The following is a 72089-nucleotide window of genomic DNA, read 5'->3' on the forward strand; positions in this document are numbered from 1 at the left end:
TATACTGAGCTTTAGGCATGTGCTTTTTATTCTTTTCCTTTTTTTTTTTAAAGAGTGAGTACAACTTCCCTCTTCATATTGACTTCTTCAAAAACTTGTCAAAGAAAACTTGAATTTTCTTGCCTATTCCCTACCCCAGGGCATTTTTTGAGGGCAGGTGTCATTTACAGCCCTGCAGTCCTTGTGACTCTTAAGCAACCATTAGCACTGGGTTTAAAGCTGCTGTTGTGGGAAACAGCCACAAGGCGGCAGCATTATTACGTTCTCACCTCTTGTTACTAGGGCAACAGAGTCTTCCTGGAGGTAGTGTTCCGAGGTTGTAAATTAGAGAGGAGTGTGCTGGGATAAGCCCCCAGAAGTTTATGTCTCCTTACTTATGTTTGTTTTTTAAATTTAATTTCTCTTTCTTATCGGAGTAAATTCGATTAGAGTGTTGTGATTGTCTGGCTGTACAGAATGTGCTCAATGATTCATACATATGTCTGTTCATCTTCGGATCCTGTTACCATGTAATTTTTTACAGAATGTTGAGTAGACCTCCCTTGGTATTTGGCAGGTGTTTCGTGATTATATATTTTATATGTATTGGTGATTATATAATTCATAGAGTTTATATGTTATATGTTTCTATACATTTAACATACATTAGTATATGTATGTTATCCCCATAGTCCTAATTTATCCATCCTCCCACCTTTCATTTTGGCGAACCATTCGTTCGTTTTATAAGTCTGTGAGTGTCTTTTTCTGTGGAAATATGTTCATTGGTAGAAATCTTAGGATAACATGTATAAATGATATCATAGGATATTTGTTATTCCCTTTTGAATAACTTAACCTAATATGATTATTTCTAGGCTCATCTGTAGTCCTGAAAACGGCACTGTTCATTTTTTTCTGAGGCTACTATTCCATTCGGTACGTATACCACTTCTTCTTTGTCCATTTATCTGATGATGGACATTTTGTTTGTATCCATGTCTTAGCTATTGTAAATACTGCTGCAATACACGATTTTCCATCCCGTGTCTTTTTGATTCTGGCTTTCACAAGTGACAGGCCCAATAGTGGGCCTTCCGGATCATATGGTGACTCAATTTTTACCTTTAAACGCACTGCCATTCTGTTCCTATTATTGGCTGTTACCAGTTTACATCCCACTTAGACCGAGAGGTTACACTATTCTCCACAACTTCTTCAACATCTATTGTTTGTTGACTTTTTGCTGATGGTCATTGTGACTGGTGTTAGGTGATACCTTTGTGTAGATTGGATTTGCATGCGTCTAATAATTCCTGATGTTTTGCATTTCTCAGTGTCCTTTTCATTTTTTTTAAGATTGAGCTAAACTTACAACTTCAAATTGCCTTCTTGAAAAATTTACCGCGTTTGGATTTTTATGGCCATTCCCTACCCCAGGACATTTTTTGAGGGCATGAGTCATTTACAGCCCTGCCGTCCTTGTGAATATTAGTGACCATGAGCAGTAGATTTAAAGCTGCTCTTTGAGGAAACGGCCTTAGGGTGGCAGCATTTCTAAGTTGCCAACTCTGCTTGCTAGGGAAACAGAACCTTGCTGCAAGTTGTGCTTTGAGGTTGCAGATTAGAGTGGAATGTGCCAGGACAAACCCCGATAAGTTTTAGCCTCCTTAATTCTTGTTTGTGTCTTTAAGTTGTAGTTTTTATCAGAGCAAATTTGATTGAAAAATGTCTTTTGTTCTAGGTGTACAGAATCTTGTTCATTTACACATATACATATATCTATGGATCTTTGGGTCCTTTTCCATGTCGGTTATTACAGAGTGTTGAGTAGACCACTCTTGGTATTCCATAGGTCTTTGGGGATTATATTTTTTATATGTATTAGTATATGTGTGTTAACCCCAATATCCTAATTTATCCATTCCTCACACCATTTCTTTGGCTTAACCATAAGTTGTCTTCTCATTCTGAGATTGTCTTTCTCTATGGAAATATGTTCATTTTTATGAATTTTCAGATAACATAAGGGATATCATAGGACATTTGTCTTTCGCATTCTGACTTACTTCACGTTGTGTGATTATCTCTAGGCTCATCTGTGGTGCTGCATATGCCATTCTTTTATTTTTTTCGTGACTGATATTCCATTCTGTCCATATACCACTTCTTCTCTGTCCATTCACCTGTTTATGGACCTTCTTTTGGCTTCCATGTCGTGGCTATTTCAACATTGCTGCAGTGCACATTTGCCTGCCTCTGTCTTTCCGATTCTGGTGGTCTTAGGTTATAGGCCCAAAAGGTGCCCTGCCGCATCATATGGTAGCTCAATTTTTACCTCTTAAAGCAGCTGCATTCAGTTTTCGTTAGTGCTGTTACCAATTACATCCCACCAGCAGCTAGAAGGTACACAGTTCTCTAAAACCCCTTCAGCATTTCTAGTTTGTAGACTGTTTGCTGATGGTCATTTGACTGGTGTGAGCTGAAACCTTTTTGGAGGTTGGATTTGTATGTGGCTAATAATTCCTTGTACTGAGCTTTAGGCATGTCCATGTTGTTCTTTTCCTTTTTTTTTAAAGTGTGAGTACAACTTCCCTCTTCATGTTGACTTCTTGAAAGATTTGTCATGTGTTGAATTTTCTTGCCTATTCCCTACCCCAGGGCATTTTTTGAGGGCAGATGCCATTTACAGCCCTGAGTCCTTGTGACTATTAAGCAACCATTAGCACTGGGTTTAAAGCTGCTGTTGTGGGAAACACCCACTAGGCGGCAGCATCATTACGTTCTCAACTCTTGTTATTAGGGCACCAGAGTCTTCCTGGACGTAGTGTTCCGAGGTTGTAAATTAGAGGGGAATGTGCTGGGACAAGCCCCCAGAAGTTTATGTCTCCTTACTTCTGTTTGTTTTTTAATTTAATTTCTATTTCTTATCGGAGAATATTGGATTAGAGTGTTGTGATTGTCTGGCTGTACAGAATCTGCTCAATGATTCATACATATGTCTGTTCATGTTCGGATTCTGTTACCATGTGTCTTATTACAGAATGTTGAGTAGACCTCGCATGGTATTTGGTAGGTGTTTTGTCATTCTATATTTTATATGTATTGGTGATTATATAATTCATAGAGTTTATATGTTATATGTTTCTATACATTTAACATACATTAGTATATGTATGTTAGCCCCATAATCCTAATTTATCCATCCTCCCACCTTTCATTTTGGTTAACCATTAGTTTCTTTTATAAGTCTGTGAGTGTCTTTTTCTGTGGAAATATGTCCATTTGTAGCAATCTTAGGATAACAGGTATAAATGATATCATAGGATATTTGTCATTCCCTTTTGACTTACTTAACCTGATATGATTATTTCTAGGCTCATCTGTAGTCCTGAAAACGGCATTTTTCATTTTTTTTCCCGAGGCTACTATTCCATTTAGTCCGTATACCACTTCTTCTTTGTCCATTCATCTGTTTATGGACCTTTTTTTGGCTTCCACGTCTTGGCTATTTCAGTAATGCTGCAGTGCACATTTGCCTGCCTCTGTCTTTCCGATTCTGGTGGTCTTAGGTTACAGGCCCAAAAGGTGCCCTGCCGCGTCATATGGTAGCTCAATTTTTACCTTTTAAAGCAGCTCCATTCAGTTTTCGTTAGTGCTCTTACCACTTTACATCCCACCAGCAGCTACAAGGTACACAGTTCTCTAAAATCCCTTCAGCATTTACAGTTTGTAGACTGTTTGCTGATGGTCATTTGACTGGTGTGAGCTGAAACCTTTTTGGAGGTTGGATTTGCATGTGACTAATAATTCCTTATACTGAGCTTTAGGCATGTGCTTTTTATTCTTTTCCTTTTTTTTTTAAAGAGTGAGTACAACTTCCCTCTTCATATTGACTTCTTCAAAAACTTGTCAAAGAAAACTTGAATTTTCTTGCCTATTCCCTACCCCAGGGCATTTTTTGAGGGCAGGTGTCATTTACAGCCCTGCAGTCCTTGTGACTCTTAAGCAACCATTAGCACTGGGTTTAAAGCTGCTGTTGTGGGAAACAGCCACAAGGCGGCAGCATTATTACGTTCTCACCTCTTGTTACTAGGGCAACAGAGTCTTCCTGGAGGTAGTGTTCCGAGGTTGTAAATTAGAGAGGAGTGTGCTGGGATAAGCCCCCAGAAGTTTATGTCTCCTTACTTATGTTTGTTTTTTAAATTTAATTTCTCTTTCTTATCGGAGTAAATTCGATTAGAGTGTTGTGATTGTCTGGCTGTACAGAATGTGCTCAATGATTCATACATATGTCTGTTCATCTTCGGATCCTGTTACCATGTAATTTTTTACAGAATGTTGAGTAGACCTCCCTTGGTATTTGGCAGGTGTTTCGTGATTATATATTTTATATGTATTGGTGATTATATAATTCATAGAGTTTATATGTTATATGTTTCTATACATTTAACATACATTAGTATATGTATGTTATCCCCATAGTCCTAATTTATCCATCCTCCCACCTTTCATTTTGGCGAACCATTCGTTCGTTTTATAAGTCTGTGAGTGTCTTTTTCTGTGGAAATATGTTCATTGGTAGAAATCTTAGGATAACATGTATAAATGATATCATAGGATATTTGTTATTCCCTTTTGAATAACTTAACCTAATATGATTATTTCTAGGCTCATCTGTAGTCCTGAAAACGGCACTGTTCATTTTTTTCTGAGGCTACTATTCCATTCGGTACGTATACCACTTCTTCTTTGTCCATTTATCTGATGATGGACATTTTGTTTGTATCCATGTCTTAGCTATTGTAAATACTGCTGCAATACACGATTTTCCATCCCGTGTCTTTTTGATTCGGGCTTTCACAAGTGACAGGCCCAATAGTGGGCCTTCCGGATCATATGGTGACTCAATTTTTACCTTTAAACGCACTGCCATTCTGTTCCTATTATTGGCTGTTACCAGTTTACATCCCACTTAGACCGAGAGGTTACACTATTCTCCACAACTTCTTCAACATCTATTGTTTGTTGACTTTTTGCTGATGGTCATTGTGACTGGTGTTAGGTGATACCTTTGTGTAGATTGGATTTGCATGCGTCTAATAATTCCTGATGTTTTGCATTTCTCAGTGTCCTTTTCATTTTTTTTAAGATTGAGCTAAACTTACAACTTCAAATTGCCTTCTTGAAAAATTTACCGCGTTTGGATTTTTATGGCCATTCCCTACCCCAGGACATTTTTTGAGGGCATGAGTCATTTACAGCCCTGCCGTCCTTGTGAATATTAGTGACCATGAGCAGTAGATTTAAAGCTGCTCTTTGAGGAAACGGACTTAGGGTGGCAGCATTTCTAAGTTGCCAACTCTGCTTGCTAGGGAAACAGAACCTTGCTGCAAGTTGTGCTTTGAGGTTGCAGATTAGAGTGGAATGTGCCAGGACAAACCCCGATAAGTTTTAGCCTCCTTAATTCTTGTTTGTGTCTTTAAGTTGTAGTTTTTATCAGAGCAAATTTGATTGAAAAATGTCTTTTGTTCTAGGTGTACAGAATCTTGTTCATTTACACATATACATATATCTATGGATCTTTGGGTCCTTTTCCATGTCGGTTATTACAGAGTGTTGAGTAGACCACTCTTGGTATTCCATAGGTCTTTGGGGATTATATTTTTTATATGTATTAGTATATGTGTGTTAACCCCAATATCCTAATTTATCCATTCCTCACACCATTTCTTTGGCTTAACCATAAGTTTGTCTTCTCATTCTGAGATTGTCTTTCTCTATGGAAATATGTTCATTTTTATGAATTTTCAGATAACATAAGGGATATCATAGGACATTTGTCTTTCGCATTCTGACTTACTTCACGTTGTGTGATTATCTCTAGGCTCATCTGTGGTGCTGCATATGCCATTCTTTTATTTTTTTCGTGACTGATATTCCATTCTGTCCATATACCACTTCTTCTCTGTCCATTCACCTGTTTATGGACCTTCTTTTGGCTTCCATGTCGTGGCTATTTCAATATTGCTGCAGTGCACATTTGCCTGCCTCTGTCTTTCCGATTCTGGTGGTCTTAGGTTATAGGCCCAAAAGGTGCCCTGCCGCATCATATGGTAGCTCAATTTTTACCTTTTAAAGCAGCTGCATTCAGTTTTCGTTAGTGCTGTTACCAATTACATCCCACCAGCAGCTAGAAGGTACACAGTTCTCTAAAACCCCTTCAGCATTTCTAGTTTGTAGACTGTTTGCTGATGGTCATTTGACTGGTGTGAGCTGAAACCTTTTTGGAGGTTGGATTTGTATGTGGCTAATAATTCCTTGTACTGAGCTTTAGGCATGTCCATGTTGTTCTTTTCCTTTTTTTTTTAAAGTGTGAGTACAACTTCCCTCTTCATGTTGACTTCTTGAAAGATTTGTCATGTGTTGAATTTTCTTGCCTATTCCCTACCCCAGGGCATTTTTTGAGGGCAGATGCCATTTACAGCCCTGAGTCCTTGTGACTATTAAGCAACCATTAGCACTGGGTTTAAAGCTGCTGTTGTGGGAAACACCCACTAGGCGGCAGCATCATTACGTTCTCAACTCTTGTTATTAGGGCACCAGAGTCTTCCTGGACGTAGTGTTCCGAGGTTGTAAATTAGAGGGGAATGTGCTGGGACAAGCCCCCAGAAGTTTATGTCTCCTTACTTCTGTTTGTTTTTTAATTTAATTTCTATTTCTTATCGGAGAATATTGGATTAGAGTGTTGTGATTGTCTGGCTGTACAGAATCTGCTCAATGATTCATACATATGTCTGTTCATGTTCGGATTCTGTTACCATGTGTCTTATTACAGAATGTTGAGTAGACCTCGCATGGTATTTGGTAGGTGTTTTGTCATTCTATATTTTATATGTATTGGTGATTATATAATTCATAGAGTTTATATGTTATATGTTTCTATACATTTAACATTCATTAGTATATGTATGTTAGCCCCATAATCCTAATTTATCCATCCTCCCACCTTTCATTTTGGTTAACCATTAGTTTCTTTTATAAGTCTGTGAGTGTCTTTTTCTGTGGAAATATGTCCATTTGTAGCAATCTTAGGATAACAGGTATAAATGATATCATAGGATATTTGTCATTCCCTTTTGACTTACTTAACCTGATATGATTATTTCTAGGCTCATCTGTAGTCCTGAAAACGGCATTTTTCATTTTTTTTCCCGAGGCTACTATTCCATTTAGTCCGTATACCACTTCTTCTCTGTCCATTCATCTGTTTATGGACCTTTTTTTGGCTTCCACGTCTTGGCTATTTCAGTAATGCTGCAGTGCACATTTGCCTGCCTCTGTCTTTCCGATTCTGGTGGTCTTAGGTTACAGGCCCAAAAGGTGCCCTGCCGCGTCATATGGTAGCTCAATTTTTACCTTTTAAAGCAGCTCCATTCAGTTTTCGTTAGTGCTCTTACCACTTTACATCCCACCAGCAGCTACAAGGTACACAGTTCTCTAAAATCCCTTCAGCATTTACAGTTTGTAGACTGTTTGCTGATGGTCATTTGACTGGTGTGAGCTGAAACCTTTTTGGAGGTTGGATTTGCATGTGACTAATAATTCCTTATACTGAGCTTTAGGCATGTGCTTTTTATTCTTTTCCTTTTTTTTTAAAGACTGAGTACAACTTCCCTCTTCATATTGACTTCTTCAAAAACTTGTCAAAGAAAACTTGAATTTTCTTGCCTATTCCCTACCCCAGGGCATTTTTTGAGGGCAGGTGTCATTTACAGCCCTGCAGTCCTTGTGACTCTTAAGCAACCATTAGCACTGGGTTTAAAGCTGCTGTTGTGGGAAACAGCCACAAGGCGGCAGCATTATTACGTTCTCACCTCTTGTTACTAGGGCAACAGAGTCTTCCTGGAGGTAGTGTTCCGAGGTTGTAAATTAGAGAGGAGTGTGCTGGGATAAGCCCCCAGAAGTTTATGTCTCCTTACTTATGTTTGTTTTTTAAATTTAATTTCTCTTTCTTATCGGAGTAAATTCGATTAGAGTGTTGTGATTGTCTGGCTGTACAGAATGTGCTCAATGATTCATACATATGTCTGTTCATCTTCGGATCCTGTTACCATGTAATTTTTTACAGAATGTTGAGTAGACCTCCCTTGGTATTTGGCAGGTGTTTCGTGATTATATATTTTATATGTATTGGTGATTATATAATTCATAGAGTTTATATGTTATATGTTTCTATACATTTAACATACATTAGTATATGTATGTTATCCCCATAGTCCTAATTTATCCATCCTCCCACCTTTCATTTTGGCGAACCATTCGTTCGTTTTATAAGTCTGTGAGTGTCTTTTTCTGTGGAAATATGTTCATTGGTAGAAATCTTAGGATAACATGTATAAATGATATCATAGGATATTTGTTATTCCCTTTTGAATAACTTAACCTAATATGATTATTTCTAGGCTCATCTGTAGTCCTGAAAACGGCACTGTTCATTTTTTTCTGAGGCTACTATTCCATTCGGTACGTATACCACTTCTTCTTTGTCCATTTATCTGATGATGGACATTTTGTTTGTATCCATGTCTTAGCTATTGTAAATACTGCTGCAATACACGATTTTCCATCCCGTGTCTTTTTGATTCTGGCTTTCACAAGTGACAGGCCCAATAGTGGGCCTTCCGGATCATATGGTGACTCAATTTTTACCTTTAAACGCACTGCCATTCTGTTCCTATTATTGGCTGTTACCAGTTTACATCCCACTTAGACCGAGAGGTTACACTATTCTCCACAACTTCTTCAACATCTATTGTTTGTTGACTTTTTGCTGATGGTCATTGTGACTGGTGTTAGGTGATACCTTTGTGTAGATTGGATTTGCATGCGTCTAATAATTCCTGATGTTTTGCATTTCTCAGTGTCCTTTTCATTTTTTTTTAAGATTGAGCTAAACTTACAACTTCAAATTGCCTTCTTGAAAAATTTACCGCGTTTGGATTTTTATGGCCATTCCCTACCCCAGGACATTTTTTGAGGGCATGAGTCATTTACAGCCCTGCCGTCCTTGTGAATATTAGTGACCATGAGCAGTAGATTTAAAGCTGCTCTTTGAGGAAACGGCCTTAGGGTGGCAGCATTTCTAAGTTGCCAACTCTGCTTGCTAGGGAAACAGAACCTTGCTGCAAGTTGTGCTTTGAGGTTGCAGATTAGAGTGGAATGTGCCAGGACAAACCCCGATAAGTTTTAGCCTCCTTAATTCTTGTTTGTGTCTTTAAGTTGTAGTTTTTATCAGAGCAAATTTGATTGAAAAATGTCTTTTGTTCTAGGTGTACAGAATCTTGTTCATTTACACATATACATATATCTATGGATCTTTGGGTCCTTTTCCATGTCGGTTATTACAGAGTGTTGAGTAGACCACTCTTGGTATTCCATAGGTCTTTGGGGATTATATTTTTTATATGTATTAGTATATGTGTGTTAACCCCAATATCCTAATTTATCCATTCCTCACACCATTTCTTTGGCTTAACCATAAGTTGTCTTCTCATTCTGAGATTGTCTTTCTCTATGGAAATATGTTCATTTTTATGAATTTTCAGATAACATAAGGGATATCATAGGACATTTGTCTTTCGCATTCTGACTTACTTCACGTTGTGTGATTATCTCTAGGCTCATCTGTGGTGCTGCATATGCCATTCTTTTATTTTTTTCGTGACTGATATTCCATTCTGTCCATATACCACTTCTTCTCTGTCCATTCATCTGTTTATGGACCTTCTTTTGGCTTCCATGTCGTGGCTATTTCAATATTGCTGCAGTGCACATTTGCCTGCCTCTGTCTTTCCGATTCTGGTGGTCTTAGGTTATAGGCCCAAAAGGTGCCCTGCCGCATCATATGGTAGCTCAATTTTTACCTTTTAAAGCAGCTGCATTCAGTTTTCGTTAGTGCTGTTACCAATTACATCCCACCAGCAGCTAGAAGGTACACAGTTCTCTAAAACCCCTTCAGCATTTCTAGTTTGTAGACTGTTTGCTGATGGTCATTTGACTGGTGTGAGCTGAAACCTTTTTGGAGGTTGGATTTGTATGTGGCTAATAATTCCTTGTACTGAGCTTTAGGCATGTCCATGTTGTTCTTTTCCTTTTTTTTTTAAAGTGTGAGTACAACTTCCCTCTTCATGTTGACTTCTTGAAAGATTTGTCATGTGTTGAATTTTCTTGCCTATTCCCTACCCCAGGGCATTTTTTGAGGGCAGATGCCATTTACAGCCCTGAGTCCTTGTGACTATTAAGCAACCATTAGCACTGGGTTTAAAGCTGCTGTTGTGGGAAACACCCACTAGGCGGCAGCATCATTACGTTCTCAACTCTTGTTATTAGGGCACCAGAGTCTTCCTGGACGTAGTGTTCCGAGGTTGTAAATTAGAGGGGAATGTGCTGGGACAAGCCCCCAGAAGTTTATGTCTCCTTACTTCTGTTTGTTTTTTAATTTAATTTCTATTTCTTATCGGAGAATATTGGATTAGAGTGTTGTGATTGTCTGGCTGTACAGAATCTGCTCAATGATTCATACATATGTCTGTTCATGTTCGGATTCTGTTACCATGTGTCTTATTACAGAATGTTGAGTAGACCTCGCATGGTATTTGGTAGGTGTTTTGTCATTCTATATTTTATATGTATTGGTGATTATATAATTCATAGAGTTTATATGTTATATGTTTCTATACATTTAACATTCATTAGTATATGTATGTTAGCCCCATAATCCTAATTTATCCATCCTCCCACCTTTCATTTTGGTTAACCATTAGTTTCTTTTATAAGTCTGTGAGTGTCTTTTTCTGTGGAAATATGTCCATTTGTAGCAATCTTAGGATAACAGGTATAAATGATATCATAGGATATTTGTCATTCCCTTTTGACTTACTTAACCTGATATGATTATTTCTAGGCTCATCTGTAGTCCTGAAAACGGCATTTTTCATTTTTTTTCCCGAGGCTACTATTCCATTTAGTCCGTATACCACTTCTTCTTTGTCCATTCATCTGTTTATGGACCTTTTTTTGGCTTCCACGTCTTGGCTATTTCAGTAATGCTGCAGTGCACATTTGCCTGCCTCTGTCTTTCCGATTCTGGTGGTCTTAGGTTACAGGCCCAAAAGGTGCCCTGCCGCGTCATATGGTAGCTCAATTTTTACCTTTTAAAGCAGCTCCATTCAGTTTTCGTTAGTGCTCTTACCACTTTACATCCCACCAGCAGCTACAAGGTACACAGTTCTCTAAAATCCCTTCAGCATTTACAGTTTGTAGACTGTTTGATGATGGTCATTTGACTGGTGTGAGCTGAAACCTTTTTGGAGGTTGGATTTGCATGTGACTAATAATTCCTTATACTGAGCTTTAGGCATGTGCTTTTTATTCTTTTCCTTTTTTTTTTTAAAGAGTGAGTACAACTTCCCTCTTCATATTGACTTCTTCAAAAACTTGTCAAAGAAAACTTGAATTTTCTTGCCTATTCCCTACCCCAGGGCATTTTTTGAGGGCAGGTGTCATTTACAGCCCTGCAGTCCTTGTGACTCTTAAGCAACCATTAGCACTGGGTTTAAAGCTGCTGTTGTGGGAAACAGCCACAAGGCGGCAGCATTATTACGTTCTCACCTCTTGTTACTAGGGCAACAGAGTCTTCCTGGAGGTAGTGTTCCGAGGTTGTAAATTAGAGAGGAGTGTGCTGGGATAAGCCCCCAGAAGTTTATGTCTCCTTACTTATGTTTGTTTTTTAAATGTAATTTCTCTTTCTTATCGGAGTAAATTCGATTAGAGTGTTGTGATTGTCTGGCTGTACAGAATGTGCTCAATGATTCATACATATGTCTGTTCATCTTCGGATCCTGTTACCATGTAATTTTTTACAGAATGTTGAGTAGACCTCCCTTGGTATTTGGCAGGTGTTTCGTGATTATATATTTTATATGTATTGGTGATTATATAATTCATAGAGTTTATATGTTATATGTTTATATACATTTAACATACATTAGTATATGTATGTTATCCCCATAGTCCTAATTTATCCATCCTCCCACCTTTCATTTTGGCGAACCATTCGTTCGTTTTATAAGTCTGTGAGTGTCTTTTTCTATGGAAATATGTTCATTGGTAGAAATCTTAGGATAACATGTATAAATGATATCATAGGATATTTGTTATTCCCTTTTGAATAACTTAACCTAATATGATTATTTCTAGGCTCATCTGTAGTCCTGAAAACGGCACTGTTCATTTTTTTCTGAGGCTACTATTCCATTCGGTACGTATACCACTTCTTCTTTGTCCATTTATCTGATGATGGACATTTTGTTTGTATCCATGTCTTAGCTATTGTAAATACTGCTGCAATACACGATTTTCCATCCCGTGTCTTTTTGATTCTGGCTTTCACAAGTGACAGGCCCAATAGTGGGCCTTCCGGATCATATGGTGACTCAATTTTTACCTTTAAACGCACTGCCATTCTGTTCCTATTATTGGCTGTTACCAGTTTACATCCCACTTAGACCGAGAGGTTACACTATTCTCCACAACTTCTTCAACATCTATTGTTTGTTGACTTTTTGCTGATGGTCATTGTGACTGGTGTTAGGTGATACCTTTGTGTAGATTGGATTTGCATGCGTCTAATAATTCCTGATGTTTTGCATTTCTCAGTGTCCTTTTCATTTTTTTTAAGATTGAGCTAAACTTACAACTTCAAATTGCCTTCTTGAAAAATTTACCGCGTTTGGATTTTTATGGCCATTCCCTACCCCAGGACATTTTTTGAGGGCATGAGTCATTTACAGCCCTGCCGTCCTTGTGAATATTAGTGACCATGAGCAGTAGATTTAAAGCTGCTCTTTGAGGAAACGGCCTTAGGGTGGCAGCATTTCTAAGTTGCCAACTCTGCTTGCTAGGGAAACAGAACCTTGCTGCAAGTTGTGCTTTGAGGTTGCAGATTAGAGTGGAATGTGCCAGGACAAACCCCGATAAGTTTTAGCCTCCTTAATTCTTGTTTGTGTCTTTAAGTTGTAGTTTTTATCAGAGCAAATTTGATTGAAAAATGTCTTTTGTTCTAGGTGTACAGAATCTTGTTCATTTACACATATACATATATCTATGGATCTTTGGGTCCTTTTCCATGTCGGTTATTACAGAGTGTTGAGTAGACCACTCTTGGTATTCCATAGGTCTTTGGGGATTATATTTTTTATATGTATTAGTATATGTGTGTTAACCCCAATATCCTAATTTATCCATTCCTCACACCATTTCTTTGGCTTAACCATAAGTTGTCTTCTCATTCTGAGATTGTCTTTCTCTATGGAAATATGTTCATTTTTATGAATTTTCAGATAACATAAGGGATATCATAGGACATTTGTCTTTCGCATTCTGACTTACTTCACGTTGTGTGATTATCTCTAGGCTCATCTGTGGTGCTGCATATGCCATTCTTTTATTTTTTTCGTGACTGATATTCCATTCTGTCCATATACCACTTCTTCTCTGTCCATTCACCTGTTTATGGACCTTCTTTTGGCTTCCATGTCGTGGCTATTTCAACATTGCTGCAGTGCACATTTGCCTGCCTCTGTCTTTCCGATTCTGGTGGTCTTAGGTTATAGGCCCAAAAGGTGCCCTGCCGCATCATATGGTAGCTCAATTTTTACCTCTTAAAGCAGCTGCATTCAGTTTTCGTTAGTGCTGTTACCAATTACATCCCACCAGCAGCTAGAAGGTACACAGTTCTCTAAAACCCCTTCAGCATTTCTAGTTTGTAGACTGTTTGCTGATGGTCATTTGACTGGTGTGAGCTGAAACCTTTTTGGAGGTTGGATTTGTATGTGGCTAATAATTCCTTGTACTGAGCTTTAGGCATGTCCATGTTGTTCTTTTCCTTTTTTTTTAAAGTGTGAGTACAACTTCCCTCTTCATGTTGACTTCTTGAAAGATTTGTCATGTGTTGAATTTTCTTGCCTATTCCCTACCCCAGGGCATTTTTTGAGGGCAGATGCCATTTACAGCCCTGAGTCCTTGTGACTATTAAGCAACCATTAGCACTGGGTTTAAAGCTGCTGTTGTGGGAAACACCCACTAGGCGGCAGCATCATTACGTTCTCAACTCTTGTTATTAGGGCACCAGAGTCTTCCTGGACGTAGTGTTCCGAGGTTGTAAATTAGAGGGGAATGTGCTGGGACAAGCCCCCAGAAGTTTATGTCTCCTTACTTCTGTTTGTTTTTTAATTTAATTTCTATTTCTTATCGGAGAATATTGGATTAGAGTGTTGTGATTGTCTGGCTGTACAGAATCTGCTCAATGATTCATACATATGTCTGTTCATGTTCGGATTCTGTTACCATGTGTCTTATTACAGAATGTTGAGTAGACCTCGCATGGTATTTGGTAGGTGTTTTGTCATTCTATATTTTATATGTATTGGTGATTATATAATTCATAGAGTTTATATGTTATATGTTTCTATACATTTAACATACATTAGTATATGTATGTTAGCCCCATAATCCTAATTTATCCATCCTCCCACCTTTCATTTTGGTTAACCATTAGTTTCTTTTATAAGTCTGTGAGTGTCTTTTTCTGTGGAAATATGTCCATTTGTAGCAATCTTAGGATAACAGGTATAAATGATATCATAGGATATTTGTCATTCCCTTTTGACTTACTTAACCTGATATGATTATTTCTAGGCTCATCTGTAGTCCTGAAAACGGCATTTTTCATTTTTTTTCCCGAGGCTACTATTCCATTTAGTCCGTATACCACTTCTTCTTTGTCCATTCATCTGTTTATGGACCTTTTTTTGGCTTCCACGTCTTGGCTATTTCAGTAATGCTGCAGTGCACATTTGCCTGCCTCTGTCTTTCCGATTCTGGTGGTCTTAGGTTACAGGCCCAAAAGGTGCCCTGCCGCGTCATATGGTAGCTCAATTTTTACCTTTTAAAGCAGCTCCATTCAGTTTTCGTTAGTGCTCTTACCACTTTACATCCCACCAGCAGCTACAAGGTACACAGTTCTCTAAAATCCCTTCAGCATTTACAGTTTGTAGACTGTTTGCTGATGGTCATTTGACTGGTGTGAGCTGAAACCTTTTTGGAGGTTGGATTTGCATGTGACTAATAATTCCTTATACTGAGCTTTAGGCATGTGCTTTTTATTCTTTTCCTTTTTTTTTTTAAAGAGTGAGTACAACTTCCCTCTTCATATTGACTTCTTCAAAAACTTGTCAAAGAAAACTTGAATTTTCTTGCCTATTCCCTACCCCAGGGCATTTTTTGAGGGCAGGTGTCATTTACAGCCCTGCAGTCCTTGTGACTCTTAAGCAACCATTAGCACTGGATTTAAAGCTGCTCTTGTGGGAAACAGCCACAAGGCGGCAGCATTATTACGTTCTCACCTCTTGTTACTAGGGCAACAGAGTCTTCCTGGAGGTAGTGTTCCGAGGTTGTAAATTAGAGAGGAGTGTGCTGGGATAAGCCCCCAGAAGTTTATGTCTCCTTACTTATGTTTGTTTTTTAAATTTAATTTCTCTTTCTTATCGGAGTAAATTCGATTAGAGTGTTGTGATTGTCTGGCTGTACAGAATGTGCTCAATGATTCATACATATGTCTGTTCATCTTCGGATCCTGTTACCATGTAATTTTTTACAGAATGTTGAGTAGACCTCCCTTGGTATTTGGCAGGTGTTTCGTGATTATATATTTTATATGTATTGGTGATTATATAATTCATAGAGTTTATATGTTATATGTTTCTATACATTTAACATACATTAGTATATGTATGTTATCCCCATAGTCCTAATTTATCCATCCTCCCACCTTTCATTTTGGCGAACCATTCGTTCGTTTTATAAGTCTGTGAGTGTCTTTTTCTGTGGAAATATGTTCATTGGTAGAAATCTTAGGATAACATGTATAAATGATATCATAGGATATTTGTTATTCCCTTTTGAATAACTTAACCTAATATGATTATTTCTAGGCTCATCTGTAGTCCTGAAAACGGCACTGTTCATTTTTTTCTGAGGCTACTATTCCATTCGGTACGTATACCACTTCTTCTTTGTCCATTTATCTGATGATGGACATTTTGTTTGTATCCATGTCTTAGCTATTGTAAATACTGCTGCAATACACGATTTTCCATCCCGTGTCTTTATGATTCTGGCTTTCACAAGTGACAGGCCCAATAGTGGGCCTTCCGGATCATATGGTGACTCAATTTTTACCTTTAAACGCACTGCCATTCTGTTCCTATTATTGGCTGTTACCAGTTTACATCCCACTTAGACCGAGAGGTTACACTATTCTCCACAACTTCTTCAACATCTATTGTTTGTTGACTTTTTGCTGATGGTCATTGTGACTGGTGTTAGGTGATACCTTTGTGTAGATTGGATTTGCATGCGTCTAATAATTCCTGATGTTTTGCATTTCTCAGTGTCCTTTTCATTTTTTTTAAGATTGAGCTAAACTTACAACTTCAAATTGCCTTCTTGAAAAATTTACCGCGTTTGGATTTTTATGGCCATTCCCTACCCCAGGACATTTTTTGAGGGCATGAGTCATTTACAGCCCTGCCGTCCTTGTGAATATTAGTGACCATGAGCAGTAGATTTAAAGCTGCTCTTTGAGGAAACGGCCTTAGGGTGGCAGCATTTCTAAGTTGCCAACTCTGCTTGCTAGGGAAACAGAACCTTGCTGCAAGTTGTGCTTTGAGGTTGCAGATTAGAGTGGAATGTGCCAGGACAAACCCCGATAAGTTTTAGCCTCCTTAATTCTTGTTTGTGTCTTTAAGTTGTAGTTTTTATCAGAGCAAATTTGATTGAAAAATGTCTTTTGTTCTAGGTGTACAGAATCTTGTTCATTTACACATATACATATATCTATGGATCTTTGGGTCCTTTTCCATGTCGGTTATTACAGAGTGTTGAGTAGACCACTCTTGGTATTCCATAGGTCTTTGGGGATTATATTTTTTATATGTATTAGTATATGTGTGTTAACCCCAATATCCTAATTTATCCATTCCTCACACCATTTCTTTGGCTTAACCATAAGTTGTCTTCTCATTCTGAGATTGTCTTTCTCTATGGAAATATGTTCATTTTTATGAATTTTCAGATAACATAAGGGATATCATAGGACATTTGTCTTTCGCATTCTGACTTACTTCACGTTGTGTGATTATCTCTAGGCTCATCTGTGGTGCTGCATATGCCATTCTTTTATTTTTTTCGTGACTGATATTCCATTCTGTCCATATACCACTTCTTCTCTGTCCATTCACCTGTTTATGGACCTTCTTTTGGCTTCCATGTCGTGGCTATTTCAATATTGCTGCAGTGCACATTTGCCTGCCTCTGTCTTTCCGATTCTGGTGGTCTTAGGTTATAGGCCCAAAAGGTGCCCTGCCGCATCATATGGTAGCTCAATTTTTACCTTTTAAAGCAGCTGCATTCAGTTTTCGTTAGTGCTGTTACCAATTACATCCCACCAGCAGCTAGAAGGTACACAGTTCTCTAAAACCCCTTCAGCATTTCTAGTTTGTAGACTGTTTGCTGATGGTCATTTGACTGGTGTGAGCTGAAACCTTTTTGGAGGTTGGATTTGTATGTGGCTAATAATTCCTTGTACTGAGCTTTAGGCATGTCCATGTTGTTCTTTTCCTTTTTTTTTAAAGTGTGAGTACAACTTCCCTCTTCATGTTGACTTCTTGAAAGATTTGTCATGTGTTGAATTTTCTTGCCTATTCCCTACCCCAGGGCATTTTTTGAGGGCAGATGCCATTTACAGCCCTGAGTCCTTGTGACTATTAAGCAACCATTAGCACTGGGTTTAAAGCTGCTGTTGTGGGAAACACCCACTAGGCGGCAGCATCATTACGTTCTCAACTCTTGTTATTAGGGCACCAGAGTCTTCCTGGACGTAGTGTTCCGAGGTTGTAAATTAGAGGGGAATGTGCTGGGACAAGCCCCCAGAAGTTTATGTCTCCTTACTTCTGTTTGTTTTTTAATTTAATTTCTATTTCTTATCGGAGAATATTGGATTAGAGTGTTGTGATTGTCTGGCTGTACAGAATCTGCTCAATGATTCATACATATGTCTGTTCATGTTCGGATTCTGTTACCATGTGTCTTATTACAGAATGTTGAGTAGACCTCGCATGGTATTTGGTAGGTGTTTTGTCATTCTATATTTTATATGTATTGGTGATTATATAATTCATAGAGTTTATATGTTATATGTTTCTATACATTTAACATACATTAGTATATGTATGTTAGCCCCATAATCCTAATTTATCCATCCTCCCACCTTTCATTTTGGTTAACCATTAGTTTCTTTTATAAGTCTGTGAGTGTCTTTTTCTGTGGAAATATGTCCATTTGTAGCAATCTTAGGATAACAGGTATAAATGATATCATAGGATATTTGTCATTCCCTTTTGACTTACTTAACCTGATATGATTATTTCTAGGCTCATCTGTAGTCCTGAAAACGGCATTTTTCATTTTTTTTCCCGAGGCTACTATTCCATTTAGTCCGTATACCACTTCTTCTTTGTCCATTCATCTGTTTATGGACCTTTTTTTGGCTTCCACGTCTTGGCTATTTCAGTAATGCTGCAGTGCACATTTGCCTGCCTCTGTCTTTCCGATTCTGGTGGTCTTAGGTTACAGGCCCAAAAGGTGCCCTGCCGCGTCATATGGTAGCTCAATTTTTACCTTTTAAAGCAGCTCCATTCAGTTTTCGTTAGTGCTCTTACCACTTTACATCCCACCAGCAGCTACAAGGTACACAGTTCTCTAAAATTCCTTCAGCATTTACACTTTGTAGACTGTTTGCTGATGGTCATTTGACTGGTGTGAGCTGAAACCTTTTTGGAGGTTGGATTTGCATGTGACTAATAATTCCTTATACTGAGCTTTAGGCATGTGCTTTTTATTCTTTTCTTTTTTTTTTTTAAAGACTGAGTACAACTTCCCTCTTCATATTGACTTCTTCAAAAACTTGTCAAAGAAAACTTGAATTTTCTTGCCTATTCCCTACCCCAGGGCATTTTTTGAGGGCAGGTGTCATTTACAGCCCTGCAGTCCTTGTGACTCTTAAGCAACCATTAGCACTGGGTTTAAAGCTGCTGTTGTGGGAAACAGCCACAAGGCGGCAGCATTATTACGTTCTCACCTCTTGTTACTAGGGCAACAGAGTCTTCCTGGAGGTAGTGTTCCGAGGTTGTAAATTAGAGAGGAGTGTGCTGGGATAAGCCCCCAGAAGTTTATGTCTCCTTACTTATGTTTGTTTTTTAAATGTAATTTCTCTTTCTTATCGGAGTAAATTCGATTAGAGTGTTGTGATTGTCTGGCTGTACAGAATGTGCTCAATGATTCATACATATGTCTGTTCATCTTCGGATCCTGTTACCATGTAATTTTTTACAGAATGTTGAGTAGACCTCCCTTGGTATTTGGCAGGTGTTTCGTGATTATATATTTTATATGTATTGGTGATTATATAATTCATAGAGTTTATATGTTATATGTTTCTATACATTTAACATACATTAGTATATGTATGTTATCCCCATAGTCCTAATTTATCCATCCTCCCACCTTTCATTTTGGCGAACCATTCGTTCGTTTTATAAGTCTGTGAGTGTCTTTTTCTGTGGAAATATGTTCATTGGTAGAAATCTTAGGATAACATGTATAAATGATATCATAGGATATTTGTTATTCCCTTTTGAATAACTTAACCTAATATGATTATTTCTAGGCTCATCTGTAGTCCTGAAAACGGCACTGTTCATTTTTTTCTGAGGCTACTATTCCATTCGGTACGTATACCACTTCTTCTTTGTCCATTTATCTGATGATGGACATTTTGTTTGTATCCATGTCTTAGCTATTGTAAATACTGCTGCAATACACGATTTTCCATCCCGTGTCTTTTTGATTCTGGCTTTCACAAGTGACAGGCCCAATAGTGGGCCTTCCGGATCATATGGTGACTCAATTTTTACCTTTAAACGCACTGCCATTCTGTTCCTATTATTGGCTGTTACCAGTTTACATCCCACTTAGACCGAGAGGTTACACTATTCTCCACAACTTCTTCAACATCTATTGTTTGTTGACTTTTTGCTGATGGTCATTGTGACTGGTGTTAGGTGATACCTTTGTGTAGATTGGATTTGCATGCGTCTAATAATTCCTGATGTTTTGCATTTCTCAGTGTCCTTTTCATTTTTTTTAAGATTGAGCTAAACTTACAACTTCAAATTGCCTTCTTGAAAAATTTACCGCGTTTGGATTTTTATGGCCATTCCCTACCCCAGGACATTTTTTGAGGGCATGAGTCATTTACAGCCCTGCCGTCCTTGTGAATATTAGTGACCATGAGCAGTAGATTTAAAGCTGCTCTTTGAGGAAACGGCCTTAGGGTGGCAGCATTTCTAAGTTGCCAACTCTGCTTGCTAGGGAAACAGAACCTTGCTGCAAGTTGTGCTTTGAGGTTGCAGATTAGAGTGGAATGTGCCAGGACAAACCCCGATAAGTTTTAGCCTCCTTAATTCTTGTTTGTGTCTTTAAGTTGTAGTTTTTATCAGAGCAAATTTGATTGAAAAATGTCTTTTGTTCTAGGTGTACAGAATCTTGTTCATTTACACATATACATATATCTATGGATCTTTGGGTCCTTTTCCATGTCGGTTATTACAGAGTGTTGAGTAGACCACTCTTGGTATTCCATAGGTCTTTGGGGATTATATTTTTTATATGTATTAGTATATGTGTGTTAACCCCAATATCCTAATTTATCCATTCCTCACACCATTTCTTTGGCTTAACCATAAGTTGTCTTCTCATTCTGAGATTGTCTTTCTCTATGGAAATATGTTCATTTTTATGAATTTTCAGATAACATAAGGGATATCATAGGACATTTGTCTTTCGCATTCTGACTTACTTCACGTTGTGTGATTATCTCTAGGCTCATCTGTGGTGCTGCATATGCCATTCTTTTATTTTTTTCGTGACTGATATTCCATTCTGTCCATATACCACTTCTTCTCTGTCCATTCACCTGTTTATGGACCTTCTTTTGGCTTCCATGTCGTGGCTATTTCAATATTGCTGCAGTGCACATTTGCCTGCCTCTGTCTTTCCGATTCTGGTGGTCTTAGGTTATAGGCCCAAAAGGTGCCCTGCCGCATCATATGGTAGCTCAATTTTTACCTTTTAAAGCAGCTGCATTCAGTTTTCGTTAGTGCTGTTACCAATTACATCCCACCAGCAGCTAGAAGGTACACAGTTCTCTAAAACCCCTTCAACATTTCTAGTTTGTAGACTGTTTGCTGATGGTCATTTGACTGGTGTGAGCTGAAACCTTTTTGGAGGTTGGATTTGTATGTGGCTAATAATTCCTTGTACTGAGCTTTAGGCATGTCCATGTTGTTCTTTTCCTTTTTTTTTTAAAGTGTGAGTACAACTTCCCTCTTCATGTTGACTTCTTGAAAGATTTGTCATGTGTTGAATTTTCTTGCCTATTCCCTACCCCAGGGCATTTTTTGAGGGCAGATGCCATTTACAGCCCTGAGTCCTTGTGACTATTAAGCAACCATTAGCACTGGGTTTAAAGCTGCTGTTGTGGGAAACACCCACTAGGCGGCAGCATCATTACGTTCTCAACTCTTGTTATTAGGGCACCAGAGTCTTCCTGGACGTAGTGTTCCGAGGTTGTAAATTAGAGGGGAATGTGCTGGGACAAGCCCCCAGAAGTTTATGTCTCCTTACTTCTGTTTGTTTTTTAATTTAATTTCTATTTCTTATCGGAGAATATTGGATTAGAGTGTTGTGATTGTCTGGCTGTACAGAATCTGCTCAATGATTCATACATATGTCTGTTCATGTTCGGATTCTGTTACCATGTGTCTTATTACAGAATGTTGAGTAGACCTCGCATGGTATTTGGTAGGTGTTTTGTCATTCTATATTTTATATGTATTGGTGATTATATAATTCATAGAGTTTATATGTTATATGTTTCTATACATTTAACATTCATTAGTATATGTATGTTAGCCCCATAATCCTAATTTATCCATCCTCCCACCTTTCATTTTGGTTAACCATTAGTTTCTTTTATAAGTCTGTGAGTGTCTTTTTCTGTGGAAATATGTCCATTTGTAGCAATCTTAGGATAACAGGTATAAATGATATCATAGGATATTTGTCATTCCCTTTTGACTTACTTAACCTGATATGATTATTTCTAGGCTCATCTGTAGTCCTGAAAACGGCATTTTTCATTTTTTTTCCCGAGGCTACTATTCCATTTAGTCCGTATACCACTTCTTCTCTGTCCATTCATCTGTTTATGGACCTTTTTTTGGCTTCCACGTCTTGGCTATTTCAGTAATGCTGCAGTGCACATTTGCCTGCCTCTGTCTTTCCGATTCTGGTGGTCTTAGGTTACAGGCCCAAAAGGTGCCCTGCCGCGTCATATGGTAGCTCAATTTGTACCTTTTAAAGCAGCTCCATTCAGTTTTCGTTAGTGCTCTTACCACTTTACATACCACCAGCAGCTACAAGGTACACAGTTCTCTAAAATCCCTTCAGCATTTACAGTTTGTAGACTGTTTGCTGATGGTCATTTGACTGGTGTGAGCTGAAACCTTTTTGGAGGTTGGATTTGCATGTGACTAATAATTCCTTATACTGAGCTTTAGGCATGTGCTTTTTATTCTTTTCCTTTTTTTTTTTAAAGAGTGAGTACAACTTCCCTCTTCATATTGACTTCTTCAAAAACTTGTCAAAGAAAACTTGAATTTTCTTGCCTATTCCCTACCCCAGGGCATTTTTTGAGGGCAGGTGTCATTTACAGCCCTGCAGTCCTTGTGACTCTTAAGCAACCATTAGCACTGGGTTTAAAGCTGCTGTTGTGGGAAACAGCCACAAGGCGGCAGCATTATTACGTTCTCACCTCTTGTTACTAGGGCAACAGAGTCTTCCTGGAGGTAGTGTTCCGAGGTTGTAAATTAGAGAGGAGTGTGCTGGGATAAGCCCCCAGAAGTTTATGTCTCCTTACTTATGTTTGTTTTTTAAATGTAATTTCTCTTTCTTATCGGAGTAAATTCGATTAGAGTGTTGTGATTGTCTGGCTGTACAGAATGTGCTCAATGATTCATACATATGTCTGTTCATCTTCGGATCCTGTTACCATGTAATTTTTTACAGAATGTTGAGTAGACCTCCCTTGGTATTTGGCAGGTGTTTCGTGATTATATATTTTATATGTATTGGTGATTATATAATTCATAGAGTTTATATGTTATATGTTTATATACATTTAACATACATTAGTATATGTATGTTATCCCCATAGTCCTAATTTATCCATCCTCCCACCTTTCATTTTGGCGAACCATTCGTTCGTTTTATAAGTCTGTGAGTGTCTTTTTCTGTGGAAATATGTTCATTGGTAGAAATCTTAGGATAACATGTATAAATGATATCATAGGATATTTGTTATTCCCTTTTGAATAACTTAACCTAATATGATTATTTCTAGGCTCATCTGTAGTCCTGAAAACGGCACTGTTCATTTTTTTCTGAGGCTACTATTCCATTCGGTACGTATACCACTTCTTCTTTGTCCATTTATCTGATGATGGACATTTTGTTTGTATCCATGTCTTAGCTATTGTAAATACTGCTGCAATACACGATTTTCCATCCCGTGTCTTTTTGATTCTGGCTTTCACAAGTGACAGGCCCAATAGTGGGCCTTGCGGATCATATGGTGACTCAATTTTTACCTTTAAACGCACTGCCATTCTGTTCCTATTATTGGCTGTTACCAGTTTACATCCCACTTAGACCGAGAGGTTACACTATTCTCCACAACTTCTTCAACATCTATTGTTTGTTGACTTTTTGCTGATGGTCATTGTGACTGGTGTTAGGTGATACCTTTGTGTAGATTGGATTTGCATGCGTCTAATAATTCCTGATGTTTTGCATTTCTCAGTGTCCTTTTCATTTTTTTTAAGATTGAGCTAAACTTACAACTTCAAATTGCCTTCTTGAAAAATTTACCGCGTTTGGATTTTTATGGCCATTCCCTACCCCAGGACATTTTTTGAGGGCATGAGTCATTTACAGCCCTGCCGTCCTTGTGAATATTAGTGACCATGAGCAGTAGATTTAAAGCTGCTCTTTGAGGAAACGGCCTTAGGGTGGCAGCATTTCTAAGTTGCCAACTCTGCTTGCTAGGGAAACAGAACCTTGCTGCAAGTTGTGCTTTGAGGTTGCAGATTAGAGTGGAATGTGCCAGGACAAACCCCGATAAGTTTTAGCCTCCTTAATTCTTGTTTGTGTCTTTAAGTTGTAGTTTTTATCAGAGCAAATTTGATTGAAAAATGTCTTTTGTTCTAGGTGTACAGAATCTTGTTCATTTACACATATACATATATCTATGGATCTTTGGGTCCTTTTCCATGTCGGTTATTACAGAGTGTTGAGTAGACCACTCTTGGTATTCCATAGGTCTTTGGGGATTATATTTTTTATATGTATTAGTATATGTGTGTTAACCCCAATATCCTAATTTATCCATTCCTCACACCATTTCTTTGGCTTAACCATAAGTTGTCTTCTCATTCTGAGATTGTCTTTCTCTATGGAAATATGTTCATTTTTATGAATTTTCAGATAACATAAGGGATATCATAGGACATTTGTCTTTCGCATTCTGACTTACTTCACGTTGTGTGATTATCTCTAGGCTCATCTGTGGTGCTGCATATGCCATTCTTTTATTTTTTTCGTGACTGATATTCCATTCTGTCCATATACCACTTCTTCTCTGTCCATTCACCTGTTTATGGACCTTCTTTTGGCTTCCATGTCGTGGCTATTTCAACATTGCTGCAGTGCACATTTGCCTGCCTCTGTCTTTCCGATTCTGGTGGTCTTAGGTTATAGGCCCAAAAGGTGCCCTGCCGCATCATATGGTAGCTCAATTTTTACCTCTTAAAGCAGCTGCATTCAGTTTTCGTTAGTGCTGTTACCAATTACATCCCACCAGCAGCTAGAAGGTACACAGTTCTCTAAAACCCCTTCAGCATTTCTAGTTTGTAGACTGTTTGCTGATGGTCATTTGACTGGTGTGAGCTGAAACCTTTTTGGAGGTTGGATTTGTATGTGGCTAATAATTCCTTGTACTGAGCTTTAGGCATGTCCATGTTGTTCTTTTCCTTTTTTTTTAAAGTGTGAGTACAACTTCCCTCTTCATGTTGACTTCTTGAAAGATTTGTCATGTGTTGAATTTTCTTGCCTATTCCCTACCCCAGGGCATTTTTTGAGGGCAGATGCCATTTACAGCCCTGAGTCCTTGTGACTATTAAGCAACCATTAGCACTGGGTTTAAAGCTGCTGTTGTGGGAAACACCCACTAGGCGGCAGCATCATTACGTTCTCAACTCTTGTTATTAGGGCACCAGAGTCTTCCTGGACGTAGTGTTCCGAGGTTGTAAATTAGAGGGGAATGTGCTGGGACAAGCCCCCAGAAGTTTATGTCTCCTTACTTCTGTTTGTTTTTTAATTTAATTTCTATTTCTTATCGGAGAATATTGGATTAGAGTGTTGTGATTGTCTGGCTGTACAGAATCTGCTCAATGATTCATACATATGTCTGTTCATGTTCGGATTCTGTTACCATGTGTCTTATTACAGAATGTTGAGTAGACCTCGCATGGTATTTGGTAGGTGTTTTGTCATTCTATATTTTATATGTATTGGTGATTATATAATTCATAGAGTTTATATGTTATATGTTTCTATACATTTAACATACATTAGTATATGTATGTTAGCCCCATAATCCTAATTTATCCATCCTCCCACCTTTCATTTTGGTTAACCATTAGTTTCTTTTATAAGTCTGTGAGTGTCTTTTTCTGTGGAAATATGTCCATTTGTAGCAATCTTAGGATAACAGGTATAAATGATATCATAGGATATTTGTCATTCCCTTTTGACTTACTTAACCTGATATGATTATTTCTAGGCTCATCTGTAGTCCTGAAAACGGCATTTTTCATTTTTTTTCCCGAGGCTACTATTCCATTTAGTCCGTATACCACTTCTTCTTTGTCCATTCATCTGTTTATGGACCTTTTTTTGGCTTCCACGTCTTGGCTATTTCAGTAATGCTGCAGTGCACATTTGCCTGCCTCTGTCTTTCCGATTCTGGTGGTCTTAGGTTACAGGCCCAAAAGGTGCCCTGCCGCGTCATATGGTAGCTCAATTTTTACCTTTTAAAGCAGCTCCATTCAGTTTTCGTTAGTGCTCTTACCACTTTACATCCCACCAGCAGCTACAAGGTACACAGTTCTCTAAAATCCCTTCAGCATTTACAGTTTGTAGACTGTTTGCTGATGGTCATTTGACTGGTGTGAGCTGAAACCTTTTTGGAGGTTGGATTTGCATGTGACTAATAATTCCTTATACTGAGCTTTAGGCATGTGCTTTTTATTCTTTTCCTTTTTTTTTTTAAAGAGTGAGTACAACTTCCCTCTTCATATTGACTTCTTCAAAAACTTGTCAAAGAAAACTTGAATTTTCTTGCCTATTCCCTACCCCAGGGCATTTTTTGAGGGCAGGTGTCATTTACAGCCCTGCAGTCCTTGTGACTCTTAAGCAACCATTAGCACTGGATTTAAAGCTGCTCTTGTGGGAAACAGCCACAAGGCGGCAGCATTATTACGTTCTCACCTCTTGTTACTAGGGCAACAGAGTCTTCCTGGAGGTAGTGTTCCGAGGTTGTAAATTAGAGAGGAGTGTGCTGGGATAAGCCCCCAGAAGTTTATGTCTCCTTACTTATGTTTGTTTTTTAAATTTAATTTCTCTTTCTTATCGGAGTAAATTCGATTAGAGTGTTGTGATTGTCTGGCTGTACAGAATGTGCTCAATGATTCATACATATGTCTGTTCATCTTCGGATCCTGTTACCATGTAATTTTTTACAGAATGTTGAGTAGACCTCCCTTGGTATTTGGCAGGTGTTTCGTGATTATATATTTTATATGTATTGGTGATTATATAATTCATAGAGTTTATATGTTATATGTTTCTATACATTTAACATACATTAGTATATGTATGTTATCCCCATAGTCCTAATTTATCCATCCTCCCACCTTTCATTTTGGCGAACCATTCGTTCGTTTTATAAGTCTGTGAGTGTCTTTTTCTGTGGAAATATGTTCATTGGTAGAAATCTTAGGATAACATGTATAAATGATATCATAGGATATTTGTTATTCCCTTTTGAATAACTTAACCTAATATGATTATTTCTAGGCTCATCTGTAGTCCTGAAAACGGCACTGTTCATTTTTTTCTGAGGCTACTATTCCATTCGGTACGTATACCACTTCTTCTTTGTCCATTTATCTGATGATGGACATTTTGTTTGTATCCATGTCTTAGCTATTGTAAATACTGCTGCAATACACGATTTTCCATCCCGTGTCTTTATGATTCTGGCTTTCACAAGTGACAGGCCCAATAGTGGGCCTTCCGGATCATATGGTGACTCAATTTTTACCTTTAAACGCACTGCCATTCTGTTCCTATTATTGGCTGTTACCAGTTTACATCCCACTTAGACCGAGAGGTTACACTATTCTCCACAACTTCTTCAACATCTATTGTTTGTTGACTTTTTGCTGATGGTCATTGTGACTGGTGTTAGGTGATACCTTTGTGTAGATTGGATTTGCATGCGTCTAATAATTCCTGATGTTTTGCATTTCTCAGTGTCCTTTTCATTTTTTTTAAGATTGAGCTAAACTTACAACTTCAAATTGCCTTCTTGAAAAATTTACCGCGTTTGGATTTTTATGGCCATTCCCTACCCCAGGACATTTTTTGAGGGCATGAGTCATTTACAGCCCTGCCGTCCTTGTGAATATTAGTGACCATGAGCAGTAGATTTAAAGCTGCTCTTTGAGGAAACGGCCTTAGGGTGGCAGCATTTCTAAGTTGCCAACTCTGCTTGCTAGGGAAACAGAACCTTGCTGCAAGTTGTGCTTTGAGGTTGCAGATTAGAGTGGAATGTGCCAGGACAAACCCCGATAAGTTTTAGCCTCCTTAATTCTTGTTTGTGTCTTTAAGTTGTAGTTTTTATCAGAGCAAATTTGATTGAAAAATGTCTTTTGTTCTAGGTGTACAGAATCTTGTTCATTTACACATATACATATATCTATGGATCTTTGGGTCCTTTTCCATGTCGGTTATTACAGAGTGTTGAGTAGACCACTCTTGGTATTCCATAGGTCTTTGGGGATTATATTTTTTATATGTATTAGTATATGTGTGTTAACCCCAATATCCTAATTTATCCATTCCTCACACCATTTCTTTGGCTTAACCATAAGTTGTCTTCTCATTCTGAGATTGTCTTTCTCTATGGAAATATGTTCATTTTTATGAATTTTCAGATAACATAAGGGATATCATAGGACATTTGTCTTTCGCATTCTGACTTACTTCACGTTGTGTGATTATCTCTAGGCTCATCTGTGGTGCTGCATATGCCATTCTTTTATTTTTTTCGTGACTGATATTCCATTCTGTCCATATACCACTTCTTCTCTGTCCATTCACCTGTTTATGGACCTTCTTTTGGCTTCCATGTCGTGGCTATTTCAATATTGCTGCAGTGCACATTTGCCTGCCTCTGTCTTTCCGATTCTGGTGGTCTTAGGTTATAGGCCCAAAAGGTGCCCTGCCGCATCATATGGTAGCTCAATTTTTACCTTTTAAAGCAGCTGCATTCAGTTTTCGTTAGTGCTGTTACCAATTACATCCCACCAGCAGCTAGAAGGTACACAGTTCTCTAAAACCCCTTCAGCATTTCTAGTTTGTAGACTGTTTGCTGATGGTCATTTGACTGGTGTGAGCTGAAACCTTTTTGGAGGTTGGATTTGTATGTGGCTAATAATTCCTTGTACTGAGCTTTAGGCATGTCCATGTTGTTCTTTTCCTTTTTTTTTAAAGTGTGAGTACAACTTCCCTCTTCATGTTGACTTCTTGAAAGATTTGTCATGTGTTGAATTTTCTTGCCTATTCCCTACCCCAGGGCATTTTTTGAGGGCAGATGCCATTTACAGCCCTGAGTCCTTGTGACTATTAAGCAACCATTAGCACTGGGTTTAAAGCTGCTGTTGTGGGAAACACCCACTAGGCGGCAGCATCATTACGTTCTCAACTCTTGTTATTAGGGCACCAGAGTCTTCCTGGACGTAGTGTTCCGAGGTTGTAAATTAGAGGGGAATGTGCTGGGACAAGCCCCCAGAAGTTTATGTCTCCTTACTTCTGTTTGTTTTTTAATTTAATTTCTATTTCTTATCGGAGAATATTGGATTAGAGTGTTGTGATTGTCTGGCTGTACAGAATCTGCTCAATGATTCATACATATGTCTGTTCATGTTCGGATTCTGTTACCATGTGTCTTATTACAGAATGTTGAGTAGACCTCGCATGGTATTTGGTAGGTGTTTTGTCATTCTATATTTTATATGTATTGGTGATTATATAATTCATAGAGTTTATATGTTATATGTTTCTATACATTTAACATACATTAGTATATGTATGTTAGCCCCATAATCCTAATTTATCCATCCTCCCACCTTTCATTTTGGTTAACCATTAGTTTCTTTTATAAGTCTGTGAGTGTCTTTTTCTGTGGAAATATGTCCATTTGTAGCAATCTTAGGATAACAGGTATAAATGATATCATAGGATATTTGTCATTCCCTTTTGACTTACTTAACCTGATATGATTATTTCTAGGCTCATCTGTAGTCCTGAAAACGGCATTTTTCATTTTTTTTCCCGAGGCTACTATTCCATTTAGTCCGTATACCACTTCTTCTTTGTCCATTCATCTGTTTATGGACCTTTTTTTGGCTTCCACGTCTTGGCTATTTCAGTAATGCTGCAGTGCACATTTGCCTGCCTCTGTCTTTCCGATTCTGGTGGTCTTAGGTTACAGGCCCAAAAGGTGCCCTGCCGCGTCATATGGTAGCTCAATTTTTACCTTTTAAAGCAGCTCCATTCAGTTTTCGTTAGTGCTCTTACCACTTTACATCCCACCAGCAGCTACAAGGTACACAGTTCTCTAAAATCCCTTCAGCATTTACACTTTGTAGACTGTTTGCTGATGGTCATTTGACTGGTGTGAGCTGAAACCTTTTTGGAGGTTGGATTTGCATGTGACTAATAATTCCTTATACTGAGCTTTAGGCATGTGCTTTTTATTCTTTTCTTTTTTTTTTTTAAAGACTGAGTACAACTTCCCTCTTCATATTGACTTCTTCAAAAACTTGTCAAAGAAAACTTGAATTTTCTTGCCTATTCCCTACCCCAGGGCATTTTTTGAGGGCAGGTGTCATTTACAGCCCTGCAGTCCTTGTGACTCTTAAGCAACCATTAGCACTGGGTTTAAAGCTGCTGTTGTGGGAAACAGCCACAAGGCGGCAGCATTATTACGTTCTCACCTCTTGTTACTAGGGCAACAGAGTCTTCCTGGAGGTAGTGTTCCGAGGTTGTAAATTAGAGAGGAGTGTGCTGGGATAAGCCCCCAGAAGTTTATGTCTCCTTACTTATGTTTGTTTTTTAAATGTAATTTCTCTTTCTTATCGGAGTAAATTCGATTAGAGTGTTGTGATTGTCTGGCTGTACAGAATGTGCTCAATGATTCATACATATGTCTGTTCATCTTCGGATCCTGTTACCATGTAATTTTTTACAGAATGTTGAGTAGACCTCCCTTGGTATTTGGCAGGTGTTTCGTGATTATATATTTTATATGTATTGGTGATTATATAATTCATAGAGTTTATATGTTATATGTTTCTATACATTTAACATACATTAGTATATGTATGTTATCCCCATAGTCCTAATTTATCCATCCTCCCACCTTTCATTTTGGCGAACCATTCGTTCGTTTTATAAGTCTGTGAGTGTCTTTTTCTGTGGAAATATGTTCATTGGTAGAAATCTTAGGATAACATGTATAAATGATATCATAGGATATTTGTTATTCCCTTTTGAATAACTTAACCTAATATGATTATTTCTAGGCTCATCTGTAGTCCTGAAAACGGCACTGTTCATTTTTTTCTGAGGCTACTATTCCATTCGGTACGTATACCACTTCTTCTTTGTCCATTTATCTGATGATGGACATTTTGTTTGTATCCATGTCTTAGCTATTGTAAATACTGCTGCAATACACGATTTTCCATCCCGTGTCTTTTTGATTCTGGCTTTCACAAGTGACAGGCCCAATAGTGGGCCTTCCGGATCATATGGTGACTCAATTTTTACCTTTAAACGCACTGCCATTCTGTTCCTATTATTGGCTGTTACCAGTTTACATCCCACTTAGACCGAGAGGTTACACTATTCTCCACAACTTCTTCAACATCTATTGTTTGTTGACTTTTTGCTGATGGTCATTGTGACTGGTGTTAGGTGATACCTTTGTGTAGATTGGATTTGCATGCGTCTAATAATTCCTGATGTTTTGCATTTCTCAGTGTCCTTTTCATTTTTTTTAAGATTGAGCTAAACTTACAACTTCAAATTGCCTTCTTGAAAAATTTACCGCGTTTGGATTTTTATGGCCATTCCCTACCCCAGGACATTTTTTGAGGGCATGAGTCATTTACAGCCCTGCCGTCCTTGTGAATATTAGTGACCATGAGCAGTAGATTTAAAGCTGCTCTTTGAGGAAACGGCCTTAGGGTGGCAGCATTTCTAAGTTGCCAACTCTGCTTGCTAGGGAAACAGAACCTTGCTGCAAGTTGTGCTTTGAGGTTGCAGATTAGAGTGGAATGTGCCAGGACAAACCCCGATAAGTTTTAGCCTCCTTAATTCTTGTTTGTGTCTTTAAGTTGTAGTTTTTATCAGAGCAAATTTGATTGAAAAATGTCTTTTGTTCTAGGTGTACAGAATCTTGTTCATTTACACATATACATATATCTATGGATCTTTGGGTCCTTTTCCATGTCGGTTATTACAGAGTGTTGAGTAGACCACTCTTGGTATTCCATAGGTCTTTGGGGATTATATTTTTTATATGTATTAGTATATGTGTGTTAACCCCAATATCCTAATTTATCCATTCCTCACACCATTTCTTTGGCTTAACCATAAGTTGTCTTCTCATTCTGAGATTGTCTTTCTCTATGGAAATATGTTCATTTTTATGAATTTTCAGATAACATAAGGGATATCATAGGACATTTGTCTTTCGCATTCTGACTTACTTCACGTTGTGTGATTATCTCTAGGCTCATCTGTGGTGCTGCATATGCCATTCTTTTATTTTTTTCGTGACTGATATTCCATTCTGTCCATATACCACTTCTTCTCTGTCCATTCACCTGTTTATGGACCTTCTTTTGGCTTCCATGTCGTGGCTATTTCAATATTGCTGCAGTGCACATTTGCCTGCCTCTGTCTTTCCGATTCTGGTGGTCTTAGGTTATAGGCCCAAAAGGTGCCCTGCCGCATCATATGGTAGCTCAATTTTTACCTTTTAAAGCAGCTGCATTCAGTTTTCGTTAGTGCTGTTACCAATTACATCCCACCAGCAGCTAGAAGGTACACAGTTCTCTAAAACCCCTTCAACATTTCTAGTTTGTAGACTGTTTGCTGATGGTCATTTGACTGGTGTGAGCTGAAACCTTTTTGGAGGTTGGATTTGTATGTGGCTAATAATTCCTTGTACTGAGCTTTAGGCATGTCCATGTTGTTCTTTTCCTTTTTTTTTTAAAGTGTGAGTACAACTTCCCTCTTCATGTTGACTTCTTGAAAGATTTGTCATGTGTTGAATTTTCTTGCCTATTCCCTACCCCAGGGCATTTTTTGAGGGCAGATGCCATTTACAGCCCTGAGTCCTTGTGACTATTAAGCAACCATTAGCACTGGGTTTAAAGCTGCTGTTGTGGGAAACACCCACTAGGCGGCAGCATCATTACGTTCTCAACTCTTGTTATTAGGGCACCAGAGTCTTCCTGGACGTAGTGTTCCGAGGTTGTAAATTAGAGGGGAATGTGCTGGGACAAGCCCCCAGAAGTTTATGTCTCCTTACTTCTGTTTGTTTTTTAATTTAATTTCTATTTCTTATCGGAGAATATTGGATTAGAGTGTTGTGATTGTCTGGCTGTACAGAATCTGCTCAATGATTCATACATATGTCTGTTCATGTTCGGATTCTGTTACCATGTGTCTTATTACAGAATGTTGAGTAGACCTCGCATGGTATTTGGTAGGTGTTTTGTCATTCTATATTTTATATGTATTGGTGATTATATAATTCATAGAGTTTATATGTTATATGTTTCTATACATTTAACATTCATTAGTATATGTATGTTAGCCCCATAATCCTAATTTATCCATCCTCCCACCTTTCATTTTGGTTAACCATTAGTTTCTTTTATAAGTCTGTGAGTGTCTTTTTCTGTGGAAATATGTCCATTTGTAGCAATCTTAGGATAACAGGTATAAATGATATCATAGGATATTTGTCATTCCCTTTTGACTTACTTAACCTGATATGATTATTTCTAGGCTCATCTGTAGTCCTGAAAACGGCATTTTTCATTTTTTTTCCCGAGGCTACTATTCCATTTAGTCCGTATACCACTTCTTCTCTGTCCATTCATCTGTTTATGGACCTTTTTTTGGCTTCCACGTCTTGGCTATTTCAGTAATGCTGCAGTGCACATTTGCCTGCCTCTGTCTTTCCGATTCTGGTGGTCTTAGGTTACAGGCCCAAAAGGTGCCCTGCCGCGTCATATGGTAGCTCAATTTGTACCTTTTAAAGCAGCTCCATTCAGTTTTCGTTAGTGCTCTTACCACTTTACATACCACCAGCAGCTACAAGGTACACAGTTCTCTAAAATCCCTTCAGCATTTACAGTTTGTAGACTGTTTGCTGATGGTCATTTGACTGGTGTGAGCTGAAACCTTTTTGGAGGTTGGATTTGCATGTGACTAATAATTCCTTATACTGAGCTTTAGGCATGTGCTTTTTATTCTTTTCCTTTTTTTTTTTAAAGAGTGAGTACAACTTCCCTCTTCATATTGACTTCTTCAAAAACTTGTCAAAGAAAACTTGAATTTTCTTGCCTATTCCCTACCCCAGGGCATTTTTTGAGGGCAGGTGTCATTTACAGCCCTGCAGTCCTTGTGACTCTTAAGCAACCATTAGCACTGGGTTTAAAGCTGCTGTTGTGGGAAACAGCCACAAGGCGGCAGCATTATTACGTTCTCACCTCTTGTTACTAGGGCAACAGAGTCTTCCTGGAGGTAGTGTTCCGAGGTTGTAAATTAGAGAGGAGTGTGCTGGGATAAGCCCCCAGAAGTTTATGTCTCCTTACTTATGTTTGTTTTTTAAATTTAATTTCTCTTTCTTATCGGAGTAAATTCGATTAGAGTGTTGTGATTGTCTGGCTGTACAGAATGTGCTCAATGATTCATACATATGTCTGTTCATCTTCGGATCCTGTTACCATGTAATTTTTTACAGAATGTTGAGTAGACCTCCCTTGGTATTTGGCAGGTGTTTCGTGATTATATATTTTATATGTATTGGTGATTATATAATTCATAGAGTTTATATGTTATATGTTTCTATACATTTAACATACATTAGTATATGTATGTTATCCCCATAGTCCTAATTTATCCATCCTCCCACCTTTCATTTTGGCGAACCATTCGTTCGTTTTATAAGTCTGTGAGTGTCTTTTTCTGTGGAAATATGTTCATTGGTAGAAATCTTAGGATAACATGTATAAATGATATCATAGGATATTTGTTATTCCCTTTTGAATAACTTAACCTAATATGATTATTTCTAGGCTCATCTGTAGTCCTGAAAACGGCACTGTTCATTTTTTTCTGAGGCTACTATTCCATTCGGTACGTATACCACTTCTTCTTTGTCCATTTATCTGATGATGGACATTTTGTTTGTATCCATGTCTTAGCTATTGTAAATACTGCTGCAATACACGATTTTCCATCCCGTGTCTTTTTGATTCTGGCTTTCACAAGTGACAGGCCCAATAGTGGGCCTTCCGGATCATATGGTGACTCAATTTTTACCTTTAAACGCACTGCCATTCTGTTCCTATTATTGGCTGTTACCAGTTTACATCCCACTTAGACCGAGAGGTTACACTATTCTCCACAACTTCTTCAACATCTATTGTTTGTTGACTTTTTGCTGATGGTCATTGTGACTGGTGTTAGGTGATACCTTTGTGTAGATTGGATTTGCATGCGTCTAATAATTCCTGATGTTTTGCATTTCTCAGTGTCCTTTTCATTTTTTTTAAGATTGAGCTAAACTTACAACTTCAAATTGCCTTCTTGAAAAATTTACCGCGTTTGGATTTTTATGGCCATTCCCTACCCCAGGACATTTTTTGAGGGCATGAGTCATTTACAGCCCTGCCGTCCTTGTGAATATTAGTGACCATGAGCAGTAGATTTAAAGCTGCTCTTTGAGGAAACGGACTTAGGGTGGCAGCATTTCTAAGTTGCCAACTCTGCTTGCTAGGGAAACAGAACCTTGCTGCAAGTTGTGCTTTGAGGTTGCAGATTAGAGTGGAATGTGCCAGGACAAACCCCGATAAGTTTTAGCCTCCTTAATTCTTGTTTGTGTCTTTAAGTTGTAGTTTTTATCAGAGCAAATTTGATTGAAAAATGTCTTTTGTTCTAGGTGTACAGAATCTTGTTCATTTACACATATACATATATCTATGGATCTTTGGGTCCTTTTCCATGTCGGTTATTACAGAGTGTTGAGTAGACCACTCTTGGTATTCCATAGGTCTTTGGGGATTATATTTTTTATATGTATTAGTATATGTGTGTTAACCCCAATATCCTAATTTATCCATTCCTCACACCATTTCTTTGGCTTAACCATAAGTTTGTCTTCTCATTCTGAGATTGTCTTTCTCTATGGAAATATGTTCATTTTTATGAATTTTCAGATAACATAAGGGATATCATAGGACATTTGTCTTTCGCATTCTGACTTACTTCACGTTGTGTGATTATCTCTAGGCTCATCTGTGGTGCTGCATATGCCATTCTTTTATTTTTTTCGTGACTGATATTCCATTCTGTCCATATACCACTTCTTCTCTGTCCATTCACCTGTTTATGGACCTTCTTTTGGCTTCCATGTCGTGGCTATTTCAATATTGCTGCAGTGCACATTTGCCTGCCTCTGTCTTTCCGATTCTGGTGGTCTTAGGTTATAGGCCCAAAAGGTGCCCTGCCGCATCATATGGTAGCTCAATTTTTACCTTTTAAAGCAGCTGCATTCAGTTTTCGTTAGTGCTGTTACCAATTACATCCCACCAGCAGCTAGAAGGTACACAGTTCTCTAAAACCCCTTCAGCATTTCTAGTTTGTAGACTGTTTGCTGATGGTCATTTGACTGGTGTGAGCTGAAACCTTTTTGGAGGTTGGATTTGTATGTGGCTAATAATTCCTTGTACTGAGCTTTAGGCATGTCCATGTTGTTCTTTTCCTTTTTTTTTAAAGTGTGAGTACAACTTCCCTCTTCATGTTGACTTCTTGAAAGATTTGTCATGTGTTGAATTTTCTTGCCTATTCCCTACCCCAGGGCATTTTTTGAGGGCAGATGCCATTTACAGCCCTGAGTCCTTGTGACTATTAAGCAACCATTAGCACTGGGTTTAAAGCTGCTGTTGTGGGAAACACCCACTAGGCGGCAGCATCATTACGTTCTCAACTCTTGTTATTAGGGCACCAGAGTCTTCCTGGACGTAGTGTTCCGAGGTTGTAAATTAGAGGGGAATGTGCTGGGACAAGCCCCCAGAAGTTTATGTCTCCTTACTTCTGTTTGTTTTTTAATTTAATTTCTATTTCTTATCGGAGAATATTGGATTAGAGTGTTGTGATTGTCTGGCTGTACAGAATCTGCTCAATGATTCATACATATGTCTGTTCATGTTCGGATTCTGTTACCATGTGTCTTATTACAGAATGTTGAGTAGACCTCGCATGGTATTTGGTAGGTGTTTTGTCATTCTATATTTTATATGTATTGGTGATTATATAATTCATAGAGTTTATATGTTATATGTTTCTATACATTTAACATTCATTAGTATATGTATGTTAGCCCCATAATCCTAATTTATCCATCCTCCCACCTTTCATTTTGGTTAACCATTAGTTTCTTTTATAAGTCTGTGAGTGTCTTTTTCTGTGGAAATATGTCCATTTGTAGCAATCTTAGGATAACAGGTATAAATGATATCATAGGATATTTGTCATTCCCTTTTGACTTACTTAACCTGATATGATTATTTCTAGGCTCATCTGTAGTCCTGAAAATGGCATTTTTCATTTTTTTTCCCGAGGCTACTATTCCATTTAGTCCGTATACCACTTCTTCTCTGTCCATTCATCTGTTTATGGACCTTTTTTTGGCTTCCACGTCTTGGCTATTTCAGTAATGCTGCAGTGCACATTTGCCTGCCTCTGTCTTTCCGATTCTGGTGGTCTTAGGTTACAGGCCCAAAAGGTGCCCTGCCGCGTCATATGGTAGCTCAATTTTTACCTTTTAAAGCAGCTCCATTCAGTTTTCGTTAGTGCTCTTACCACTTTACATCCCACCAGCAGCTACAAGGTACACAGTTCTCTAAAATCCCTTCAGCATTTACAGTTTGTAGACTGTTTGCTGATGGTCATTTGACTGGTGTGAGCTGAAACCTTTTTGGAGGTTGGATTTGCATGTGACTAATAATTCCTTATACTGAGCTTTAGGCATGTGCTTTTTATTCTTTTCCTTTTTTTTTTAAAGACTGAGTACAACTTCCCTCTTCATATTGACTTCTTCAAAAACTTGTCAAAGAAAACTTGAATTTTCTTGCCTATTCCCTACCCCAGGGCATTTTTTGAGGGCAGGTGTCATTTACAGCCCTGCAGTCCTTGTGACTCTTAAGCAACCATTAGCACTGGGTTTAAAGCTGCTGTTGTGGGAAACAGCCACAAGGCGGCAGCATTATTACGTTCTCACCTCTTGTTACTAGGGCAACAGAGTCTTCCTGGAGGTAGTGTTCCGAGGTTGTAAATTAGAGAGGAGTGTGCTGGGATAAGCCCCCAGAAGTTTATGTCTCCTTACTTATGTTTGTTTTTTAAATTTAATTTCTCTTTCTTATCGGAGTAAATTCGATTAGAGTGTTGTGATTGTCTGGCTGTACAGAATGTGCTCAATGATTCATACATATGTCTGTTCATCTTCGGATCCTGTTACCATGTAATTTTTTACAGAATGTTGAGTAGACCTCCCTTGGTATTTGGCAGGTGTTTCGTGATTATATATTTTATATGTATTGGTGATTATATAATTCATAGAGTTTATATGTTATATGTTTATATACATTTAACATACATTAGTATATGTATGTTATCCCCATAGTCCTAATTTATCCATCCTCCCACCTTTCATTTTGGCGAACCATTCGTTTGTTTTATAAGTCTGTGAGTGTCTTTTTCTGTGGAAATATGTTCATTGGTAGAAATCTTAGGATAACATGTATAAATGATATCATAGGATATTTGTTATTCCCTTTTGAATAACTTAACCTAATATGATTATTTCTAGGCTCATCTGTAGTCCTGAAAACGGCACTGTTCATTTTTTTCTGAGGCTACTATTCCATTCGGTACGTATACCACTTCTTCTTTGTCCATTTATCTGATGATGGACATTTTGTTTGTATCCATGTCTTAGCTATTGTAAATACTGCTGCAATACACGATTTTCCATCCCGTGTCTTTTTGATTCTGGCTTTCACAAGTGACAGGCCCAATAGTGGGCCTTCCGGATCATATGGTGACTCAATTTTTACCTTTAAACGCACTGCCATTCTGTTCCTATTATTGGCTGTTACCAGTTTACATCCCACTTAGACCGAGAGGTTACACTATTCTCCACAACTTCTTCAACATCTATTGTTTGTTGACTTTTTGCTGATGGTCATTGTGACTGGTGTTAGGTGATACCTTTGTGTAGATTGGATTTGCATGCGTCTAATAATTCCTGATGTTTTGCATTTCTCAGTGTCCTTTTCATTTTTTTTAAGATTGAGCTAAACTTACAACTTCAAATTGCCTTCTTGAAAAATTTACCGCGTTTGGATTTTTATGGCCATTCCCTACCCCAGGACATTTTTTGAGGGCATGAGTCATTTACAGCCCTGCCGTCCTTGTGAATATTAGTGACCATGAGCAGTAGATTTAAAGCTGCTCTTTGAGGAAACGGCCTTAGGGTGGCAGCATTTCTAAGTTGCCAACTCTGCTTGCTAGGGAAACAGAACCTTGCTGCAAGTTGTGCTTTGAGGTTGCAGATTAGAGTGGAATGTGCCAGGACAAACCCCGATAAGTTTTAGCCTCCTTAATTCTTGTTTGTGTCTTTAAGTTGTAGTTTTTATCAGAGCAAATTTGATTGAAAAATGTCTTTTGTTCTAGGTGTACAGAATCTTGTTCATTTACACATATACATATATCTATGGATCTTTGGGTCCTTTTCCATGTCGGTTATTACAGAGTGTTGAGTAGACCACTCTTGGTATTCCATAGGTCTTTGGGGATTATATTTTTTATATGTATTAGTATATGTGTGTTAACCCCAATATCCTAATTTATCCATTCCTCACACCATTTCTTTGGCTTAACCATAAGTTTGTCTTCTCATTCTGAGATTGTCTTTCTCTATGGAAATATGTTCATTTTTATGAATTTTCAGATAACATAAGGGATATCATAGGACATTTGTCTTTCGCATTCTGACTTACTTCACGTTGTGTGATTATCTCTAGGCTCATCTGTGGTGCTGCATATGCCATTCTTTTATTTTTTTCGTGACTGATATTCCATTCTGTCCATATACCACTTCTTCTCTGTCCATTCACCTGTTTATGGACCTTCTTTTGGCTTCCATGTCGTGGCTATTTCAATATTGCTGCAGTGCACATTTGCCTGCCTCTGTCTTTCCGATTCTGGTGGTCTTAGGTTATAGGCCCAAAAGGTGCCCTGCCGCATCATATGGTAGCTCAATTTTTACCTTTTAAAGCAGCTGCATTCAGTTTTCGTTAGTGCTGTTACCAATTACATCCCACCAGCAGCTAGAAGGTACACAGTTCTCTAAAACCCCTTCAGCATTTCTAGTTTGTAGACTGTTTGCTGATGGTCATTTGACTGGTGTGAGCTGAAACCTTTTTGGAGGTTGGATTTGTATGTGGCTAATAATTCCTTGTACTGAGCTTTAGGCATGTCCATGTTGTTCTTTTCCTTTTTTTTTTAAAGTGTGAGTACAACTTCCCTCTTCATGTTGACTTCTTGAAAGATTTGTCATGTGTTGAATTTTCTTGCCTATTCCCTACCCCAGGGCATTTTTTGAGGGCAGATGCCATTTACAGCCCTGAGTCCTTGTGACTATTAAGCAACCATTAGCACTGGGTTTAAAGCTGCTGTTGTGGGAAACACCCACTAGGCGGCAGCATCATTACGTTCTCAACTCTTGTTATTAGGGCACCAGAGTCTTCCTGGACGTAGTGTTCCGAGGTTGTAAATTAGAGGGGAATGTGCTGGGACAAGCCCCCAGAAGTTTATGTCTCCTTACTTCTGTTTGTTTTTTAATTTAATTTCTATTTCTTATCGGAGAATATTGGATTAGAGTGTTGTGATTGTCTGGCTGTACAGAATCTGCTCAATGATTCATACATATGTCTGTTCATGTTCGGATTCTGTTACCATGTGTCTTATTACAGAATGTTGAGTAGACCTCGCATGGTATTTGGTAGGTGTTTTGTCATTCTATATTTTATATGTATTGGTGATTATATAATTCATAGAGTTTATATGTTATATGTTTCTATACATTTAACATACATTAGTATATGTATGTTAGCCCCATAATCCTAATTTATCCATCCTCCCACCTTTCATTTTGGTTAACCATTAGTTTCTTTTATAAGTCTGTGAGTGTCTTTTTCTGTGGAAATATGTCCATTTGTAGCAATCTTAGGATAACAGGTATAAATGATATCATAGGATATTTGTCATTCCCTTTTGACTTACTTAACCTGATATGATTATTTCTAGGCTCATCTGTAGTCCTGAAAACGGCATTTTTCATTTTTTTTCCCGAGGCTACTATTCCATTTAGTCCGTATACCACTTCTTCTCTGTCCATTCATCTGTTTATGGACCTTTTTTTGGCTTCCACGTCTTGGCTATTTCAGTAATGCTGCAGTGCACATTTGCCTGCCTCTGTCTTTCCGATTCTGGTGGTCTTAGGTTACAGGCCCAAAAGGTGCCCTGCCGCGTCATATGGTAGCTCAATTTGTACCTTTTAAAGCAGCTCCATTCAGTTTTCGTTAGTGCTCTTACCACTTTACATCCCACCAGCAGCTACAAGGTACACAGTTCTCTAAAATCCCTTCAGCATTTACAGTTTGTAGACTGTTTGCTGATGGTCATTTGACTGGTGTGAGCTGAAACCTTTTTGGAGGTTGGATTTGCATGTGACTAATAATTCCTTATACTGAGCTTTAGGCATGTGCTTTTTATTCTTTTCCTTTTTTTTTTTAAAGACTGAGTACAACTTCCCTCTTCATATTGACTTCTTCAAAAACTTGTCAAAGAAAACTTGAATTTTCTTGCCTATTCCCTACCCCAGGGCATTTTTTGAGGGCAGGTGTCATTTACAGCCCTGCAGTCCTTGTGACTCTTAAGCAACCATTAGCACTGGGTTTAAAGCTGCTGTTGTGGGAAACAGCCACAAGGCGGCAGCATTATTACGTTCTCACCTCTTGTTACTAGGGCAACAGAGTCTTCCTGGAGGTAGTGTTCCGAGGTTGTAAATTAGAGAGGAGTGTGCTGGGATAAGCCCCCAGAAGTTTATGTCTCCTTACTTATGTTTGTTTTTTAAATTTAATTTCTCTTTCTTATCGGAGTAAATTCGATTAGAGTGTTGTGATTGTCTGGCTGTACAGAATGTGCTCAATGATTCATACATATGTCTGTTCATCTTCGGATCCTGTTACCATGTAATTTTTTACAGAATGTTGAGTAGACCTCCCTTGGTATTTGGCAGGTGTTTCGTGATTATATATTTTATATGTATTGGTGATTATATAATTCATAGAGTTTATATGTTATATGTTTCTATACATTTAACATACATTAGTATATGTATGTTATCCCCATAGTCCTAATTTATCCATCCTCCCACCTTTCATTTTGGCGAACCATTCGTTCGTTTTATAAGTCTGTGAGTGTCTTTTTCTGTGGAAATATGTTCATTGGTAGAAATCTTAGGATAACATGTATAAATGATATCATAGGATATTTGTTATTCCCTTTTGAATAACTTAACCTAATATGATTATTTCTAGGCTCATCTGTAGTCCTGAAAACGGCACTGTTCATTTTTTTCTGAGGCTACTATTCCATTCGGTACGTATACCACTTCTTCTTTGTCCATTTATCTGATGATGGACATTTTGTTTGTATCCATGTCTTAGCTATTGTAAATACTGCTGCAATACACGATTTTCCATCCCGTGTCTTTTTGATTCTGGCTTTCACAAGTGACAGGCCCAATAGTGGGCCTTCCGGATCATATGGTGACTCAATTTTTACCTTTAAACGCACTGCCATTCTGTTCCTATTATTGGCTGTTACCAGTTTACATCCCACTTAGACCGAGAGGTTACACTATTCTCCACAACTTCTTCAACATCTATTGTTTGTTGACTTTTTGCTGATGGTCATTGTGACTGGTGTTAGGTGATACCTTTGTGTAGATTGGATTTGCATGCGTCTAATAATTCCTGATGTTTTGCATTTCTCAGTGTCCTTTTCATTTTTTTTAAGATTGAGCTAAACTTACAACTTCAAATTGCCTTCTTGAAAAATTTACCGCGTTTGGATTTTTATGGCCATTCCCTACCCCAGGACATTTTTTGAGGGCATGAGTCATTTACAGCCCTGCCGTCCTTGTGAATATTAGTGACCATGAGCAGTAGATTTAAAGCTGCTCTTTGAGGAAACGGCCTTAGGGTGGCAGCATTTCTAAGTTGCCAACTCTGCTTGCTAGGGAAACAGAACCTTGCTGCAAGTTGTGCTTTGAGGTTGCAGATTAGAGTGGAATGTGCCAGGACAAACCCCGATAAGTTTTAGCCTCCTTAATTCTTGTTTGTGTCTTTAAGTTGTAGTTTTTATCAGAGCAAATTTGATTGAAAAATGTCTTTTGTTCTAGGTGTACAGAATCTTGTTCATTTACACATATACATATATCTATGGATCTTTGGGTCCTTTTCCATGTCGGTTATTACAGAGTGTTGAGTAGACCACTCTTGGTATTCCATAGGTCTTTGGGGATTATATTTTTTATATGTATTAGTATATGTGTGTTAACCCCAATATCCTAATTTATCCATTCCTCACACCATTTCTTTGGCTTAACCATAAGTTTGTCTTCTCATTCTGAGATTGTCTTTCTCTATGGAAATATGTTCATTTTTATGAATTTTCAGATAACATAAGGGATATCATAGGACATTTGTCTTTCGCATTCTGACTTACTTCACGTTGTGTGATTATCTCTAGGCTCATCTGTGGTGCTGCATATGCCATTCTTTTATTTTTTTCGTGACTGATATTCCATTCTGTCCATATACCACTTCTTCTCTGTCCATTCACCTGTTTATGGACCTTCTTTTGGCTTCCATGTCGTGGCTATTTCAATATTGCTGCAGTGCACATTTGCCTGCCTCTGTCTTTCCGATTCTGGTGGTCTTAGGTTATAGGCCCAAAAGGTGCCCTGCCGCATCATATGGTAGCTCAATTTTTACCTTTTAAAGCAGCTGCATTCAGTTTTCGTTAGTGCTGTTACCAATTACATCCCACCAGCAGCTAGAAGGTACACAGTTCTCTAAAACCCCTTCAGCATTTCTAGTTTGTAGACTGTTTGCTGATGGTCATTTGACTGGTGTGAGCTGAAACCTTTTTGGAGGTTGGATTTGTATGTGGCTAATAATTCCTTGTACTGAGCTTTAGGCATGTCCATGTTGTTCTTTTCCTTTTTTTTTTAAAGTGTGAGTACAACTTCCCTCTTCATGTTGACTTCTTGAAAGATTTGTCATGTGTTGAATTTTCTTGCCTATTCCCTACCCCAGGGCATTTTTTGAGGGCAGATGCCATTTACAGCCCTGAGTCCTTGTGACTATTAAGCAACCATTAGCACTGGGTTTAAAGCTGCTGTTGTGGGAAACACCCACTAGGCGGCAGCATCATTACGTTCTCAACTCTTGTTATTAGGGCACCAGAGTCTTCCTGGACGTAGTGTTCCGAGGTTGTAAATTAGAGGGGAATGTGCTGGGACAAGCCCCCAGAAGTTTATGTCTCCTTACTTCTGTTTGTTTTTTAATTTAATTTCTATTTCTTATCGGAGAATATTGGATTAGAGTGTTGTGATTGTCTGGCTGTACAGAATCTGCTCAATGATTCATACATATGTCTGTTCATGTTCGGATTCTGTTACCATGTGTCTTATTACAGAATGTTGAGTAGACCTCGCATGGTATTTGGTAGGTGTTTTGTCATTCTATATTTTATATGTATTGGTGATTATATAATTCATAGAGTTTATATGTTATATGTTTCTATACATTTAACATACATTAGTATATGTATGTTAGCCCCATAATCCTAATTTATCCATCCTCCCACCTTTCATTTTGGTTAACCATTAGTTTCTTTTATAAGTCTGTGAGTGTCTTTTTCTGTGGAAATATGTCCATTTGTAGCAATCTTAGGATAACAGGTATAAATGATATCATAGGATATTTGTCATTCCCTTTTGACTTACTTAACCTGATATGATTATTTCTAGGCTCATCTGTAGTCCTGAAAACGGCATTTTTCATTTTTTTTCCCGAGGCTACTATTCCATTTAGTCCGTATACCACTTCTTCTCTGTCCATTCATCTGTTTATGGACCTTTTTTTGGCTTCCACGTCTTGGCTATTTCAGTAATGCTGCAGTGCACATTTGCCTGCCTCTGTCTTTCCGATTCTGGTGGTCTTAGGTTACAGGCCCAAAAGGTGCCCTGCCGCGTCATATGGTAGCTCAATTTGTACCTTTTAAAGCAGCTCCATTCAGTTTTCGTTAGTGCTCTTACCACTTTACATCCCACCAGCAGCTACAAGGTACACAGTTCTCTAAAATCCCTTCAGCATTTACAGTTTGTAGACTGTTTGCTGATGGTCATTTGACTGGTGTGAGCTGAAACCTTTTTGGAGGTTGGATTTGCATGTGACTAATAATTCCTTATACTGAGCTTTAGGCATGTGCTTTTTATTCTTTTCCTTTTTTTTTTTAAAGAGTGAGTACAACTTCCCTCTTCATATTGACTTCTTCAAAAACTTGTCAAAGAAAACTTGAATTTTCTTGCCTATTCCCTACCCCAGGGCATTTTTTGAGGGCAGGTGTCATTTACAGCCCTGCAGTCCTTGTGACTCTTAAGCAACCATTAGCACTGGGTTTAAAGCTGCTGTTGTGGGAAACAGCCACAAGGCGGCAGCATTATTACGTTCTCACCTCTTGTTACTAGGGCAACAGAGTCTTCCTGGAGGTAGTGTTCCGAGGTTGTAAATTAGAGAGGAGTGTGCTGGGATAAGCCCCCAGAAGTTTATGTCTCCTTACTTATGTTTGTTTTTTAAATTTAATTTCTCTTTCTTATCGGAGTAAATTCGATTAGAGTGTTGTGATTGTCTGGCTGTACAGAATGTGCTCAATGATTCATACATATGTCTGTTCATCTTCGGATCCTGTTACCATGTAATTTTTTACAGAATGTTGAGTAGACCTCCCTTGGTATTTGGCAGGTGTTTCGTGATTATATATTTTATATGTATTGGTGATTATATAATTCATAGAGTTTATATGTTATATGTTTCTATACATTTAACATACATTAGTATATGTATGTTATCCCCATAGTCCTAATTTATCCATCCTCCCACCTTTCATTTTGGCGAACCATTCGTTCGTTTTATAAGTCTGTGAGTGTCTTTTTCTGTGGAAATATGTTCATTGGTAGAAATCTTAGGATAACATGTATAAATGATATCATAGGATATTTGTTATTCCCTTTTGAATAACTTAACCTAATATGATTATTTCTAGGCTCATCTGTAGTCCTGAAAACGGCACTGTTCATTTTTTTCTGAGGCTACTATTCCATTCGGTACGTATACCACTTCTTCTTTGTCCATTTATCTGATGATGGACATTTTGTTTGTATCCATGTCTTAGCTATTGTAAATACTGCTGCAATACACGATTTTCCATCCCGTGTCTTTTTGATTCTGGCTTTCACAAGTGACAGGCCCAATAGTGGGCCTTCCGGATCATATGGTGACTCAATTTTTACCTTTAAACGCACTGCCATTCTGTTCCTATTATTGGCTGTTACCAGTTTACATCCCACTTAGACCGAGAGGTTACACTATTCTCCACAACTTCTTCAACATCTATTGTTTGTTGACTTTTTGCTGATGGTCATTGTGACTGGTGTTAGGTGATACCTTTGTGTAGATTGGATTTGCATGCGTCTAATAATTCCTGATGTTTTGCATTTCTCAGTGTCCTTTTCATTTTTTTTAAGATTGAGCTAAACTTACAACTTCAAATTGCCTTCTTGAAAAATTTACCGCGTTTGGATTTTTATGGCCATTCCCTACCCCAGGACATTTTTTGAGGGCATGAGTCATTTACAGCCCTGCCGTCCTTGTGAATATTAGTGACCATGAGCAGTAGATTTAAAGCTGCTCTTTGAGGAAACGGCCTTAGGGTGGCAGCATTTCTAAGTTGCCAACTCTGCTTGCTAGGGAAACAGAACCTTGCTGCAAGTTGTGCTTTGAGGTTGCAGATTAGAGTGGAATGTGCCAGGACAAACCCCGATAAGTTTTAGCCTCCTTAATTCTTGTTTGTGTCTTTAAGTTGTAGTTTTTATCAGAGCAAATTTGATTGAAAAATGTCTTTTGTTCTAGGTGTACAGAATCTTGTTCATTTACACATATACATATATCTATGGATCTTTGGGTCCTTTTCCATGTCGGTTATTACAGAGTGTTGAGTAGACCACTCTTGGTATTCCATAGGTCTTTGGGGATTATATTTTTTATATGTATTAGTATATGTGTGTTAACCCCAATATCCTAATTTATCCATTCCTCACACCATTTCTTTGGCTTAACCATAAGTTGTCTTCTCATTCTGAGATTGTCTTTCTCTATGGAAATATGTTCATTTTTATGAATTTTCAGATAACATAAGGGATATCATAGGACATTTGTCTTTCGCATTCGGACTTACTTCACGTTGTGTGATTATCTCTAGGCTCATCTGTGGTGCTGCATATGCCATTCTTTTATTTTTTTCGTGACTGATATTCCATTCTGTCCATATACCACTTCTTCTCTGTCCATTCACCTGTTTATGGACCTTCTTTTGGCTTCCATGTCGTGGCTATTTCAATATTGCTGCAGTGCACATTTGCCTGCCTCTGTCTTTCCGATTCTGGTGGTCTTAGGTTATAGGCCCAAAAGGTGCCCTGCCGCATCATATGGTAGCTCAATTTTTACCTTTTAAAGCAGCTGCATTCAGTTTTCGTTAGTGCTGTTACCAATTACATCCCACCAGCAGCTAGAAGGTACACAGTTCTCTAAAACCCCTTCAGCATTTCTAGTTTGTAGACTGTTTGCTGATGGTCATTTGACTGGTGTGAGCTGAAACCTTTTTGGAGGTTGGATTTGTATGTGGCTAATAATTCCTTGTACTGAGCTTTAGGCATGTCCATGTTGTTCTTTTCCTTTTTTTTTAAAGTGTGAGTACAACTTCCCTCTTCATGTTGACTTCTTGAAAGATTTGTCATGTGTTGAATTTTCTTGCCTATTCCCTACCCCAGGGCATTTTTTGAGGGCAGATGCCATTTACAGCCCTGAGTCCTTGTGACTATTAAGCAACCATTAGCACTGGGTTTAAAGCTGCTGTTGTGGGAAACACCCACTAGGCGGCAGCATCATTACGTTCTCAACTCTTGTTATTAGGGCACCAGAGTCTTCCTGGACGTAGTGTTCCGAGGTTGTAAATTAGAGGGGAATGTGCTGGGACAAGCCCCCAGAAGTTTATGTCTCCTTACTTCTGTTTGTTTTTTAATTTAATTTCTATTTCTTATCGGAGAATATTGGATTAGAGTGTTGTGATTGTCTGGCTGTACAGAATCTGCTCAATGATTCATACATATGTCTGTTCATGTTCGGATTATGTTACCATGTGTCTTATTACAGAATGTTGAGTAGACCTCGCATGGTATTTGGTAGGTGTTTTGTCATTCTATATTTTATATGTATTGGTGATTATATAATTCATAGAGTTTATATGTTATATGTTTCTATACATTTAACATACATTAGTATATGTATGTTAGCCCCATAATCCTAATTTATCCATCCTCCCACCTTTCATTTTGGTTAACCATTAGTTTCTTTTATAAGTCTGTGAGTGTCTTTTTCTGTGGAAATATGTCCATTTGTAGCAATCTTAGGATAACAGGTATAAATGATATCATAGGATATTTGTCATTCCCTTTTGACTTACTTAACCTGATATGATTATTTCTAGGCTCATCTGTAGTCCTGAAAATGGCATTTTTCATTTTTTTTCCCGAGGCTACTATTCCATTTAGTCCGTATACCACTTCTTCTCTGTCCATTCATCTGTTTATGGACCTTTTTTTGGCTTCCACGTCTTGGCTATTTCAGTAATGCTGCAGTGCACATTTGCCTGCCTCTGTCTTTCCGATTCTGGTGGTCTTAGGTTACAGGCCCAAAAGGTGCCCTGCCGCGTCATATGGTAGCTCAATTTGTACCTTTTAAAGCAGCTCCATTCAGTTTTCGTTAGTGCTCTTACCACTTTACATCCCACCAGCAGCTACAAGGTACACAGTTCTCTAAAATCCCTTCAGCATTTACACTTTGTAGACTGTTTGCTGATGGTCATTTGACTGGTGTGAGCTGAAACCTTTTTGGAGGTTGGATTTGCATGTGACTAATAATTCCTTATACTGAGCTTTAGGCATGTGCTTTTTATTCTTTTCCTTTTTTTTTTTTAAAGAGTGAGTACAACTTCCCTCTTCATATTGACTTCTTCAAAAACTTGTCAAAGAAAACTTGAATTTTCTTGCCTATTCCCTACCCCAGGGCATTTTTTGAGGGCAGGTGTCATTTACAGCCCTGCAGTCCTTGTGACTCTTAAGCAACCATTAGCACTGGGTTTAAAGCTGCTGTTGTGGGAAACAGCCACAAGGCGGCAGCATTATTACGTTCTCACCTCTTGTTACTAGGGCAACAGAGTCTTCCTGGAGGTAGTGTTCCGAGGTTGTAAATTAGAGAGGAGTGTGCTGGGATAAGCCCCCAGAAGTTTATGTCTCCTTACTTATGTTTGTTTTTTAAATGTAATTTCTCTTTCTTATCGGAGTAAATTCGATTAGAGTGTTGTGATTGTCTGGCTGTACAGAATGTGCTCAATGATTCATACATATGTCTGTTCATCTTCGGATCCTGTTACCATGTAATTTTTTACAGAATGTTGAGTAGACCTCCCTTGGTATTTGGCAGGTGTTTCGTGATTATATATTTTATATGTATTGGTGATTATATAATTCATAGAGTTTATATGTTATATGTTTCTATACATTTAACATACATTAGTATATGTATGTTATCCCCATAGTCCTAATTTATCCATCCTCCCACCTTTCATTTTGGCGAACCATTCGTTCGTTTTATAAGTCTGTGAGTGTCTTTTTCTGTGGAAATATGTTCATTGGTAGAAATCTTAGGATAACATGTATAAATGATATCATAGGATATTTGTTATTCCCTTTTGAATAACTTAACCTAATATGATTATTTCTAGGCTCATCTGTAGTCCTGAAAACGGCACTGTTCATTTTTTTCTGAGGCTACTATTCCATTCGGTACGTATACCACTTCTTCTTTGTCCATTTATCTGATGATGGACATTTTGTTTGTATCCATGTCTTAGCTATTGTAAATACTGCTGCAATACACGATTTTCCATCCCGTGTCTTTTTGATTCTGGCTTTCACAAGTGACAGGCCCAATAGTGGGCCTTCCGGATCATATGGTGACTCAATTTTTACCTTTAAACGCACTGCCATTCTGTTCCTATTATTGGCTGTTACCAGTTTACATCCCACTTAGACCGAGAGGTTACACTATTCTCCACAACTTCTTCAACATCTATTGTTTGTTGACTTTTTGCTGATGGTCATTGTGACTGGTGTTAGGTGATACCTTTGTGTAGATTGGATTTGCATGCGTCTAATAATTCCTGATGTTTTGCATTTCTCAGTGTCCTTTTCATTTTTTTTAAGATTGAGCTAAACTTACAACTTCAAATTGCCTTCTTGAAAAATTTACCGCGTTTGGATTTTTATGGCCATTCCCTACCCCAGGACATTTTTTGAGGGCATGAGTCATTTACAGCCCTGCCGTCCTTGTGAATATTAGTGACCATGAGCAGTAGATTTAAAGCTGCTCTTTGAGGAAACGGCCTTAGGGTGGCAGCATTTCTAAGTTGCCAACTCTGCTTGCTAGGGAAACAGAACCTTGCTGCAAGTTGTGCTTTGAGGTTGCAGATTAGAGTGGAATGTGCCAGGACAAACCCCGATAAGTTTTAGCCTCCTTAATTCTTGTTTGTGTCTTTAAGTTGTAGTTTTTATCAGAGCAAATTTGATTGAAAAATGTCTTTTGTTCTAGGTGTACAGAATCTTGTTCATTTACACATATACATATATCTATGGATCTTTGGGTCCTTTTCCATGTCGGTTATTACAGAGTGTTGAGTAGACCACTCTTGGTATTCCATAGGTCTTTGGGGATTATATTTTTTATATGTATTAGTATATGTGTGTTAACCCCAATATCCTAATTTATCCATTCCTCACACCATTTCTTTGGCTTAACCATAAGTTGTCTTCTCATTCTGAGATTGTCTTTCTCTATGGAAATATGTTCATTTTTATGAATTTTCAGATAACATAAGGGATATCATAGGACATTTGTCTTTCGCATTCTGACTTACTTCACGTTGTGTGATTATCTCTAGGCTCATCTGTGGTGCTGCATATGCCATTCTTTTATTTTTTTCGTGACTGATATTCCATTCTGTCCATATACCACTTCTTCTCTGTCCATTCACCTGTTTATGGACCTTCTTTTGGCTTCCATGTCGTGGCTATTTCAATATTGCTGCAGTGCACATTTGCCTGCCTCTGTCTTTCCGATTCTGGTGGTCTTAGGTTATAGGCCCAAAAGGTGCCCTGCCGCATCATATGGTAGCTCAATTTTTACCTTTTAAAGCAGCTGCATTCAGTTTTCGTTAGTGCTGTTACCAGTTACATCCCACCAGCAGCTAGAAGGTACACAGTTCTCTAAAACCCCTTCAGCATTTCTAGTTTGTAGACTGTTTGCTGATGGTCATTTGACTGGTGTGAGCTGAAACCTTTTTGGAGGTTGGATTTGTATGTGGCTAATAATTCCTTGTACTGAGCTTTAGGCATGTCCATGTTGTTCTTTTCCTTTTTTTTTTAAAGTGTGAGTACAACTTCCCTCTTCATGTTGACTTCTTGAAAGATTTGTCATGTGTTGAATTTTCTTGCCTATTCCCTACCCCAGGGCATTTTTTGAGGGCAGATGCCATTTACAGCCCTGAGTCCTTGTGACTATTAAGCAACCATTAGCACTGGGTTTAAAGCTGCTGTTGTGGGAAACACCCACTAGGCGGCAGCATCATTACGTTCTCAACTCTTGTTATTAGGGCACCAGAGTCTTCCTGGACGTAGTGTTCCGAGGTTGTAAATTAGAGGGGAATGTGCTGGGACAAGCCCCCAGAAGTTTATGTCTCCTTACTTCTGTTTGTTTTTTAATTTAATTTCTATTTCTTATCGGAGAATATTGGATTAGAGTGTTGTGATTGTCTGGCTGTACAGAATCTGCTCAATGATTCATACATATGTCTGTTCATGTTCGGATTCTGTTACCATGTGTCTTATTACAGAATGTTGAGTAGACCTCGCATGGTATTTGGTAGGTGTTTTGTCATTCTATATTTTATATGTATTGGTGATTATATAATTCATAGAGTTTATATGTTATATGTTTCTATACATTTAACATACATTAGTATATGTATGTTAGCCCCATAATCCTAATTTATCCATCCTCCCACCTTTCATTTTGGTTAACCATTAGTTTCTTTTATAAGTCTGTGAGTGTCTTTTTCTGTGGAAATATGTCCATTTGTAGCAATCTTAGGATAACAGGTATAAATGATATCATAGGATATTTGTCATTCCCTTTTGACTTACTTAACCTGATATGATTATTTCTAGGCTCATCTGTAGTCCTGAAAACGGCATTTTTCATTTTTTTTCCCGAGGCTACTATTCCATTTAGTCCGTATACCACTTCTTCTCTGTCCATTCATCTGTTTATGGACCTTTTTTTGGCTTCCACGTCTTGGCTATTTCAGTAATGCTGCAGTGCACATTTGCCTGCCTCTGTCTTTCCGATTCTGGTGGTCTTAGGTTACAGGCCCAAAAGGTGCCCTGCCGCGTCATATGGTAGCTCAATTTGTACCTTTTAAAGCAGCTCCATTCAGTTTTCGTTAGTGCTCTTACCACTTTACATCCCACCAGCAGCTACAAGGTACACAGTTCTCTAAAATCCCTTCAGCATTTACAGTTTGTAGACTGTTTGCTGATGGTCATTTGACTGGTGTGAGCTGAAACCTTTTTGGAGGTTGGATTTGCATGTGACTAATAATTCCTTATACTGAGCTTTAGGCATGTGCTTTTTATTCTTTTCCTTTTTTTTTTTAAAGACTGAGTACAACTTCCCTCTTCATATTGACTTCTTCAAAAACTTGTCAAAGAAAACTTGAATTTTCTTGCCTATTCCCTACCCCAGGGCATTTTTTGAGGGCAGGTGTCATTTACAGCCCTGCAGTCCTTGTGACTCTTAAGCAACCATTAGCACTGGGTTTAAAGCTGCTGTTGTGGGAAACAGCCACAAGGCGGCAGCATTATTACGTTCTCACCTCTTGTTACTAGGGCAACAGAGTCTTCCTGGAGGTAGTGTTCCGAGGTTGTAAATTAGAGAGGAGTGTGCTGGGATAAGCCCCCAGAAGTTTATGTCTCCTTACTTATGTTTGTTTTTTAAATTTAATTTCTCTTTCTTATCGGAGTAAATTCGATTAGAGTGTTGTGATTGTCTGGCTGTACAGAATGTGCTCAATGATTCATACATATGTCTGTTCATCTTCGGATCCTGTTACCATGTAATTTTTTACAGAATGTTGAGTAGACCTCCCTTGGTATTTGGCAGGTGTTTCGTGATTATATATTTTATATGTATTGGTGATTATATAATTCATAGAGTTTATATGTTATATGTTTCTATACATTTAACATACATTAGTATATGTATGTTATCCCCATAGTCCTAATTTATCCATCCTCCCACCTTTCATTTTGGCGAACCATTCGTTCGTTTTATAAGTCTGTGAGTGTCTTTTTCTGTGGAAATATGTTCATTGGTAGAAATCTTAGGATAACATGTATAAATGATATCATAGGATATTTGTTATTCCCTTTTGAATAACTTAACCTAATATGATTATTTCTAGGCTCATCTGTAGTCCTGAAAACGGCACTGTTCATTTTTTTCTGAGGCTACTATTCCATTCGGTACGTATACCACTTCTTCTTTGTCCATTTATCTGATGATGGACATTTTGTTTGTATCCATGTCTTAGCTATTGTAAATACTGCTGCAATACACGATTTTCCATCCCGTGTCTTTTTGATTCTGGCTTTCACAAGTGACAGGCCCAATAGTGGGCCTTCCGGATCATATGGTGACTCAATTTTTACCTTTAAACGCACTGCCATTCTGTTCCTATTATTGGCTGTTACCAGTTTACATCCCACTTAGACCGAGAGGTTACACTATTCTCCACAACTTCTTCAACATCTATTGTTTGTTGACTTTTTGCTGATGGTCATTGTGACTGGTGTTAGGTGATACCTTTGTGTAGATTGGATTTGCATGCGTCTAATAATTCCTGATGTTTTGCATTTCTCAGTGTCCTTTTCATTTTTTTTAAGATTGAGCTAAACTTACAACTTCAAATTGCCTTCTTGAAAAATTTACCGCGTTTGGATTTTTATGGCCATTCCCTACCCCAGGACATTTTTTGAGGGCATGAGTCATTTACAGCCCTGCCGTCCTTGTGAATATTAGTGACCATGAGCAGTAGATTTAAAGCTGCTCTTTGAGGAAATGGCCTTAGGGTGGCAGCATTTCTAAGTTGCCAACTCTGCTTGCTAGGGAAACAGAACCTTGCTGCAAGTTGTGCTTTGAGGTTGCAGATTAGAGTGGAATGTGCCAGGACAAACCCCGATAAGTTTTAGCCTCCTTAATTCTTGTTTGTGTCTTTAAGTTGTAGTTTTTATCAGAGCAAATTTGATTGAAAAATGTCTTTTGTTCTAGGTGTACAGAATCTTGTTCATTTACACATATACATATATCTATGGATCTTTGGGTCCTTTTCCATGTCGGTTATTACAGAGTGTTGAGTAGACCACTCTTGGTATTCCATAGGTCTTTGGGGATTATATTTTTTATATGTATTAGTATATGTGTGTTAACCCCAATATCCTAATTTATCCATTCCTCACACCATTTCTTTGGCTTAACCATAAGTTTGTCTTCTCATTCTGAGATTGTCTTTCTCTATGGAAATATGTTCATTTTTATGAATTTTCAGATAACATAAGGGATATCATAGGACATTTGTCTTTCGCATTCTGACTTACTTCACGTTGTGTGATTATCTCTAGGCTCATCTGTGGTGCTGCATATGCCATTCTTTTATTTTTTTCGTGACTGATATTCCATTCTGTCCATATACCACTTCTTCTCTGTCCATTCACCTGTTTATGGACCTTCTTTTGGCTTCCATGTCGTGGCTATTTCAATATTGCTGCAGTGCACATTTGCCTGCCTCTGTCTTTCCGATTCTGGTGGTCTTAGGTTATAGGCCCAAAAGGTGCCCTGCCGCATCATATGGTAGCTCAATTTTTACCTTTTAAAGCAGCTGCATTCAGTTTTCGTTAGTGCTGTTACCAGTTACATCCCACCAGCAGCTAGAAGGTACACAGTTCTCTAAAACCCCTTCAGCATTTCTAGTTTGTAGACTGTTTGCTGATGGTCATTTGACTGGTGTGAGCTGAAACCTTTTTGGAGGTTGGATTTGTATGTGGCTAATAATTCCTTGTACTGAGCTTTAGGCATGTCCATGTTGTTCTTTTCCTTTTTTTTTAAAGTGTGAGTACAACTTCCCTCTTCATGTTGACTTCTTGAAAGATTTGTCATGTGTTGAATTTTCTTGCCTATTCCCTACCCCAGGGCATTTTTTGAGGGCAGATGCCATTTACAGCCCTGAGTCCTTGTGACTATTAAGCAACCATTAGCACTGGGTTTAAAGCTGCTGTTGTGGGAAACACCCACTAGGCGGCAGCATCATTACGTTCTCAACTCTTGTTATTAGGGCACCAGAGTCTTCCTGGACGTAGTGTTCCGAGGTTGTAAATTAGAGGGGAATGTGCTGGGACAAGCCCCCAGAAGTTTATGTCTCCTTACTTCTGTTTGTTTTTTAATTTAATTTCTATTTCTTATCGGAGAATATTGGATTAGAGTGTTGTGATTGTCTGGCTGTACAGAATCTGCTCAATGATTCATACATATGTCTGTTCATGTTCGGATTCTGTTACCATGTGTCTTATTACAGAATGTTGAGTAGACCTCGCATGGTATTTGGTAGGTGTTTTGTCATTCTATATTTTATATGTATTGGTGATTATATAATTCATAGAGTTTATATGTTATATGTTTCTATACATTTAACATTCATTAGTATATGTATGTTAGCCCCATAATCCTAATTTATCCATCCTCCCACCTTTCATTTTGGTTAACCATTAGTTTCTTTTATAAGTCTGTGAGTGTCTTTTTCTGTGGAAATATGTCCATTTGTAGCAATCTTAGGATAACAGGTATAAATGATATCATAGGATATTTGTCATTCCCTTTTGACTTACTTAACCTGATATGATTATTTCTAGGCTCATCTGTAGTCCTGAAAACGGCATTTTTCATTTTTTTTCCCGAGGCTACTATTCCATTTAGTCCGTATACCACTTCTTCTTTGTCCATTCATCTGTTTATGGACCTTTTTTTGGCTTCCACGTCTTGGCTATTTCAGTAATGCTGCAGTGCACATTTGCCTGCCTCTGTCTTTCCGATTCTGGTGGTCTTAGGTTACAGGCCCAAAAGGTGCCCTGCCGCGTCATATGGTAGCTCAATTTTTACCTTTTAAAGCAGCTCCATTCAGTTTTCGTTAGTGCTCTTACCACTTTACATCCCACCAGCAGCTACAAGGTACACAGTTCTCTAAAATCCCTTCAGCATTTACAGTTTGTAGACTGTTTGCTGATGGTCATTTGACTGGTGTGAGCTGAAACCTTTTTGGAGGTTGGATTTGCATGTGACTAATAATTCCTTATACTGAGCTTTAGGCATGTGCTTTTTATTCTTTTCCTTTTTTTTTTTAAAGACTGAGTACAACTTCCCTCTTCATATTGACTTCTTCAAAAACTTGTCAAAGAAAACTTGAATTTTCTTGCCTATTCCCTACCCCAGGGCATTTTTTGAGGGCAGGTGTCATTTACAGCCCTGCAGTCCTTGTGACTCTTAAGCAACCATTAGCACTGGGTTTAAAGCTGCTGTTGTGGGAAACAGCCACAAGGCGGCAGCATTATTACGTTCTCACCTCTTGTTACTAGGGCAACAGAGTCTTCCTGGAGGTAGTGTTCCGAGGTTGTAAATTAGAGAGGAGTGTGCTGGGATAAGCCCCCAGAAGTTTATGTCTCCTTACTTATGTTTGTTTTTTAAATTTAATTTCTCTTTCTTATCGGAGTAAATTCGATTAGAGTGTTGTGATTGTCTGGCTGTACAGAATGTGCTCAATGATTCATACATATGTCTGTTCATCTTCGGATCCTGTTACCATGTAATTTTTTACAGAATGTTGAGTAGACCTCCCTTGGTATTTGGCAGGTGTTTCGTGATTATATATTTTATATGTATTGGTGATTATATAATTCATAGAGTTTATATGTTATATGTTTCTATACATTTAACATACATTAGTATATGTATGTTATCCCCATAGTCCTAATTTATCCATCCTCCCACCTTTCATTTTGGCGAACCATTCGTTCGTTTTATAAGTCTGTGAGTGTCTTTTTCTGTGGAAATATGTTCATTGGTAGAAATCTTAGGATAACATGTATAAATGATATCATAGGATATTTGTTATTCCCTTTTGAATAACTTAACCTAATATGATTATTTCTAGGCTCATCTGTAGTCCTGAAAACGGCACTGTTCATTTTTTTCTGAGGCTACTATTCCATTCGGTACGTATACCACTTCTTCTTTGTCCATTTATCTGATGATGGACATTTTGTTTGTATCCATGTCTTAGCTATTGTAAATACTGCTGCAATACACGATTTTCCATCCCGTGTCTTTTTGATTCTGGCTTTCACAAGTGACAGGCCCAATAGTGGGCCTTCCGGATCATATGGTGACTCAATTTTTACCTTTAAACGCACTGCCATTCTGTTCCTATTATTGGCTGTTACCAGTTTACATCCCACTTAGACCGAGAGGTTACACTATTCTCCACAACTTCTTCAACATCTATTGTTTGTTGACTTTTTGCTGATGGTCATTGTGACTGGTGTTAGGTGATACCTTTGTGTAGATTGGATTTGCATGCGTCTAATAATTCCTGATGTTTTGCATTTCTCAGTGTCCTTTTCATTTTTTTTTAAGATTGAGCTAAACTTACAACTTCAAATTGCCTTCTTGAAAAATTTACCGCGTTTGGATTTTTATGGCCATTCCCTACCCCAGGACATTTTTTGAGGGCATGAGTCATTTACAGCCCTGCCGTCCTTGTGAATATTAGTGACCATGAGCAGTAGATTTAAAGCTGCTCTTTGAGGAAACGGCCTTAGGGTGGCAGCATTTCTAAGTTGCCAACTCTGCTTGCTAGGGAAACAGAACCTTGCTGCAAGTTGTGCTTTGAGGTTGCAGATTAGAGTGGAATGTGCCAGGACAAACCCCGATAAGTTTTAGCCTCCTTAATTCTTGTTTGTGTCTTTAAGTTGTAGTTTTTATCAGAGCAAATTTGATTGAAAAATGTCTTTTGTTCTAGGTGTACAGAATCTTGTTCATTTACACATATACATATATCTATGGATCTTTGGGTCCTTTTCCATGTCGGTTATTACAGAGTGTTGAGTAGACCACTCTTGGTATTCCATAGGTCTTTGGGGATTATATTTTTTATATGTATTAGTATATGTGTGTTAACCCCAATATCCTAATTTATCCATTCCTCACACCATTTCTTTGGCTTAACCATAAGTTTGTCTTCTCATTCTGAGATTGTCTTTCTCTATGGAAATATGTTCATTTTTATGAATTTTCAGATAACATAAGGGATATCATAGGACATTTGTCTTTCGCATTCTGACTTACTTCACGTTGTGTGATTATCTCTAGGCTCATCTGTGGTGCTGCATATGCCATTCTTTTATTTTTTTCGTGACTGATATTCCATTCTGTCCATATACCACTTCTTCTCTGTCCATTCACCTGTTTATGGACCTTCTTTTGGCTTCCATGTCGTGGCTATTTCAATATTGCTGCAGTGCACATTTGCCTGCCTCTGTCTTTCCGATTCTGGTGGTCTTAGGTTATAGGCCCAAAAGGTGCCCTGCCGCATCATATGGTAGCTCAATTTTTACCTTTTAAAGCAGCTGCATTCAGTTTTCGTTAGTGCTGTTACCAATTACATCCCACCAGCAGCTAGAAGGTACACAGTTCTCTAAAACCCCTTCAGCATTTCTAGTTTGTAGACTGTTTGCTGATGGTCATTTGACTGGTGTGAGCTGAAACCTTTTTGGAGGTTGGATTTGTATGTGGCTAATAATTCCTTGTACTGAGCTTTAGGCATGTCCATGTTGTTCTTTTCCTTTTTTTTTTAAAGTGTGAGTACAACTTCCCTCTTCATGTTGACTTCTTGAAAGATTTGTCATGTGTTGAATTTTCTTGCCTATTCCCTACCCCAGGGCATTTTTTGAGGGCAGATGCCACTTACAGCCCTGAGTCCTTGTGACTATTAAGCAACCATTAGCACTGGGTTTAAAGCTGCTGTTGTGGGAAACACCCACTAGGCGGCAGCATCATTACGTTCTCAACTCTTGTTATTAGGGCGCCAGAGTCTTCCTGGACGTAGTGTTCCGAGGTTGTAAATTAGAGGGGAATGTGCTGGGACAAGCCCCCAGAAGTTTATGTCTCCTTACTTCTGTTTGTTTTTTAATTTAATTTCTATTTCTTATCGGAGAATATTGGATTAGAGTGTTGTGATTGTCTGGCTGTACAGAATCTGCTCAATGATTCATACATATGTCTGTTCATGTTCGGATTCTGTTACCATGTGTCTTATTACAGAATGTTGAGTAGACCTCGCATGGTATTTGGTAGGTGTTTTGTCATTCTATATTTTATATGTATTGGTGATTATATAATTCATAGAGTTTATATGTTATATGTTTCTATACATTTAACATACATTAGTATATGTATGTTAGCCCCATAATCCTAATTTATCCATCCTCCCACCTTTCATTTTGGTTAACCATTAGTTTCTTTTATAAGTCTGTGAGTGTCTTTTTCTGTGGAAATATGTCCATTTGTAGCAATCTTAGGATAACAGGTATAAATGATATCATAGGATATTTGTCATTCCCTTTTGACTTACTTAACCTGATATGATTATTTCTAGGCTCATCTGTAGTCCTGAAAACGGCATTTTTCATTTTTTTTCCCGAGGCTACTATTCCATTTAGTCCGTATACCACTTCTTCTTTGTCCATTCATCTGTTTATGGACCTTTTTTTGGCTTCCACGTCTTGGCTATTTCAGTAATGCTGCAGTGCACATTTGCCTGCCTCTGTCTTTCCGATTCTGGTGGTCTTAGGTTACAGGCCCAAAAGGTGCCCTGCCGCGTCATATGGTAGCTCAATTTTTACCTTTTAAAGCAGCTCCATTCAGTTTTCGTTAGTGCTCTTACCACTTTACATCCCACCAGCAGCTACAAGGTACACAGTTCTCTAAAATCCCTTCAGCATTTACAGTTTGTAGACTGTTTGCTGATGGTCATTTGACTGGTGTGAGCTGAAACCTTTTTGGAGGTTGGATTTGCATGTGACTAATAATTCCTTATACTGAGCTTTAGGCATGTGCTTTTTATTCTTTTCCTTTTTTTTTTTAAAGAGTGAGTACAACTTCCCTCTTCATATTGACTTCTTCAAAAACTTATCAAAGAAAACTTGAATTTTCTTGCCTATTCCCTACCCCAGGGCATTTTTTGAGGGCAGGTGTCATTTACAGCCCTGCAGTCCTTGTGACTCTTAAGCAACCATTAGCACTGGATTTAAAGCTGCTGTTGTGGGAAACAGCCACAAGGCGGCAGCATTATTACGTTCTCACCTCTTGTTACTAGGGCAACAGAGTCTTCCTGGAGGTAGTGTTCCGAGGTTGTAAATTAGAGAGGAGTGTGCTGGGATAAGCCCCCAGAAGTTTATGTCTCCTTACTTATGTTTGTTTTTTAAATTTAATTTCTCTTTCTTATCGGAGTAAATTCGATTAGAGTGTTGTGATTGTCTGGCTGTACAGAATGTGCTCAATGATTCATACATATGTCTGTTCATCTTCGGATCCTGTTACCATGTAATTTTTTACAGAATGTTGAGTAGACCTCCCTTGGTATTTGGCAGGTGTTTCGTGATTATATATTTTATATGTATTGGTGATTATATAATTCATAGAGTTTATATGTTATATGTTTCTATACATTTAACATACATTAGTATATGTATGTTATCCCCATAGTCCTAATTTATCCATCCTCCCACCTTTCATTTTGGCGAACCATTCGTTCGTTTTATAAGTCTGTGAGTGTCTTTTTCTGTGGAAATATGTTCATTGGTAGAAATCTTAGGATAACATGTATAAATGATATCATAGGATATTTGTTATTCCCTTTTGAATAACTTAACCTAATATGATTATTTCTAGGCTCATCTGTAGTCCTGAAAACGGCACTGTTCATTTTTTTCTGAGGCTACTATTCCATTCGGTACGTATACCACTTCTTCTTTGTCCATTTATCTGATGATGGACATTTTGTTTGTATCCATGTCTTAGCTATTGTAAATACTGCTGCAATACACGATTTTCCATCCCGTGTCTTTTTGATTCTGGCTTTCACAAGTGACAGGCCCAATAGTGGGCCTTCCGGATCATATGGTGACTCAATTTTTACCTTTAAACGCACTGCCATTCTGTTCCTATTATTGGCTGTTACCAGTTTACATCCCACTTAGACCGAGAGGTTACACTATTCTCCACAACTTCTTCAACATCTATTGTTTGTTGACTTTTTGCTGATGGTCATTGTGACTGGTGTTAGGTGATACCTTTGTGTAGATTGGATTTGCATGCGTCTAATAATTCCTGATGTTTTGCATTTCTCAGTGTCCTTTTCATTTTTTTTTAAGATTGAGCTAAACTTACAACTTCAAATTGCCTTCTTGAAAAATTTACCGCGTTTGGATTTTTATGGCCATTCCCTACCCCAGGACATTTTTTGAGGGCATGAGTCATTTACAGCCCTGCCGTCCTTGTGAATATTAGTGACCATGAGCAGTAGATTTAAAGCTGCTCTTTGAGGAAACGGCCTTAGGGTGGCAGCATTTCTAAGTTGCCAACTCTGCTTGCTAGGGAAACAGAACCTTGCTGCAAGTTGTGCTTTGAGGTTGCAGATTAGAGTGGAATGTGCCAGGACAAACCCCGATAAGTTTTAGCCTCCTTAATTCTTGTTTGTGTCTTTAAGTTGTAGTTTTTATCAGAGCAAATTTGATTGAAAAATGTCTTTTGTTCTAGGTGTACAGAATCTTGTTCATTTACACATATACATATATCTATGGATCTTTGGGTCCTTTTCCATGTCGGTTATTACAGAGTGTTGAGTAGACCACTCTTGGTATTCCATAGGTCTTTGGGGATTATATTTTTTATATGTATTAGTATATGTGTGTTAACCCCAATATCCTAATTTATCCATTCCTCACACCATTTCTTTGGCTTAACCATAAGTTGTCTTCTCATTCTGAGATTGTCTTTCTCTATGGAAATATGTTCATTTTTATGAATTTTCAGATAACATAAGGGATATCATAGGACATTTGTCTTTCGCATTCTGACTTACTTCACGTTGTGTGATTATCTCTAGGCTCATCTGTGGTGCTGCATATGCCATTCTTTTATTTTTTTCGTGACTGATATTCCATTCTGTCCATATACCACTTCTTCTCTGTCCATTCACCTGTTTATGGACCTTCTTTTGGCTTCCATGTCGTGGCTATTTCAATATTGCTGCAGTGCACATTTGCCTGCCTCTGTCTTTCCGATTCTGGTGGTCTTAGGTTATAGGCCCAAAAGGTGCCCTGCCGCATCATATGGTAGCTCAATTTTTACCTTTTAAAGCAGCTGCATTCAGTTTTCGTTAGTGCTGTTACCAATTACATCCCACCAGCAGCTAGAAGGTACACAGTTCTCTAAAACCCCTTCAGCATTTCTAGTTTGTAGACTGTTTGCTGATGGTCATTTGACTGGTGTGAGCTGAAACCTTTTTGGAGGTTGGATTTGTATGTGGCTAATAATTCCTTGTACTGAGCTTTAGGCATGTCCATGTTGTTCTTTTCCTTTTTTTTTTAAAGTGTGAGTACAACTTCCCTCTTCATGTTGACTTCTTGAAAGATTTGTCATGTGTTGAATTTTCTTGCCTATTCCCTACCCCAGGGCATTTTTTGAGGGCAGATGCCATTTACAGCCCTGAGTCCTTGTGACTATTAAGCAACCATTAGCACTGGGTTTAAAGCTGCTGTTGTGGGAAACACCCACTAGGCGGCAGCATCATTACGTTCTCAACTCTTGTTATTAGGGCACCAGAGTCTTCCTGGACGTAGTGTTCCGAGGTTGTAAATTAGAGGGGAATGTGCTGGGACAAGCCCCCAGAAGTTTATGTCTCCTTACTTCTGTTTGTTTTTTAATTTAATTTCTATTTCTTATCGGAGAATATTGGATTAGAGTGTTGTGATTGTCTGGCTGTACAGAATGTGCTCAATGATTCATACATATGTCTGTTCATCTTCGGATCCTGTTACCATGTAATTTTTTACAGAATGTTGAGTAGACCTCCCTTGGTATTTGGCAGGTGTTTCGTGATTATATATTTTATATGTATTGGTGATTATATAATTCATAGAGTTTATATGTTATATGTTTCTATACATTTAACATACATTAGTATATGTATGTTATCCCCATAGTCCTAATTTATCCATCCTCCCACCTTTCATTTTGGCGAACCATTCGTTCGTTTTATAAGTCTGTGAGTGTCTTTTTCTGTGGAAATATGTTCATTGGTAGAAATCTTAGGATAACATGTATAAATGATATCATAGGATATTTGTTATTCCCTTTTGAATAACTTAACCTAATATGATTATTTCTAGGCTCATCTGTAGTCCTGAAAACGGCACTGTTCATTTTTTTCTGAGGCTACTATTCCATTCGGTACGTATACCACTTCTTCTTTGTCCATTTATCTGATGATGGACATTTTGTTTGTATCCATGTCTTAGCTATTGTAAATACTGCTGCAATACACGATTTTCCATCCCGTGTCTTTTTGATTCTGGCTTTCACAAGTGACAGGCCCAATAGTGGGCCTTCCGGATCATATGGTGACTCAATTTTTACCTTTAAACGCACTGCCATTCTGTTCCTATTATTGGCTGTTACCAGTTTACATCCCACTTAGACCGAGAGGTTACACTATTCTCCACAACTTCTTCAACATCTATTGTTTGTTGACTTTTTGCTGATGGTCATTGTGACTGGTGTTAGGTGATACCTTTGTGTAGATTGGATTTGCATGCGTCTAATAATTCCTGATGTTTTGCATTTCTCAGTGTCCTTTTCATTTTTTTTAAGATTGAGCTAAACTTACAACTTCAAATTGCCTTCTTGAAAAATTTACCGCGTTTGGATTTTTATGGCCATTCCCTACCCCAGGACATTTTTTGAGGGCATGAGTCATTTACAGCCCTGCCGTCCTTGTGAATATTAGTGACCATGAGCAGTAGATTTAAAGCTGCTCTTTGAGGAAACGGCCTTAGGGTGGCAGCATTTCTAAGTTGCCAACTCTGCTTGCTAGGGAAACAGAACCTTGCTGCAAGTTGTGCTTTGAGGTTGCAGATTAGAGTGGAATGTGCCAGGACAAACCCCGATAAGTTTTAGCCTCCTTAATTCTTGTTTGTGTCTTTAAGTTGTAGTTTTTATCAGAGCAAATTTGATTGAAAAATGTCTTTTGTTCTAGGTGTACAGAATCTTGTTCATTTACACATATACATATATCTATGGATCTTTGGGTCCTTTTCCATGTCGGTTATTACAGAGTGTTGAGTAGACCACTCTTGGTATTCCATAGGTCTTTGGGGATTATATTTTTTATATGTATTAGTATATGTGTGTTAACCCCAATATCCTAATTTATCCATTCCTCACACCATTTCTTTGGCTTAACCATAAGTTGTCTTCTCATTCTGAGATTGTCTTTCTCTATGGAAATATGTTCATTTTTATGAATTTTCAGATAACATAAGGGATATCATAGGACATTTGTCTTTCGCATTCGGACTTACTTCACGTTGTGTGATTATCTCTAGGCTCATCTGTGGTGCTGCATATGCCATTCTTTTATTTTTTTCGTGACTGATATTCCATTCTGTCCATATACCACTTCTTCTCTGTCCATTCACCTGTTTATGGACCTTCTTTTGGCTTCCATGTCGTGGCTATTTCAATATTGCTGCAGTGCACATTTGCCTGCCTCTGTCTTTCCGATTCTGGTGGTCTTAGGTTATAGGCCCAAAAGGTGCCCTGCCGCATCATATGGTAGCTCAATTTTTACCTTTTAAAGCAGCTGCATTCAGTTTTCGTTAGTGCTGTTACCAATTACATCCCACCAGCAGCTAGAAGGTACACAGTTCTCTAAAACCCCTTCAGCATTTCTAGTTTGTAGACTGTTTGCTGATGGTCATTTGACTGGTGTGAGCTGAAACCTTTTTGGAGGTTGGATTTGTATGTGGCTAATAATTCCTTGTACTGAGCTTTAGGCATGTCCATGTTGTTCTTTTCCTTTTTTTTTAAAGTGTGAGTACAACTTCCCTCTTCATGTTGACTTCTTGAAAGATTTGTCATGTGTTGAATTTTCTTGCCTATTCCCTACCCCAGGGCATTTTTTGAGGGCAGATGCCATTTACAGCCCTGAGTCCTTGTGACTATTAAGCAACCATTAGCACTGGGTTTAAAGCTGCTGTTGTGGGAAACACCCACTAGGCGGCAGCATCATTACGTTCTCAACTCTTGTTATTAGGGCACCAGAGTCTTCCTGGACGTAGTGTTCCGAGGTTGTAAATTAGAGGGGAATGTGCTGGGACAAGCCCCCAGAAGTTTATGTCTCCTTACTTCTGTTTGTTTTTTAATTTAATTTCTATTTCTTATCGGAGAATATTGGATTAGAGTGTTGTGATTGTCTGGCTGTACAGAATCTGCTCAATGATTCATACATATGTCTGTTCATGTTCGGATTATGTTACCATGTGTCTTATTACAGAATGTTGAGTAGACCTCGCATGGTATTTGGTAGGTGTTTTGTCATTCTATATTTTATATGTATTGGTGATTATATAATTCATAGAGTTTATATGTTATATGTTTCTATACATTTAACATACATTAGTATATGTATGTTAGCCCCATAATCCTAATTTATCCATCCTCCCACCTTTCATTTTGGTTAACCATTAGTTTCTTTTATAAGTCTGTGAGTGTCTTTTTCTGTGGAAATATGTCCATTTGTAGCAATCTTAGGATAACAGGTATAAATGATATCATAGGATATTTGTCATTCCCTTTTGACTTACTTAACCTGATATGATTATTTCTAGGCTCATCTGTAGTCCTGAAAACGGCATTTTTCATTTTTTTTCCCGAGGCTACTATTCCATTTAGTCCGTATACCACTTCTTCTCTGTCCATTCATCTGTTTATGGACCTTTTTTTGGCTTCCACGTCTTGGCTATTTCAGTAATGCTGCAGTGCACATTTGCCTGCCTCTGTCTTTCCGATTCTGGTGGTCTTAGGTTACAGGCCCAAAAGGTGCCCTGCCGCGTCATATGGTAGCTCAATTTTTACCTTTTAAAGCAGCTCCATTCAGTTTTCGTTAGTGCTCTTACCACTTTACATCCCACCAGCAGCTACAAGGTACACAGTTCTCTAAAATCCCTTCAGCATTTACAGTTTGTAGACTGTTTGATGATGGTCATTTGACTGGTGTGAGCTGAAACCTTTTTGGAGGTTGGATTTGCATGTGACTAATAATTCCTTATACTGAGCTTTAGGCATGTGCTTTTTATTCTTTTCCTTTTTTTTTTTAAAGAGTGAGTACAACTTCCCTCTTCATATTGACTTCTTCAAAAACTTGTCAAAGAAAACTTGAATTTTCTTGCCTATTCCCTACCCCAGGGCATTTTTTGAGGGCAGGTGTCATTTACAGCCCTGCAGTCCTTGTGACTCTTAAGCAACCATTAGCACTGGGTTTAAAGCTGCTGTTGTGGGAAACAGCCACAAGGCGGCAGCATTATTACGTTCTCACCTCTTGTTACTAGGGCAACAGAGTCTTCCTGGAGGTAGTGTTCCGAGGTTGTAAATTAGAGAGGAGTGTGCTGGGATAAGCCCCCAGAAGTTTATGTCTCCTTACTTATGTTTGTTTTTTAAATGTAATTTCTCTTTCTTATCGGAGTAAATTCGATTAGAGTGTTGTGATTGTCTGGCTGTACAGAATGTGCTCAATGATTCATACATATGTCTGTTCATCTTCGGATCCTGTTACCATGTAATTTTTTACAGAATGTTGAGTAGACCTCCCTTGGTATTTGGCAGGTGTTTCGTGATTATATATTTTATATGTATTGGTGATTATATAATTCATAGAGTTTATATGTTATATGTTTCTATACATTTAACATACATTAGTATATGTATGTTATCCCCATAGTCCTAATTTATCCATCCTCCCACCTTTCATTTTGGCGAACCATTCGTTCGTTTTATAAGTCTGTGAGTGTCTTTTTCTGTGGAAATATGTTCATTGGTAGAAATCTTAGGATAACATGTATAAATGATATCATAGGATATTTGTTATTCCCTTTTGAATAACTTAACCTAATATGATTATTTCTAGGCTCATCTGTAGTCCTGAAAACGGCACTGTTCATTTTTTTCTGAGGCTACTATTCCATTCGGTACGTATACCACTTCTTCTTTGTCCATTTATCTGATGATGGACATTTTGTTTGTATCCATGTCTTAGCTATTGTAAATACTGCTGCAATACACGATTTTCCATCCCGTGTCTTTTTGATTCTGGCTTTCACAAGTGACAGGCCCAATAGTGGGCCTTCCGGATCATATGGTGACTCAATTTTTACCTTTAAACGCACTGCCATTCTGTTCCTATTATTGGCTGTTACCAGTTTACATCCCACTTAGACCGAGAGGTTACACTATTCTCCACAACTTCTTCAACATCTATTGTTTGTTGACTTTTTGCTGATGGTCATTGTGACTGGTGTTAGGTGATACCTTTGTGTAGATTGGATTTGCATGCGTCTAATAATTCCTGATGTTTTGCATTTCTCAGTGTCCTTTTCATTTTTTTTAAGATTGAGCTAAACTTACAACTTCAAATTGCCTTCTTGAAAAATTTACCGCGTTTGGATTTTTATGGCCATTCCCTACCCCAGGACATTTTTTGAGGGCATGAGTCATTTACAGCCCTGCCGTCCTTGTGAATATTAGTGACCATGAGCAGTAGATTTAAAGCTGCTCTTTGAGGAAACGGCCTTAGGGTGGCAGCATTTCTAAGTTGCCAACTCTGCTTGCTAGGGAAACAGAACCTTGCTGCAAGTTGTGCTTTGAGGTTGCAGATTAGAGTGGAATGTGCCAGGACAAACCCCGATAAGTTTTAGCCTCCTTAATTCTTGTTTGTGTCTTTAAGTTGTAGTTTTTATCAGAGCAAATTTGATTGAAAAACGTCTTTTGTTCTAGGTGTACAGAATCTTGTTCATTTACACATATACATATATCTATGGATCTTTGGGTCCTTTTCCATGTCGGTTATTACAGAGTGTTGAGTAGACCACTCTTGGTATTCCATAGGTCTTTGGGGATTATATTTTTTATATGTATTAGTATATGTGTGTTAACCCCAATATCCTAATTTATCCATTCCTCACACCATTTCTTTGGCTTAACCATAAGTTGTCTTCTCATTCTGAGATTGTCTTTCTCTATGGAAATATGTTCATTTTTATGAATTTTCAGATAACATAAGGGATATCATAGGACATTTGTCTTTCGCATTCTGACTTACTTCACGTTGTGTGATTATCTCTAGGCTCATCTGTGGTGCTGCATATGCCATTCTTTTATTTTTTTCGTGACTGATATTCCATTCTGTCCATATACCACTTCTTCTCTGTCCATTCACCTGTTTATGGACCTTCTTTTGGCTTCCATGTCGTGGCTATTTCAATATTGCTGCAGTGCACATTTGCCTGCCTCTGTCTTTCCGATTCTGGTGGTCTTAGGTTATAGGCCCAAAAGGTGCCCTGCCGCATCATATGGTAGCTCAATTTTTACCTTTTAAAGCAGCTGCATTCAGTTTTCGTTAGTGCTGTTACCAGTTACATCCCACCAGCAGCTAGAAGGTACACAGTTCTCTAAAACCCCTTCAGCATTTCTAGTTTGTAGACTGTTTGCTGATGGTCATTTGACTGGTGTGAGCTGAAACCTTTTTGGAGGTTGGATTTGTATGTGGCTAATAATTCCTTGTACTGAGCTTTAGGCATGTCCATGTTGTTCTTTTCCTTTTTTTTTTAAAGTGTGAGTACAACTTCCCTCTTCATGTTGACTTCTTGAAAGATTTGTCATGTGTTGAATTTTCTTGCCTATTCCCTACCCCAGGGCATTTTTTGAGGGCAGATGCCATTTACAGCCCTGAGTCCTTGTGACTATTAAGCAACCATTAGCACTGGGTTTAAAGCTGCTGTTGTGGGAAACACCCACTAGGCGGCAGCATCATTACGTTCTCAACTCTTGTTATTAGGGCACCAGAGTCTTCCTGGACGTAGTGTTCCGAGGTTGTAAATTAGAGGGGAATGTGCTGGGACAAGCCCCCAGAAGTTTATGTCTCCTTACTTCTGTTTGTTTTTTAATTTAATTTCTATTTCTTATCGGAGAATATTGGATTAGAGTGTTGTGATTGTCTGGCTGTACAGAATCTGCTCAATGATTCATACATATGTCTGTTCATGTTCGGATTCTGTTACCATGTGTCTTATTACAGAATGTTGAGTAGACCTCGCATGGTATTTGGTAGGTGTTTTGTCATTCTATATTTTATATGTATTGGTGATTATATAATTCATAGAGTTTATATGTTATATGTTTCTATACATTTAACATACATTAGTATATGTATGTTAGCCCCATAATCCTAATTTATCCATCCTCCCACCTTTCATTTTGGTTAACCATTAGTTTCTTTTATAAGTCTGTGAGTGTCTTTTTCTGTGGAAATATGTCCATTTGTAGCAATCTTAGGATAACAGGTATAAATGATATCATAGGATATTTGTCATTCCCTTTTGACTTACTTAACCTGATATGATTATTTCTAGGCTCATCTGTAGTCCTGAAAACGGCATTTTTCATTTTTTTTCCCGAGGCTACTATTCCATTTAGTCCGTATACCACTTCTTCTCTGTCCATTCATCTGTTTATGGACCTTTTTTTGGCTTCCACGTCTTGGCTATTTCAGTAATGCTGCAGTGCACATTTGCCTGCCTCTGTCTTTCCGATTCTGGTGGTCTTAGGTTACAGGCCCAAAAGGTGCCCTGCCGCGTCATATGGTAGCTCAATTTTTACCTTTTAAAGCAGCTCCATTCAGTTTTCGTTAGTGCTCTTACCACTTTACATCCCACCAGCAGCTACAAGGTACACAGTTCTCTAAAATCCCTTCAGCATTTACAGTTTGTAGACTGTTTGCTGATGGTCATTTGACTGGTGTGAGCTGAAACCTTTTTGGAGGTTGGATTTGCATGTGACTAATAATTCCTTATACTGAGCTTTAGGCATGTGCTTTTTATTCTTTTCCTTTTTTTTTTTAAAGACTGAGTACAACTTCCCTCTTCATATTGACTTCTTCAAAAACTTGTCAAAGAAAACTTGAATTTTCTTGCCTATTCCCTACCCCAGGGCATTTTTTGAGGGCAGGTGTCATTTACAGCCCTGCAGTCCTTGTGACTCTTAAGCAACCATTAGCACTGGGTTTAAAGCTGCTGTTGTGGGAAACAGCCACAAGGCGGCAGCATTATTACGTTCTCACCTCTTGTTACTAGGGCAACAGAGTCTTCCTGGAGGTAGTGTTCCGAGGTTGTAAATTAGAGAGGAGTGTGCTGGGATAAGCCCCCAGAAGTTTATGTCTCCTTACTTATGTTTGTTTTTTAAATTTAATTTCTCTTTCTTATCGGAGTAAATTCGATTAGAGTGTTGTGATTGTCTGGCTGTACAGAATGTGCTCAATGATTCATACATATGTCTGTTCATCTTCGGATCCTGTTACCATGTAATTTTTTACAGAATGTTGAGTAGACCTCCCTTGGTATTTGGCAGGTGTTTCGTGATTATATATTTTATATGTATTGGTGATTATATAATTCATAGAGTTTATATGTTATATGTTTCTATACATTTAACATACATTAGTATATGTATGTTATCCCCATAGTCCTAATTTATCCATCCTCCCACCTTTCATTTTGGCGAACCATTCGTTCGTTTTATAAGTCTGTGAGTGTCTTTTTCTGTGGAAATATGTTCATTGGTAGAAATCTTAGGATAACATGTATAAATGATATCATAGGATATTTGTTATTCCCTTTTGAATAACTTAACCTAATATGATTATTTCTAGGCTCATCTGTAGTCCTGAAAACGGCACTGTTCATTTTTTTCTGAGGCTACTATTCCATTCGGTACGTATACCACTTCTTCTTTGTCCATTTATCTGATGATGGACATTTTGTTTGTATCCATGTCTTAGCTATTGTAAATACTGCTGCAATACACGATTTTCCATCCCGTGTCTTTTTGATTCTGGCTTTCACAAGTGACAGGCCCAATAGTGGGCCTTCCGGATCATATGGTGACTCAATTTTTACCTTTAAACGCACTGCCATTCTGTTCCTATTATTGGCTGTTACCAGTTTACATCCCACTTAGACCGAGAGGTTACACTATTCTCCACAACTTCTTCAACATCTATTGTTTGTTGACTTTTTGCTGATGGTCATTGTGACTGGTGTTAGGTGATACCTTTGTGTAGATTGGATTTGCATG

Source organism: Eubalaena glacialis, chromosome 2 (genome assembly GCF_028564815.1).
Source record: "Eubalaena glacialis isolate mEubGla1 chromosome 2, mEubGla1.1.hap2.+ XY, whole genome shotgun sequence".
NCBI lineage: Eukaryota > Metazoa > Chordata > Mammalia > Artiodactyla > Balaenidae > Eubalaena > Eubalaena glacialis.